This window comes from Pezoporus wallicus, unplaced genomic scaffold (assembly GCF_028554395.1).
Source record: "Pezoporus wallicus isolate ANWC-B61680 ecotype Strahan unplaced genomic scaffold, APGP_CSIRO_Pwel_v1 contig_7237, whole genome shotgun sequence".
In the NCBI taxonomy this organism is placed as follows: Eukaryota; Metazoa; Chordata; class Aves; order Psittaciformes; family Psittacidae; genus Pezoporus; species Pezoporus wallicus.
In genome coordinates, this window is record NW_026635802.1 from 856,567 (window position 1) to 917,514 (window position 60,948).

At 39.5% G+C, this 60,948-nt stretch overlaps 2 protein-coding genes across 3 annotated transcripts; one reads left to right on the top strand and one right to left on the bottom strand.

The window, feature by feature from the left end:
• Positions 1–18,771: 18,771 nt before the first annotated feature.
• On the top strand, positions 18,772–27,387 carry GORASP1 (golgi reassembly stacking protein 1). Its single transcript, XM_057398296.1, has 9 exons — positions 18,772–18,898; positions 21,287–21,367; positions 22,452–22,655; positions 23,328–23,414; positions 23,776–23,906; positions 24,414–24,555; positions 25,057–25,201; positions 25,556–25,705; positions 26,921–27,387. The coding sequence occupies exons 1-9, from the start codon at positions 18,836–18,838 to the stop codon at positions 27,142–27,144; spliced, it is 1,227 nt and encodes a 408-aa protein (XP_057254279.1). The 5' UTR covers positions 18,772–18,835; the 3' UTR covers positions 27,145–27,387.
• Positions 27,388–31,908: 4,521 nt separating this feature from the next.
• On the bottom strand, positions 31,909–59,811 carry WDR48 (WD repeat domain 48). Of its 2 annotated transcripts, XM_057398297.1 has the most exons (19): positions 59,665–59,811; positions 50,833–50,973; positions 50,422–50,500; positions 50,067–50,149; positions 49,822–49,951; positions 47,058–47,146; positions 46,169–46,270; positions 45,590–45,814; positions 44,119–44,193; positions 43,681–43,783; positions 43,272–43,369; positions 41,391–41,498; positions 40,890–40,986; positions 40,331–40,426; positions 38,449–38,554; positions 36,947–37,034; positions 36,288–36,364; positions 34,543–34,735; positions 31,909–33,933 (listed from the first exon to the last, which is right to left on the bottom strand). In XM_057398297.1, exons 1-19 carry the CDS (start codon positions 59,710–59,712, stop codon positions 33,838–33,840), a joined length of 2,034 nt encoding a protein of 677 aa, XP_057254280.1. In that variant the 5' UTR covers positions 59,713–59,811; the 3' UTR covers positions 31,909–33,837. The 2 variants fall into 2 exon arrangements, with proteins under 2 accessions (XP_057254280.1, XP_057254281.1); XM_057398298.1 differs by lacking the exon at positions 50,422–50,500 and having other exon boundaries at positions 59,665–59,792.
• Between the last annotated feature and the right edge of the window lie 1,137 nt (positions 59,812–60,948).

Sequence of the window (60,948 nt, forward strand, 5' to 3'; positions counted from 1 at the left end):
CCCATGGCAGGGGGTTGGAACTGGATGGTCTTTCTGGTGCCTTCCAACCCAAACCATACTGTGATTCTCTGCATTTTGTAGTACAAAAACCCATGCCCATGCCAACAGTGTTACTCGAGCACATTCTCTGCCTCCACAAGATCTCAAAGATTGCATTTGAAGGTTTGCATGCCTGCTAAATTCTTATATCCAGCCATATTACAAGATCATCTTTAAGGACTTCTTATACTAATCTATCAAATAAGGTATGTCTGAATTCATGATTAATACAATTTATCTACATTCATAACCCATTAAACTGATGAAAAATGTTCTCTATGTGGGAAAGAGGGGGAGCTGTGAACTGTTCAAGGTAGAGCCCAAGGATACACAAACAACTCCATGCTGCGTAGTTCCCACAGGGCCACGAAGCAGAAAGTACCCTGATAAACTTGGAGTGCTCTCAGGTCAAGTCAAGAACAAAGTAGTACAAATCCAGGCTCAAGAAGCCAACACTTCAGACTAGCAAGTGTTGATGCACATGTTGTATTCCCTTGTAAGAAGTCTGTCTGTCAAACCAGCTGTCTGCTAATCCATGTAATATGAACTGGTCTTTGTCAGCTAGATAAAAAGAGTAATAACAAACAGGCAGAAGCATAACCACTGAGGGTGGTTCAACCTTGGCTGGATACGTTAAACTGACCTTGGCTGGACATGCTGATCTTTTTTAGGATCCTTTTCTGCTCCTTGTTCCCTGCTGAATGAGTTTTCCTCTGCCTGCCCATAAGTGCTGGCTCTCGGTGGCAGGAGGGGAGGTAGGAAGCGGGGATATGGCCAAGGGATGTGCTGCAGCTGGAAGAAACCTGGACTGTCTCTGAGGAATGGAAAAGGTCCCACAGTTACAGAAGGGTTGAGGTTGGAGGTCTGAAGGACACCTGGTCCAGCCTCCCTGCTCAAGCAGGGCTACCTGGAGCTGGTTATGTCCAGACAGTTTTTGAATGGAGATTCCACAATGTCCCTGGGCAACCTGTGCAAGTGCTCAGTCACCCTCACAGTGAAAATCTGTTTCCTGATGTGCAGAGGGAACCACCTGTGTTTCAGTTTGTACCCATAGCTTGCGGACCTGTCACTGGGCACCACTGAAAAGAGCCTGGCTCCATCCTCTTTGCACCTTCCCTTCAGATACTTACATGCAGTGAGATCCTCCCTGACCTTTCCTTTCTCCAGGCTGAACAGTCGCAGCTCTCTCAGCCTTTCCTCATATGTGAGGTGCTTCTGTCCCTTTGTTATCTTTGTGACCCTTAGAGGACTCTCTCCAGCATGCCCGTGTCTGTCTTGTACTGGGGAGCCCAGAACTGGACCCAGTACTCCAGGTGTGACCTTTCCAGTGCTGAGCAGAGGGGAACAGTCACCTCCCTTCACCATGCTACGCCTTATGCAGCCCAGAGTACCATTTTCCTTCTTTGAGGCAAGAGCACACTGCTGGGTCATGTTCAGCTTGGTGTGTACCAGGACTGGTCATCTGCCCAGGTATGACAATGGAATCCACCATCCATGGAATAGGTACAGCAGTACCAGAACCTTCTCCATATAATCCCAACAGTCCTCTTTTACAAATCATTTTAATTTTACTGGAAGCCATAAAATGTTCAGTGTGATATTTCAGCACTGAGACCTTCCTTAAGCCATTGAACACTTTTTCCCCCTTACATCATAGATCATTTTTAGCTTCCAGTTAGTTTTGGCTGGGAGGTGAGAAAGTGGCCTCTTAACCAGTCTCTTCACTCACTACATTCATCATTCTTGTTAGACCTGGCAAACTCACTCATTTTCTATTGCTAATTTATTTTTCCAAAGACTTTATGTGTTCCCTACATGCAATTTTGCTGAAGAACACTGTTGTTTGTTTATTGTCCTCTTGGACATCATCCCATTTAGCTTGAGTAATTGTCTGTAATCTGTACTCTACAGCAGTGTGTATGGTATCATACACATTTTGTAGCTCAGTGGCTTTGATATTGGGCTGTGTTGTAATGCCCAAAGGAGAAATAAATTACACTGAGCATGATGAATTACAGCTGTTTTCAGAATTCCTCCACTTCAGGCATTGTTTTAGCACACAGCTCTTAAGGGATTGTCTGTGTTTTGCTCTGGGCTCTACATATGTGGTTTGTGGAAGAGGGGAACCTAAGGGACATATGTGAATGGAGAGAGGGGAGATCAAGCATTGGGACTGGGAAACTGTTCCATGTACAAGAACTTGCCAGCATGAAAAACACTTGAATTTAGGAGTTAGGAGTTTAGCTGTAAGGGAAGGAAATGAAAAAGCATGGAGATTGACATTAATGGCTATGAGAAGGCTGATCGCAGTATTACCCTGGAGCTCAAATTGTGAAGCTTGGCTTGAGATGCCCAGGTCTAGAGCTGCCCTCCAAAGCACAACATCTTACCTACCACTGAATCTCAGAGGCCCACAGCCCTTCAGAGTCTATGAAATTTGTTTCACAAAATGAACAGTCTTGGAATCCAGGATTCTTCCTCTTTGAAGGAGCATCTCAAGCCAGAGCCATCCCAAGGTTTCTCTTAAGTGTAGGCAAAAAAAGGGCTTCTGTGTTCCAAGTAAACAAAATAGGACATCTTTCACACCAGAAAACCAACTCAAGCATCCCTGTTTGTGTCTATATGTCAAAACTCTTACACTCTGAACCAGAGAGGTCTCATTCATGCTGCCAATAGAGTACGGTTCCTTGTCCATACTGACTTTCCAAGCCACACATAAAAGGTGCTATCAGGAGCATGGGCTGGTGCAAACCAGCATTGTCAGACTGTGCTATCATTCAACTGAAAAAGCACGACAATGCCTCAGTTGGTGCTCTAGTACTGTTTAGTTACTTGGAGCTCTGCTAGTGTTCAGTTAATCAGTGATCTAGCACTGTTACTTAATATATAGCCTTTTTGACCCTGTTCTCAGAGTATCAGAATTATATATTCTGATTTTCTGGGTGAGTAGATTATTTTAGGAGCAGATTATTTTAGGAGTGATGGGAAGGATAAGGGAGGTTGTGAAGAAAATGATGGATAGTAGGCAAAGGTTCCAGGACTATACAAGCAAATAAGATTTGGGTGGACTTGATGATATCCATAGGGAGCTACTGAGCCCAAAGATGAGGATATAGTCATCTTTCCAGGAGGTCCTAAAGCAAAAACTGACTTCCAGACATTGGGAGTGTTTACTTTTTATGTTTATTGTGCAGTTTTATGTCCGCTCTGCTCTACACCTTTCCTTAGCATCTGCTATTGACTGTTGTCACTAGGGTATTGGCTAGATGAATCTTTGACATGATGCAGTTCAGGCTATAGAGATCTTTATTTATTAACTATTTCTCTAGAAATGAAAGCCTCAGTTTTATTTTTACAGTTCCTTTTCTTCTGTGTAGCAGCAATTCAACATAAAATCTCTATTCAGGCTACTGTTAAGCACATTGTTAAGTGAAGTATGTGCTAATGTAAAGCACATGCTCCTCAGTAGAGATGGTTTTAAATGTATTAAGTAGGACAAGAGAAGATTCCTTCCAATGCGCACAAGAGTATTTAATTTTTCATTATTTTTTCTCTATATTCATTTTTTTTTCATACCTGAGTTTGAATTGATCAACACACTAATAAACCTATAAATATTCCTAGCTTATCATTATTTATCAACAAGTTAGGACAACATGAGCAGAAACCCTTCTGTTATACAAGTAAAAAAGTCTGTAAATTCACTATTCTGAGAACACTGACATTACCTTGATCTAATGTACAGTTCTTCATAAATATACTAGAGTGCCCTTAATCATCAATAAATGAGGATCAAGGGACAAATTACTTCACTCTCTCCTCCTCTTTTTATTGCTACATAAGCCTTTAGAAAGGTGAACAAGATGGGAAATGGCTAATTTGTCAGATCATGCTTCTTACCTCTTTATCTGGAAGCATATCATTGAAGGTTCATCTAAAATACATCTGACTCAACAGAAATACTTAGCAAGAAGGAAATTTAAAACCAGTAAGTGAGAAAAAATCACATTTCAATGCTGGAAATGTACAACGACATGAAGTAATGCCAGTGTATTAACTTTAGGTTGGTCTCATAAAATACACACATTTAACACATATTTACTGGTGTTTTACATGACAATGTTTGGTGGAAAGGGCAAGTGACCGAGTAACACTAAAGTTAGCATACACTGTGATATACACATACATGGAAAATGTTTAAAATTGAGAAATCCAATTTACTACCACTTCAGGCTTCTTTCAGTCTGAGCAAATAATTTAAGTGTCTGCAGGAGAGAGCATCTGATATTCACTGTCTTAAACTGAATCATCTTTGTAACACAGCTACGATAAATGCAGTGTCCACTGTGGGTGAACCTTACTGAACACACAGCAACTTCTGTGTTCATGTCTAAGTCATTCTTCTCTTAAACAGTTGTTTTCCCACGTGATTCTTAAAAAAAAACAAAAAACAAACCACTGTAATTTTATGTTAATTAAAAAGTCTAAAATACATATTTACTCAACTTTTTTCTTCTATTTCTAGTGTTGACTGACATATCTAATAGCTAAATATTTTATATAAAAATCTTATTTTTAGGGTTTGATTGTGCCTTTTCTAAAATCTTCCTGAGTTCTTGGAAAACTTGGAGAGAAGCTGAAGGAAATAAGACAGTTAATAATAGATGAAAAAATATTTTTTCCTGTGATGCAATTCAGTTTTCTGAATTAACTTACATCATAATAAACTTCTATCTCCTCCACATATCTCTTATCCTTTTGGAAACTGAAAAAACATTTGAAACCCTCAAGAAATGCAGAAAAAAGAGTGGTTTACCACTTGTATGGCTTCTTGAGGTTAATCTGAGATTAAAATAGCATTTTAGAGCTGATATCATAACAGACGTAGAGTTAAAACAGGATATCCCAGAAAGTGTTAAGATAATGAACATGTGACCTGTGGTGCGTTTTTTTTTCAACCTGGACATTTTAATTGGAGCAATGCACACGTTGTATTAGAGAATACAAAAAAACAGAGCTTCAAGGAAAGCATTTTGCTAGGTAACAGGGTCTTATGCACCTTGTAACCTTATCCAGCTTGCAAGTCAGATGCTGAACACTTGGTTGGCTCACACTACTCAGGGCTGGGAAAAGAGGGCTAACATGATCTCAGCCATTGCATTCCTGGGAAAGGTGCCTGTCACCTCACCATGCCTTTCAGAGTCCAGATGCCGGCACAGGTCCTGGGAACTACATGGTACTGCTTCAGTACACGTTGTATTTGGAGAGTAAACAAGTACATAGAGACCAATGAACTGGGAGATCAGCAACAACAAGTAATCATAGAATCATAGAATCGTTAGGGTTAGAAAGGACCCCAAGATTATCAAACTCCAACCCCCCTGCCATGGGCAGGGACACCTCACACTAAACCATATCACCCAAGGCCTCATCCAACCTGGTCTTGAACACTGCCAGGGATGGAGCATTCACAACCTCCCTGGGAAACCCATTCCAGTGCCTCACCACCCTAACAGGAAAGAATTTCCTCCTTATATCCAATCTAAACATCTCCTGTTTAAGCTTTAACCTGTTACTCCTTGTCCTGTCACTACAATCCCCAATGAAGAGTCCCTCTCCAGCATCCTTATAGGCCCCCTTCAGATACTCGAAGGCTGCTATGAGGTCTCCATGCATCCTTCTCTTCTCCAGGCTGAACAGCCCCAACTTCCTCAGCCTGTCTTCATACAGGAGGTGCTCCAGTCCCCTGATCATCCTCATGGATCTCCTCTGGACTTGTTCCAACAGTTCCATGTCCTTTTTATGTTGAGGACACCAGAACTGCACACAATACTCCAGGTGAAGTCTCATGAGAGCAGAGTAGAGGGGCAGGATCACCTCCTTTGACCTGCTGGTCACACTCCTTTTGATGCAGCCCAGGATACCATTGGCTTTCTGGGCTGCAAGCCCACACTGCCAGCTCATGTTCATTTTCTCATCAACCAACACCCCCAAGTCCTTCTCCGCAGGGCTGCTCTGAATCTCTTCTTTGCCCAACCTGTAGCTGTGCCTGGGATTGCTCCGACCCAGGTGTAGGACCTTGCATTTGGCATGGTTAAACCTCATGAGGTTGGCATCAGCCCACCTCACAAGCGTGTCGAGGTCCCTCTGGATGGCATTCCTTCCCTCCAGGGTATCAACCGAACCACACAGCTTGGTGTCATCGGCAAACTTGCTGAGGGCACACTCAATCCCACTGTCCATGTCAGTGATGAAGATGTTAAACAAGACCGGTCCCAACACCGATCCCTGAGGGACACCACTCGTTACTGGTCTCCAGCTGGACACTGAGCCATTGACCACAACTCTAACTAACACCTCACTTTTTTTCTGACTCGTCAGCATCTGACGATATGATTATTTTCCTGGTTGTTTTCAGCTGAATTCTAGCTTTGGCAGTCTGTTTTGAGTCTCACATGGTCTTGGGTCATTGTCAAAATAATTTGAATGCTTTCCTTCTAAGAAAATATAAATCACAGGAACTACAGCAATCTACCTTCCTGTGTTAGTGATCGCGTCGTTATCTTGCACTGCTGTATTACAGAGAGTTAATGCAAACCCAAACAGGTTGTTAACAGATTGTGAAATAAACCTAATACCGCCATTTATAGTAAACACTCAATACAGCATTAGAAACCATTGAACATACATCTACAATTTTATCTTTCTGTCTTGCACCTGAATTCTACAGACAGGCTCCTAGGATCTCATAATATGGAGAAATTTGTATTTGAAATCTTTACATTAGGGCAATATATTACTGACAAACCAAATAGGATATGTGAATCAAAAGTTCTTATGATTAAAATACCTGTAAAAGTTTTTTCAGTGTGTCTGAACATTGAGCACACACAATACAAAAGGAAAACCATCTCCTGTGTTACAGGCAAAGATACAGTTTCCAGGAATAAGCTTTTACAGCTGGATGCTATCAATGTGACAACACGTTTCCTTGTACAGCACAAAGAATTTTGATGATTCAATCCTGAATTATTCAAACCACTGCAAACTAAATCAAGGTCAAATGCCTCCTTTAAGTAGCAAAGCATGTTACTTGCTTTAATATGTTTCATGATTGATGATTAGTTTTGAGCATTCATATAGCTCTATTAAAATCATTAAGTATACATATCTGTGCAGGGAAGCATGTAATTAAATGTTGTGCTGGATCAGGACCAGAATGTTCAGCTAGCTGTAGTTTCACACTGCTGTTTCCCCATATTGATTTGACCATGTTGAAAATCTTGTGAAAGTAGCAAAATATCAATAATTCAAATTATTTATACACAATATAGAACTGAAAGAGTAAGTCTTGAGAAATATTGTACTATTTATTTAACAGCATAGTAGCTAAATCTTGTCTCCAGATTCTGCAGAACAGACAGTACATAATCATATTTTAGTTTTTGAAGCAACTTGTGCTAGAAAGCAGTTTACTGAAATCCACAGTTTTTATAGTTACGGGCGTGATTTTCTACAAGCAAATAAAATGTGTGCTTTAGAAAAAGTAGAAACTGATTTTTTAAAAAAATTCTTTAAACTTTAACTACCTTAAATGCTAAACTTTAAAAAGTTTAGCATTAATAACATCAGTCTCACCCAGTGTGCTTTCTGGAAAAGTCCTCTTTGACCTTAAGTAAAGAGGAAAAAGTACAAGAATAACAGCCTACATTTTGTCTCTTAATCCTTACTCAACACAGAAAAAAGTAGTAAACACATTCATGTAACTATTTTACTATGCTTATTAATTTAGTTTCAAAGCTTTTAGTTTTGGAAGAAAATGCTATTCATTGTGAAGAAAAAAAGCTGAAGAAGCAAAGCAGGAGTCTATTAGCAATTTATAACATGTATGAATAGATATGAAGAATTTTTTGGCCTAATTTTTTGCCATATCTACAAGTACTCTGAGAGTTTTTTCTGCACTGGGTATGTCTGTAGTAGCCATCAAGCAGTATTTCTTTAATGCCTTTAGCTTTTAGCTTTCGGGCCCTTTTGCGAACAAGTACAAAACTCTTTTAATTTTTCTGCTATTCTTACATCCTTTCATGCTGCTTAATTTTTTTAACCTAATTATTGCAACATTAAATTCTATATGGTATTTCTTAGTTTCTCAAATAGTGACTAATACAAAGCATTATACATCTTTCTTTGTCTATAAATTCTGACTACCCTATATATAAGTGGAGTGGCTATTCATTTTTTTCCTAAATATCTCATAAATCACAGTTTCTCAGACTAGAAATTGATCACTTTAAATTGCTCTTTACATACCTGTCCTACAGCTAATGAATACTCCAGGTCTTGCAAGTATGGAAATTTTCAGAAATGCTACATTTTCCTTTATTTTTAACATGAAAAGACACTAAAAAAAAGAATGGTTAGATAGTAATATTCTATATCTGTGTTGTCAATATGCACATTCGTGCTTTTCCTGCATGTTTATTCACGCACTCAAGACTAACGAAGGTTTATCCTGGTAGTATGTACAGGGAGTAACTATAAGGAACCCTCCCCTATTTTCCCTCCTTTAAATACGAGCTTAAATAATGCAGAATTTTTCTGTTTTGTTTTGGAGGATGTAATTATTAAGATAGATCAATACTGCTTATCTTTTTACTACATTCATGCTGGTGTAAGAAGAAAGACACACACCCTACAATATTTTTTTCTCTCAAAGTCAGTATTTCTTATGGCCTCAAAGCAAGAGATGCAGGAATATGCAAACATATGAAAGAATAGATGTATGGATGTATAGGATTTTGCATACATGTGCATCTTTTCATTTATAGCTTCACCGTTTTAACAGTTCTACAGATTGTGTGTTTGCCAGTTCTGATGAACAGATTAATGCAATGTCAATGATTAAAAAAAAAGGAGACAAATCAGACACCAACCATGTAAACTCTGCCAAGGAAGAAGTTAGCCCTGAAGGAGAATGAGTTCCTTTACTTTTCCTCAAGTACCACAAGTCTTGCATTGACTCATGGCTGCTTAAGTACCTAGTTGCTGCTTCTGTGCTTAGGCAAAGAGTGCTTCTGCAATTACTGAAGTACTTCTGTTTAGGTATTGAATGAATTTAAGCTCTGTCAATGGTATGTCTTGCTGGAAACCTGCCAATTCAAACATCTGTCTGGAACACAGATGCCTACATTTCTCCAAACTTCTACCTTAAATGTCAAAGCTGATGCTCACTCTCACCCTGAAATCCTAGCAAAACCATGAGCTCTACTAAATGCACAATGCTCCCTTTGTGAAGAAGCAAGCAAGAGAACAGACGGGTTGTGCCAGATGTTAATTATGTTGTTTAACACAATTCACAAAGATACCCTATACTAAGGTGATGAGGACAAGTAAAATAGTGAGGAGCAATACTGACAAAGAACAGCATTTCCTTTAACAACAGTGGTTTGGAAGGAACCCCTTTGAGCAATGGGCACGGGCAATTTATTAGAGTAGCATACAGCATTAGGATATTAACTCATGCGCTCTCCAGTTATGTGTACTTACACAGCTCAAAACTGATGAACAGGCAAGCTCCATCAGCTGTGCCAAAGGTAATGTTACACATATGGCTGAGCTGCTCTAACAGCTTGCTGCTACAAAAAAAAAAAAAAAAAAGTGACTTGTTATCACTCTATTCCTGGCAACAAACTCCTCATTTGCCTTGAGCTCTGGAACTTTTCTTCTTACATGGTAAAATTGATTCACTAAACCAGGGAAAATACATTAATATTTCTGTTTGTTATTTCTCTGTTATTTTAGAAAGCTGAATCAAGCAGGTACACCTGTAAAGACCTATTCTGAGCAATCAAGGCATAAAGGAATCACTAAAGTCACAAAGTAAACAGATTCCACTTGGGAACAATTTGGATTTCTGTATTCTGCATTATGCTGTAAAAGGAAAAGAAAACTTCTCCCTACCAGACTGATGATATAGACCAAATTAGTTATATTTAATTGTATTTTGATGTATCATTTACTGATACAGATTAGATGTGAAACCACGTAACTAGAATATCTCATTTTAATGCTAAATGTCAAAAAGTTCTAAAGCCAAAAAGTAGACTAAGAACTACCTGGACTTATATATACAACTGGAAACTGAGTAAAACCCCACATTTGTAGAATATAGAGGTCATGTGTAGAACATAAATGTATAGAAAATGTTTTGAGATCCATCAAAAAAACAGGTGCCTTTTACAATATGTCACAAGGCTTACTTGATTTGTCTCACTGACTACATTATAGAAAAACATCTTGGGCACTGAAATAATCTATGACAGGATTTGTCTCCTACTGTTTGCAGATGGAGGACTATTTACAATCAAAACTCTTGTGTGAAGCATCTGCAGTTAATATATTCAAATCAACATATTTCTATTTGGAGTACCCTATTTAACTATATATGGATACCTCTCCATCTTCATGCTCCACTATTTTCCAGAAGAAGTCTTGACCTGTTAAGAAGTTTGTATTTTTACCAGCTCTAACTTATAAACAAAACTGAAAACACAAGTTTAATTTCTGTGCACATGAAGAAATAATATTTAACAAACTGAGCCTTAAAGCAGTCACAGAAACTGATGTTCTGCTCTGAAAACCCCAACTACACAAATATCCTTTGGCATGCCTTACCAGCAGTATAGTCCTTAGCAGTAGTTATATCCAGGTTCCAACAGTAATCATTGTTCTTCACCATTCCAAAGAAAAATACAGTTTTATCAAGGCTACCACCACTTCTCAGCAAATCAACTGTCTTTCCAGGGCTGAAAAGTTACCTAAAAATTATAAAGCAATAAAGTACATTTTATGTCTTCCTTACAGTAACTCAGATGATTTCAAATCTGGCAAAATTTAAATACGAGCTTAAATAATGCAGAATTTTTCTGTTTTATTTTGGAGGATGTAATTATTAAGATAGATCAATACTGCTTATCTCTTGGGAAAAGGGTAAGGCTTTAAAAGAGAATGGCAGAGCTAAAAAAGTTCAGACGCTGATAGCATTTGACATTTCTTGAAGTAGAAAGCTCTTCCAGAAAACTTCAGATCTAGTCATATTCTATACATGACACTATAAAAGTCCTCAGAAATCCTGGATTTTACTCAGAAGGGGAAAATTTTGTAGATAAAATTAAGAAATCGGAGTTTTCACATTTTCAGGAGTTTTGTTTCTTTTTAACTTAGAGTGAATATCTGATCAAACACACAAACTTCAAGCTTATTTAATGTTATCTACTTGGTGATTTTTCCACAACATTCTGGTAAAGGTTCATATTTCTGTTTCCTGAATATGACATCTGCCATCATCTAGAAGATATAAACCCATAAAAATAAAAGGAAATGCACAAATAAAATGCCTTACATAGGAACTGGCATTCAACAATACTCCAAATATATTTCCTTTAAATATCATTAGAATACATAATAAAGGAATTAATAACCATCATACCAAAAAAGCATTTTGTACATTTTCATTTTTTAGAGCGAGGTCCAAACACATTGTTAGGTGTCACACTGTAATAGATGGATCAATGTCGCCATGTTAGCATACAATTACCCACAAAAAGCAAATATTTTTTCTATTTACACAGGTGTATGGAGTGAATATTTTTTCTGTCCCACAAAAACTGTATTTGGGGATACATAACTCTGACTTTCATCATTCCATTGCTTTTCTTCTTTTTTTTCTAGAAAAATTTAGTGATGCTAACCCATCACACCATCAATTTCATTATTAGTACTTTCATCTAAAAATAATATGCTGATGTGTAGACTGGAAAAACAGATATTGGAACTTGACAATCAATCATCCAAATTAAAATAAGACAACTTCAGTATTATCTGAGAAAATAAGAAGTAATTAAAAATGAAGTATTTAGCTAATGAATTTAATAAGTATCAAGAGCCTTTTATTTTCTCTCTACTGAGTTCTATCATAGAAGGCAGAAACAGTAGATAATTTTTTTCAAGTCAATTTCAATCCATTTTTATAATTACACCAAAGATAGATTTCCCCATTAGCACAACAATTCCAGTATCCAAGTAATTATGAATAATCAGCAAAGGATGTTCTTTACTGATTTTCTCATGCATCATTAGTTATCTGAAGTGACAGGGCTAACATTATTTTGATCATGAATAAACAACTACAGGAAACAGGTAGGAAGTCAAACACAAATAATAATAAGATGGCACACTTTGAAAATCAGTCTAATCTGGAAAAATGTTAATAGTAGTTCTATTTAAATGAAGCTGCATGTGCTTGCTAGACATTAATGCTTGTAATATTTTGCATATCATTAGTTCTCAGTAAAAGCGGAGATGGCGTTTCTAACGCAGTGCTATTTTCTGTCAGTTAACAGTCCTGAGTATCAAGCATTCATAAATATAAATGGGAGCTTTGCCAAGCCAATATTTTATGGGCTTTAAGAACTATCTTTTACTGTGAATAGAAAACCATACCTTCACCTGTACACAGCTGTCTTGTACCATCTGAGATGCCACACAGTATCTCACCTCGCTTTCAGATACTGTTCCAGAAAGGCACTCGTGTGTAACAACTAACAGTTTTGTTCAGATTTCTCAAGCACCTCAGCTGGCACTGGAAACCTGTGTTTAAGCAAATGAATTAGAACTTAAGGCATTATGCAGATATCTTAATGCCAACCTGAACACGACCCTAATCAGCACCAAGGACATGTTCCACCAAGGACAATACTACTGCCACCAAGTGGTTTCCAACTTCATATCAAGTTGACTTCGATCAAGCAATAAAATGCGTCTTCTGAATTAAGTTCAGCATCATTAAGAGGTGGAAAACCCCACATTTTTCAGGACAATAAAGGACTTGTAAATCACCTGCACAAGTTCAAGATTAAATCAATTGCCTAAAGAACATGCAGTTTCAACAGGTTTGATCTACAATATGCTCTTCCTCTTTATTTTGAATAATGAATCTCTGTAATCTGTCCTCAGTAATTCTTAGTCCCTGTTCCCAATTATTTTGACCCTAACATTACCGCTTGTTAACAGTCAATTTCTTTGGTAATCTTAAAATTTATTATAGGCATACTATTGTACAAATAGTTTGTATGATAATGAGCAAAGAATTAGTCTTCCACTAACATTTTTTATCATTTTTTATTTTTTTTACTAAAATTCGCAGCATTTCTTCTGAATTACAGAGTTGCTTCAGAAGCTTACGGTGTTCACATTTTATATTTGAGAACATTTACTCCTTTGAGATACAAATTTGAGTGTTTACACCTTTATAATTTCTGACGAGTTCTACAGTTCTGAAAGAGCCTAAAGATCTTTATTCACACTACAAGATTCTTCTGCCATACAGAAAAATTACTTGTACAATGGGGATGATAAATTCCCAACTATAAGAGCTACAGATGAAAAATGCCTATTTTTCTCCACTCGCTGAAAAAAAAGAACCAACGTCTAACTCAGCTGTAGCTTTTTATACTATATCTACATATCTAAACGCATTTTAGAAGAGTCAGCATGCATTTCACATATCAACTTTCATTTGCATAGGAAACTCTGGAAAAGACTGTTATTGCAAGCAAGCTGTGATTGCTAAGCATACAAAGAATTTTGAAAAATAAGCACTTAAAATTTACAGTACTCTGCAGAATCTGCATGTTGCATATTACATTATTTTAGTTCCATTACCATGAAGTGTAAATGACATTTCTTTCATAATTCAGTATCTGCAGAAGCAAAGACCTCATGCAGATATTGTGTGAAAATGCTGTAACACTGCATTATTGACACTTGTGACAAGGAATATGTAATAGCATGGGGAAAAAAAACCACCTTACCTATATTTTTACACCTTTTGTGTGCATAAATATGTTCCAAAAGACAATACAGGCAGCAAAAGATGTGGAAAATTTCTGAGTTCATACAACAGTTCAGCAGTTCCCTCTCTCTTATTCTCCACTCTTTTCTTGATAGGTCTTCATACTGAATTTGCTTTTTTGGGTATTTGCAACTTCTGAAATGACATGCTGTAAATTCTCAATCTCACTTCAGATTGTTGCCGAAAACAGCTCTAAGTAAGTCCACCATTTCACAGGTGGAATTAGGATTTTCCCCAACACATACAATTTTATGTTTAACTGCACTTAATTATTCCTGTGTTTTTACGGCCTACCTGATTTTCTAGGATCCTTCTGCAGTTCTGCAATTGCTCCTTAGTTCTGCTACTCTGAGTAATGCCATGACATCAGTACACTTTCTCACTTTACTGCTTATCACTTTCCAAGAAGAGCACATAAATCTTTGGGCTGTTTTGTTTTTTTTTTTGGGGGGGGGAATGATCTTTCTAAGAAGTGATCATTCACTCCTATCATCTATCATCTTTTAAACACAAAGATATCTTACAGTATTGCTGCTTAGTTTCCCTAAAAGCCCTTGATAAAGCTTTGATAAAGGACTTTTTGAAATCCATGCAACCAAATCACTCTTTTCTGTGTGTTTGCTAACACCTTTAGGAACTCCAATAAATGTGTGAGACATGATATCCCTTTGTCAGAGCTATGCTGACTCTTCCCAAGAATATAATACCTTGGTACTTCAGGTACCCACTAAACCTATTATTTATTATAATTTCTACTACTTTGTTGACAGAGGCTTACACACTCCCCTTCATCTCTCTACTAGAATCCTTTTTAAAACCAGGGTATTTGGTACCTGCCAGTCCCCTGCAGCCAATGTACTTTTAAACAAGAAGTTGAATCCAACTGTTTTTGCCAGTGCATTATAGAATCAAAGAATCATAGAATACTTAGGGTTGGAAAGGACCTTAAGATCATGTAGTTCCAAGCCCTCTGCCATGGTCAGGGACACCTCACACTAAACCATCTCACCCAAGGCTCTGGGCTGGGTATTGGTAGTTGGGTGGTGAGCAGTTGTATTCTCTTCCCTTGTTACTTCCCTCATCATTATTATTATCGGTGGCAGCAGTAGTGGTTGTGTGTTATACCTTAATTAGTGGACTGCTCTTATCTCAGCCTGTGGGAGTTACATTCTTTTAATTCTCCTCCCCATCCCTCCAGGAGCAGAGTGGGGGAAGAAGGGGGGGAAGAGTGAGAGAGAGAGCTGTGTGGCTGAGTTTAAACCATGACAAGCTGAAGAATATCAGTTTAAGCATGTAAAGCATTTATCAGTTTAAGCATGATTCAGGGTGAAATTGCAGGCTGTAAACTGGTAAGAACGTATAGAATCATAGAATCATAGAATAGTCAGGGCTGGAAAGGACCTTAAGATCATCTAGTTCCAACCCCCCTGCCATGGACAGGGACACCTCACATTAAACCATGTCACCCAAGGCTCTGTCCAACCAGGCCTTGAAAACCACCAGGGACGGAGCATTCACAACTTCCCTGGGCAACCCATTCCAGTGCCTCACCACCCTTACAGTAAAGAATTTCCTCCTTATAGCCAATCTAAACTTCCCCTGTTTAAGATTTAACCTGTTACCCCTTGTCCTATCACTACAGTCCCTAATGAAGAGTCCCTCCCCAGCATCCCTATAGGCCCCCTTCAGATACTCGAAGGCTGCTATGAGGTCTCCATGCAGCCTTCTCTTCTCCAGGCTGAACAGCCCCAACTTTCTCACCCTATCTTCATACGGGAGGTGCTCCAGTCCCCTTGATCATCCTCGTGGCCCTCCTCTGGACTTGTTCCAACAGTTCCATGTCCTTTTTATGTTGAGGACACCAGAACTGCACACAATACTCCAGGTGAAGTCTCACGAGAGCAGAGTAGAGGGGCAGGATCACCTCCTTCAACCTGCTGGTCACACTCCTTTTGATGCAGCCCAGGATACCATTGGCTTTCTGGGCTGCAAGCACACACTGAAGCTGGCTCATGTTCATTTTCTCATCGACCAGCAACCCCAAGTCCTCCTCCGCAGGACTGCTCTGAATCTCTTCTTTGCCCATCCTGTAGCTGTGCCTGGGATTGCTCTGACCCAGGTGTAGGACCTTGCACTTGTTATGGTTAAACTTCATGAGGTTGGCATCAGCCCACCTCACAAGTGTGTCAAGGTCCCTCTGGATGGCATTCCTTCCCTCCAGCGTATCTCAACCGAACCACACAGCTTGGTGTCATCGGCAAACTTGCTGAGGGCACACTCAATCCCACTGTCCATGTCAGCGACAAAGATCGTGAACAAGACCGGTCCCAACACCGATCCCTGAGGGACACCATTCATTACTGGTCTCCAGCTGGACATTGAGCCATTGATCACAGCTCTTCGCGTGCGGCCATCCAGCCAGTTCTTTGTCCACCGAGTGGTCCCTCCATCAAATTGATGTCTCTCCAATTTAGAGACAAGGATGTTGTGTGGGACAGTGTCGAACGCTTTGCACAAGTCCAGGTAGATGACCTCAACTGCTCTACCCCTGTCCCTCAGTTCTGTAGCCCCATCACGGAAGGTCACCAAATTGGTCAGGCAGGATTTCCCCTTAGTGAAGCCATGCTGGATGTCACCAAGCACCTTGCTGTTTTTCATGTGCCTTAGCATGCCTTCCAGGAGAATCTGCTCCAAGATTTTGGCAGGCACAGAGGTGAGACTGACTGGTCTGTAATTCCCTGGGTCATCCATTTTCCCCTTCTTGAAAATGGGGGTTATATATCCCTTTTTCCAGTTGTCGGGAACTTCACCTGACTGCCATGATTTTTCAAATATGGTGGCCAGTGGCTTAGCAAATTCATTTGCCAGTGTTGTCTCATTCATGTGTTCCTCTGAAGAGATTTGTACCATCCATTCCTGCAAGTGTTACTGTTCACTTTGTCTGTTCATAGGCTTTCAACCTCCACCTTCATGTAAGACAGATGCTTTAATGAGTTCCCTACAAAGAAAGGTCTGGGCATGGGAAACTCCTCACTACCTTCAATGATAAGCACAAAAAAATTCCTGCAGACTTGCTTTGCTAAGATCTTGTATCTCCTGGGTACCTGTTTTATACTGGGATCAGACTCTCTTCTCCAGCATCTACTTTTGGTGCGTCTGAAGAAATATTTCTGATTTTTATTATAGGCAGAAATACAATTGCATGGCCAACAACATAGCTGTTAGATATTCGGAATAAAAGGAATGTAAGAAAAAAATATAAGGTTCCCAAATGTATGTAGCAGGAAACACAGAAAAATGTTTGACAGAGATTTATTTTTTCTGAATATCCACATGCACTCCTATCATATGCTCAGTGAAGGCAATTCACAGATCTGCAATCACAGCTTAGAGGAAACAATTACTTAAAAAGGCTCCTGAGAACATCCTGGCCTTTCTTTGGAGAAAACTGATCCAGAATGTATGGCTTTCATAAATAAATAGTTATTGAAGTGACAGGGAATTTCAGCTTCACTGGGAAGCAAAGGCAGAGGAGGGAGAAAGCACCTTTTTTTCCTCTTCTATCTTTATGCATCACACTTGGACCACAGAAATTATGTGGATGGATCCTTTGGAAAAATGACATCTCAGTGGTGAGAGCAGTAACTACCAGGGAGGCTTACTAAAATGGTGAGTTTATACTGGAAGGAAAGTACTCATGCAGGAAATATAACCGGCACTTTAACTATATTAATATAATAATGCTTAAGATTATTACTACCAATAGAAAACTTTCAGAACATTAATAAGTTAAAGGCAGAATCAGAAGAATTCAATCATAGAATCATAAAATCCCAGGTTGAGAAGGACCTCAAGTTTCATCTGGTCCAGGCTTTCTAGGTAAAGCATGACCTAGGCTAGATGGCCCAGCAGCCTGTCCAGGTGAAACTTAAGTGTCCGGTGCTGGGGAACCCACCACTTCCCTGGGGAGATTATTCCAACAACAGACTGTTCTCACTGTGAAAAAATTTCCTCATGTCCAGCTGGAATCTCTCTGGGAGCAACTTGCGCCCATGACCCCTCATCTTTTCCATGTGGCTCCTTGTACAAAGGGAGCCTCCATGTTCTTTGTAGCCACCCTTTAAATACTGACACAATTCATCCTAAGTAAAAAAAAAAAGCAGAGCAGATATGAAATTTCATGGAAATAGAAATATCACCACTTCTTAATAATCACCTAATCACAAGGCTCCCTGTGTCTTGAAAAACAGCAACATGGGACCACTGATTTGCTTCTTCAGTTCTAATGCCAGATTTTCTCAGCTGGTGGATATATTTTTCTTGAGCATAGCCCATAATACGTTCCTAGGGGGGGAACAGAACAGAAATATTTGCTCTTTTGAAATGAAGACGGGCTGAGAGCGCTGGACTTGTTCAGCCTCGAAAACAGAAGGCTCTGGGAGACCTGAGGAGCAGTTTCTAGAGCCTAAAAGGGCCGACAAGAGAGCTGGAAAGGGGCTTTTTGCAAGGGCAGATAGTGATAGGACAAGGGGGAACAGCTTTAAACTGAAAGACGGCTGCGGCCTGGTGGCTCTGGAAACCAGCTGCCACCTAACCCGCCTCAGCAACCACCACCGCAACGCCGGCCATCAGCACAGCTCCCGCCGCTTACTGGCCGCTTCCCCCGACCCCGCCCCGTCACCGCGTCACGCCAGACAGCAGAGCGGAGCTCAGTTCCCATCTTCCTCCGCCGTAGAGGGCGCTGTGCTCGGCGCTCGCTTGCTCAGGCCTGCGAGGCCGTCGGCTGAGGGGGTGGTGTCGAGGGCGATGTTCGTTGTTGTTGCCGTCGCCGTCGCCGTCGCCGGCTGAGCCCTCCGCTCCGCGGCCGTGGGCACGGCGCCGGGCATGGGCCTGGGATCGAGCTCCGAGGTTCCCGATGGCGGCGCCGAGGGCTTCCATGTGCACGGGGTGAGGCGGCCGCCGCCGGGCCCGCGGGCGGCTTCGCGGCGGGCGCTGAGGCGGGACCGGCGGCGCGCGGGGTCCCGTTTCTCCCCCTCCGGTCTGTGGCGGCCGAGGCAGGCCGAGCCCCCTGCGAGGGCGCTGGGCTGGGGCCTGTCGGCCGCGGGCTCCCTGGCCCTCACTTGTCGGATCCTTCCAGGGAACTGCCACGACGGCGGGGGAGGAGCGGCCGTGCCGCCCCGGAGGCCATGGGTACCCGCCCTGTCGGCTTCGCTAGGCTCAGAGCCTCGACCTGCCGTGTCTTGGCTGCCGGCAGTTGAGGGGAGCCTTTTGTGCAGCTTTCGAGGAACTTGGCATGGTTTAAGAGCAGGATAGCCCTTTCTGCGGCCTCGCTCTCTTCCAGATTACATTGACTGGCAGATGTGACTCATTTCTCTGCGGTTCTTTACAGCATCTTGGCTGGGGGCTGATTCCTGCTTCAGACAGTGTTTTCCTGAGGGGCTGCTTCTCACAGGCGTTGTATGGAGATGCAGATTTGCTCTAACTCCTGCATCTGGCAGATTGTCTGCACGCACAGTGGTTTAAATGCGTAACTTGGAGCTTAAACGTAGGCAGAAGGATTGCTGATAACAGCTGTTGCAGACGTCATCACTTCATTTAGTTGGTGGTCTTCCTCCCTGAATAAGAGCGGAAACGTTTTTCCAGCGTGCTGCTTTCCACTTCATCGGTGGTGTGTGTTTCTCAGTGTCACAAGATATGCTTATAGGTTACCACTGTTGTTAGGGGTTCCACTTTTGTCAGTCTCCTTAACTGGGTTAGCTCCGTATGAAGTGACGGTTGGTCACAAAGTGCAGCCTTCTTTCGTGCTAAGTGCAGCATACTGCTGAGTTTTCTGAAGGGTGATTTTGGACACCTACAGTATGCAGGAGACAAAGTAATTTCTTTTTGCTATATGGAATTCATGCAAATTCTGATAGGTGTCATTTTGAAGACCAAATACTGCAGGGTTTTTTGCAACTTACATCATCGTATGGGAGTCTCTATGGCGTTTAGATATCTGAACAGCTATGTCATGAGCTCTGTAATAGCTTCCGTGTACTTCTTTTTGCATACATTTTCATCCTTGATGTCCTGTTACGTGATATTTACATTGTAAGGCTTCTTGCACATTATTTAGAATTTGGAGTAAACTTTTCTTAACCTTTTAAACTTTTGTTTCAGCATAAGCTGGCTGTTTGCTTTAGATGCAGTCTAGGGTTGTGATGTAAGTTAATACTTCCTACTCCAGTTGTGGTTACAGTGGTCAGTTTTGACTGTTAAAAATAAAGCATGAGGTGTTATGTGGTTTTGGGGTTTTTATTTTCTTTAAAAGCTTTTGCTGAAATAATTGTGCTGTTACTTAAGTATATTTTGTAACCTGAATAGACAGTTATGCCAGCAAAAGCCCCAGTACTGATACAACTTTATTAGAACTAAAAATAAACAGCAGCTGGGTAGCACAAGACCAAATGTGAGAGGTAGCAGTTTAAAGTTTGTTAGCAATGTACTTTTTGGATTAGGTGGTGCATGGGTTGTAACTTAGTGTTTAAATTGTGGGGTGGCTTTCGGAACTCAAACGTATTGCAGGTTAAGGGCTGTGCTGTTGCATTAACAAAAGGTAAAGATGAAAGCAGTACAAACTGGTAAGCTTGATCGCAGCGGTTCCCTTGATATATGTTGCTGTGTCAGTATACTTTGAAGTGGGTATGCTTTCACATACTCTGCATATATCAAGCTCCATGTAACTTTTGGTGGGTTTTATCCCAGTGTGAGTGTGTTTTAATAGGTATTCGCTATATTTCTTTTTTACACTATTTTACAATAACCTGGTTATAATGAAATTGAGATGTTGCGACTCTTCATGAATCTTCTGTAAGAGATAGCAATCTTCTTGACCAGTACTTGTGGTTAGCCATGTGTTTGTAGCATACGCTTTTAAGTGTTCCTATTCAAATGTGCTGTAAGTTGTGGGAACCCAACTGTAAATTGTATTTATGTAAAACATGGCTGTGATGTAACTGGGGGCTCTCAGTGTTCTCAGGCTATTACTAGCATGGAAGAAAATCCTGAAGTAGCGCTTTGGAAACTAAGCTCTTCTCCAGAGTCTTCAGTGTTTAATAATTCTGTGCTGTGCACTCTGAATCGCAATACTTGTGTCTTGTGTGGAGTCCAAAACCTGATTTTTACAGCTTAATTTGGACGCTCATTGTTCATAGTCTTATAATAACAAATTCACAGTTGTGGACTGCTTTCCAAAGTCTGTGATCTCACCTGTGGTTCTGCTCTAAAGTCAATATTGAATCAAGTGTAAATATTAACACTGTAACATAATGTAAACCTAAAATGTATGTTTTGCAGGTTCAAGAAAACTCCCCAGCTCAACAAGGAGGACTGGAACCTTTCTTTGATTTCATAATTGCCATAGGACACACTAGGCTTGTAAGCCTCAAATGATTTTATTGTTTCTTTTTTTTTACTTGCATGAAATACGGGTATTGTAATGCTGTAACGTAGAGGCCAAAGCTGTTGCGGTAAATAAAGCTTTTCATATTGGACATTGTATATGGCATTTAAAGATAAAGCGAAACTTGGCAGTGTTCAAAATCTCTTCTCTGGCTGGATCCAGATTTGAGGAAAGAGCCTTATTTATGCCTTTAGTCACCCAAACTCCTTAACAGATTAACACCATGTTTATGATATTAGTCATTCATGTGTATTTTCTGCCACAAGAATATCAAATTGGTGAGTCAATGGTAAGAGCTCAACATTTATTTAAGCAAACTTGTTTCAACATTTCAACATTTGATAAAGCATGGAAAAGAGTCATAGCCTGTCTGATTGTACTTTAAGACTGGGAACACTGTTCCTCTATGTTGAGTTATGAGAAAAGAATTGAGCTTTGGTTTGATTGTTTTTTTTGTTTTTTTTTTTGTTTTTTTTTTGTTTAAAAGGCTTGCAGCTTTGGCTATATGCTTCACCCTAAGTACATATGAGCTGAATTCATTAAGTTTGTCTTGCTTTTGTTAGCGGAGGCTCCTTCTGAAAGTGATTGTTATAATGGTAGGTTTTGGTGGAAGATCATTTAATCTTTTAACAGGGCAGAAATAATGATAGTTCTCTAAGCAACTCACAAACAGCCTGTCCCTTCGCAGCCAATATGCGCTGACTGTGAAGGGTTATTGAATAAGGACTGGGATCAGAAGCATGAAGAACAATGTTGCTGCTTATTGTTAGGCTACATAGTTGAGATCTAATATTGCTGATATAATTTAATAGCAGTTACAAAGAGCAGGAATGTAAGTGATTAAATGGAGTAGTAGTAAGTGCTTATGTAAAGGGACATGAGCTGACAGCGCTTCTTTCTAATGAAAAAAAATTGAACTGCTGGGACTATTTTTAAAGCACAGAGCCTATACTTTGACAGTTTTAGTTCTTTGTATTCAAATTCTGACACAGGCATGACATCTGTATGACAGGTGCCACTAGAAATAATATTAATCATCTCTCATTTTGTGCTCTACAGAATAAGGAAAACAATATGCTGAAAGATCTCCTGAAGGCAAATGCTGAAAAAGCAGTGAAGCTGGAGGTGTATAATATCAAAACAATGAAAATGAGAGAGGTGGAGGTGATCCCCAGTAACATGTGGGGAGGACAAGGTCTTCTTGGAGCCAGTGTGAGGTTCTGCAGTTTCCAGGGAGCCAATGAACATGTGTGGCATGTTTTGGTGAGACAGAATTCTTTGGTGGCTTGTCAGTGTTCATACAACCTTGTTTTAAAGGGTAATGTTTAGAATTAACATATATGTGGAAGTACAATGCTGAAATCACACAGAGGTAGTCTTGGAGTTTTGTCTGAGCTATCTGAATAGGGAAAAGTAGTGGATGACTGTTAAATATTGCCTGTTACTGTAAAGCAAAATTAACTCCATCCCAACTGGACCAAATAGTGCGTGATGAGGAGAAGGTTTTTTCATCCTATATTGAAGAATCAGTGGCAAAAGCAAAAAGATTCTGGCCTGATTGGTGCCTCTGTGTTGGCTAAACTGCATTAATATTAATGTTACAAAAAGCACCAAAAAACTATTTTAAGATCGAGAAGAATAGCTGAAAGAGTAGAACTGAGTAGGAAAGACTGTTATGTTTCTGATTGTTTAAATAAGCACAACTTCTCAACATCTTCAGAGGATCCTGTTTTGAATTGGTAGCACCTTGGTCTTTCTTACTCAGGATTTTTTGCAAGATTTCACACCTAGGGGTAGACTTTTTCAGGACTGCTATTTTGTCCCATAATTAAAATGTTCTGTCCTTCAGTTGGTTTTGGGGTTAGCTTTTGCTTTTAATAGTGGGGTAGTTTATCCTTCTGCAAGTACATATGACTCAATGTTATTCTGTCACAGGATGTTGAACCTGCATCTCCTGCAGCTCTAGCTGGTCTACAGCCATACACTGACTACGTTGTGGGATCTGATCAGATTCTTCAGGAGGTAGGGCCCATGTTTCTTCAGTCTTGCCTGCCAAGTGTATATTGTAGGGTCTGGATTTTATGTTTTTTTATAAGTCTAATGGTGTGTACATCGAATGTGTGGGGATCGTGTTTAGGGATTTTAGGAGGTTGATGTTTATGACAGATGCTTCATGGGTCAGGTAAACATTATCTTTTTTTTAAATGTGACAATAAAGAAAAAGTTGCCCCTAAAGATCAAACTGTACTAGTGAGTTTTAGTCTGTCTCTGGGGTTGTAATATTTCATGTTGAAGTAAATAACTACCTAAAATGCTAAGCTGCTTCCAGCTCCTTGTCTTGTGCATTTGAGTTTAACAACCATTACTTTCTCTTTTTTCTTAGTCGGAGGATTTCTTTTCCCTGATTGAATCCCATGAGGGAAAGCCGCTGAAGCTGATGGTTTATAACACTGAAGCAGATTCCATTCGAGAGGTAGTTGTGACTCCCAATGGAGCTTGGGGTGGAGAAGGAAGGTACTGATCTCCCTCCGGACAGTCATTGGCTGATGACAGGTTATATACTCACTGTAAATGGGCTCTTGCTAAGAGTATTATTACTGTTGATTACAGCTTGTCAATTTCAAGTTAAGCTTTGTTTACTTACACTTGTCAAACAAAACTGTTAATCTTTCCAAAAAAAACCAACAACCGAACACAAAACACAAACTATCTTAGAACAAGGAATTAGGCATGTTCTGGATCCAAACTTGTGTTGACTTCCCCAGTATCAGAGTCACTAGCTACATTCTCATAGTCAGGTTATCTATTTTGTAAAGATACAAAAATAATCAACTGAAGGCTAACTTATGTATGTCAAAATGTCAAATGCAGAGTGCTCCTTGAGTACTGCAAGTAAGTAAAATGATTCTTGCAGGTAGGCATTTCTTGCTATAGATTAAAGACTCAAACTCTTTAGAGACTCAGAATTTAAAATGCTTACTAGTTTTGTTTTTCAAGTCTTGTTTTACTTTCCGTGTCCAGTTTAGGATGTGGTATTGGATATGGCTACTTGCACAGAATTCCAACACAGTCTACAATAGCCAAGAAAAAGCCAGAAAGCAAACCACCTTCACCCTTGCCAGAAGCTGGAACTCCTGTAGCATCTACTGATGGCTACACAGAGGTATGTAAGAAATTAGTTCATATCTTTGGCATGTTCTCTGGAGTTTCTAAGTGTTTTGCTTGTTGGAACATTTATAGTGCAGTATATTTGGGTACAGCATACAACTTTGCTTGAATGAAACAGTTATGTGAAGAGAAAGTGATAGCTGCTTATGCTGAGCAGCTGGCAGGTCACCAGTGTTGGCCGATAGAAATCTTTGCCAGATATTTTCTTCACATTTTGAAGCCTTGCGTACTACAACTGTGTCAGTCAATGAGAATTAGAAGAATACCCTGCTCACTAGGAAATAAAATACACCTACAAGAATTAAGAGTGGACTGTTCTGAACGTACTGGCTTTAAAAGACTACATTGGAACATGCCCTGATCGGTGGTTTGGCGGTCGTGGGTTCTCTGAATTGGTGTATTTGGAGACCAAGGCAGAATGCTTTCATAGGAAGATCATTTTCAGCTGAAGCTTTAGATACAAAAAGATGCTTTTCTTCTTACTGTGTCATTCCAGACTCCTTTATTGGCACCTACTTCTCAGAGTGACAACTGTGAAGTACTTACGAACTTGGATCATTCTGCAGATCAAGAAATGAGTAGTTATTCACCAGAAAGCTCACTTTCTCCTCCTCCCCCTCTCCAGAGAGTTATGGATCCAGGTATGTTTCCTTAGGTGTTTTTTTTCAGCAGTTCTTCAGAGGACATCTAAATAAACTAGTAACATCTTGAGTCTGAGACTTATGTGAGGAACTAGGAGCATTGGTGGTGGTTTTCCTTGAAGTTTTTGACTTCACTGCATTTTAAAGCTGTAGAATTTGGGTACTGGAAGCCTGACTGAGGCTGACATTCTGCAGGGATCTTTCCACTGATGACAGCTAACATCTAGGTTAAAATCATTTGTATTTAGCAGGGAGGGGACTTCAGTGACTTCAGTCCTGATATAACATGTCTTTTTTCAGTCTGAATTTGTGTTATGTCTAAGTCAGTACTATAATGTTTGCTTTCTCCTTCAGGATTTCTAGATATGTCTGATTCATTTCCTGAACTCGCAAACTTAAAAGTGTCCGACATGTCTTCATCTGCCTCCTTTAACACACCAGCAGCAGATGCTTTCGTAGGCACTGAGAAGTTAATGTCAGACAATGACACTTCTGCTTGTTTTGGTAAGTGTATTCAATATTTCCTTTGGGCCTCTGACCTAATTTCTGGAGTGGCACCAACTCATGCATGCTCCACAGCATCATGCTTTTTGGAAACCAGCCACTTGTAAGAAAAATCAGAAAGGGGATTGGCTAAAATGAGATGGAAACGTAGCAGAAATCAAGTTTAGAAGTGGTCAAAAAATATTTTTTTTTTGTAAGATTATATATTGTGCCTTTAAATGAAAATGTTGATGATCCAGATTAAACTGACCTTAAAAGTACATATTTCTAAAATCAGTGTATATGGGTTTTTTTACCACAGGCTTGCCTTCACCCTGTAAAGTGAAAGAAAAATTGCAGTCATCTTAATAGTGACTTTTTGTGGTGGGCTGACCCTGGCTGGATGCCAGGTGCCCATCAAAGCCACTCTGACACTCCCTTCCTCAGGTGAACAGGGAAGAGAAAATATAATGAGAGGCTTATGGGTCAAGATAAGGACAGGGAGAGATCACTCAGCAATTACTGTCATGGGCAAAATAGATTTTACTTGGGGAAATTGATTTTAATTTCTTACCAATAAAATCAGAGTAAGAGAATGAGAAATCAAACCAAATTCTTAAAACACCTCCCCTCCCCACCCCTCCATTCTTCCCAAGTTCAACTTTACTCCCAAATCCTCTATCTCCTGCCTTGCAGCAGGTATCCCAGAGATGATATCACTGTCACTGATAGGCCACAGCCTTGACCAGCAGCAGGTCCATCTTGGAGCCAGCTGGCATTGTCTCTGTTGGACACAGGGGAAGCTTCTCATAGAAGCCACCCCTTTAGCCCCCTGCCCTCCCCCAAAAAAACTTTGCCATATAAACCCAATACACTTTTCTATTAAAAGAAAAAAATGAAATTCTTCACACTGTGAATGCCTTTCCCTTTCAAAAGGTGGAGTGACTTAGGAATGGTAAACCCCAAATCTCCAGCATTAGGAATACAGCAGACAAAATGGTTCATGGCCTGTTAAAAACCTGCTTGTACCATCAGATTTTCTGAATTTGGGGAGAGCTGAGTAAGCACAGCCCATGTAGTTGACAGTTGTGAGTCTGGTTATGTGCCTGTATGAGGTGTCTCATTCAAGCTGGTTTCTCATGATGTATGGGCACCAGAGGCACTGCACATTAGACTGACAAGTTTTGTTTATTTGTTTGGTTTCGGTTTTTTTTTCAATCTGTTTCCATTTCCCAGAAAATGCCACAGCTTTGGACCCTGAAGACACAACCATGTGTTCTGAAGGCTCAGTCAAGCAGCCCGAGTTGGATGAGCTGCTGTCTTCAGTTCCATCGTTACCTTCTTTAGCTCTTCCTCATGAAATCTCTTCAAACACAACAGCAGAAACTGATTCCTTTGAAGATGCAGTTATGCGGTTCAACGACAGTATTAAGAATTCCTTAACTACTACACCGGTGTAACCAGATGATGAAGCAGCATGTGAACAGAAAGAAGCGCACCAGATGACAGGTGAAGTGGATGCTGGTTTTGTTTACAGACTGCCATGTGCTGTAACACTACAGCTTGGAGTATTTTTCTGATCCTGAAAGAATTACAGTCATTCTATTTTGTTAACGTATTATGAAAGAAATCATATGAAGTACGTATCCTGTTATCTCTTCCAATTATTTTTTAATGGATTGATCTGTCTTCAAATTTTGGAACTCTGTCCAAAAATAATCAAATTAATGGAGAAATTAATGCAGGAACAAGTTGGAGACTGGCAAAAAGTCAAGTTCCTGAAGTCACATTTGCCTGCACGTGCCTGAACAGTGACAATTGATGATTTTCTCAGTATGATTGATGGCATTAAAAATATTGATGGTTTTGACTTGCAAGAAAGATTTTTCTAACGGTACACCTCACTGGGACAGCTCTGGTGCCTTTCAAGGCATTTCCTACCCTGGGATTCCTACTTATTAGTGTGCAAACTATTACTTTCCTTGTTTAAGAGTCCCTTTGCTGTAGCAGTTATTTGTGTACCATCTCTACAATACCTTTGCAAGAAAGGATGCACTGTGTGGTTTGCAGTTGCAGCATATAGAGAGGACAGAATCATGGTTGGTGGGGCCTGTCCTTCACTTCAGCTCTTCATAGATCATGTGTTTGGTCTCACAGTTAAAAAGAAAAGGTGGGGGGAAGCATCATGGTTCTTTGAAACAAACTGAAGTGAAAAACGTGGTTGTCTGTGTTTTCAGGGTGATTAGCCTTTTCATGAATGTGTTGTGGTTTCTGTAGTGACAGAAATAGCTTTTCTTTAGTTGTGCTTTTCTGTTCACCCATTGCTATTTTTATACAAATTGTTAAGTTCAAGACACAGGGAGGGAACACATTCGTGCAACAACGTCTATTGGTTTTTACAGCTGTTTTGTTTGCACTTTTCTCCAAAGAGCTTCTGAATGTAATAGCAAACACAAAATGAATGACAACAGAAATCTGGGTGGGTTTATACCCCTCAAGGGAGTGATTCGTAATGGAATTTTAAAGTTGATAGTTGGGAATAACTTCACTAGAGCTGGTACAGTTAGTGTGGTGAAAATCCTTCATAAATTAAGAGAATGGGGTACGAGGTTAGGTGGGTGCTTAAGGTAGATGTAAGTTGGAGTATGCTTATTTAGCACAATATTGTCCAATTTCCTTTTCCCTACCCTGTGTCGCAATCTGTTCCTACTGAGATGAGGCAGGGAAGTGAGTGATGAGGCTGATGCCACTCCATGACACAGGACAGTAAGCCTGTGTCCCATGGGATTACCTGGAACACCTCAGTTTAACCAAAGGCTTGTGTAGCACAAGAGCAATCTTCAGGGGAGTCTGCCCTTACATTAAATCCATCCTTTATATCCCCTCATCTCTCTCATTAGTCTGAAATACTGTTTTCACTTGAAATACAGTTGTTCTGAAAGGGATGGTCAAAATATCTTTTTCTTTAAAGAAGAATGTATTAAGCCCTAACTTCTGGTAGGAGAATGAAGACATTTTAAACTCAATAGTAAAAAGATTATTTTCATTTTGCTGTATTGCTAAGATGATTTTCCTCTTTTCTTTCCCCAACTGCCTGCTACAAGGGTGAACAGCCAAACACTAAAAATAAATGTGATTGAAGCTATGGGTAAGTTTGTTTGGTCTCAGAGCCTGATGACTGCAGACATCTAGGTGCTCTCTTTGGGTTTTTGTTGTTGTTTGTTTAGGACTGCTTCTAGTCTTACACCTTTGCCAGGAGTGTTTCTAAGCTGGTGGTAGCTCATTTAAGTGCTGCTGTACCATAAGCACCCTTTGGAAATTTAAGAGCATAGAATGTCAAAACTTACGCTAAATTTGAAATGGCAAAGTAATAAATGGTGTAATGCTTTGGGCCACCTGCATCCACCCTGTTCCGTGTCAGCTGACTCTGGGGAGAGGGGGTGAGTCTTAGCTGTTCATGAAAATTTGATTCTTTGGTCATGGACCTAGCATTAAACCTCTAGCAGCAGCATGTTGTATTCTAACCTGTGCCTTTATCGTTTAAATGCAAAATGAGCTGTTTCTCATCAAATTCCTTTTCTCTTGGGAAGTTGTATGTTAGCTTTTGAGCTGCTTGAAGATACATCTCTGCTGAAACAAAGAGAAGTAGAAAGTACTCATTTATTGGTGGATACTGAAGTGAGAAAGCTGATTTGAATGTCTTGGTTTCCAGCGCTAACTGGGGAAGCAGCAGACCCGTTCTGCCCACACCCCTGTGCTGCGGCACTGTGGGTTTAGCAGAAATGGAAAGCAGTTGAGGCAGCTTCCCAGGGAGAAGCCCTTAATTCATCATTCCCTTCATCACCCTTCCCATTCTCCGTCTTCTCCCATAACCAGGCAAATGTTTTCACCTCCAAGCAATTCAGACAGATCTAGGTACTGCTGCCTCTGGTGAAGTGAAAGCAGTTAGAGGTTACTTGCTGCATTTGATTTTACTGTGTTAATCTGTGTTCAGCTTCCTGGGCATTGCCACTAACATCCTCACATCCTCCCTCTTTGCTTTTGCCTTAAGCAAACACTAATTTGCATTGGTTCTCTCATAACAGCACCTTAAAAGGAAGGTTACCTTTCTAAGCTACAAAAAGTAACACAGCATTCATAATCCCATGCGAATGATGGCATCACAATATTCTTCAGGGAGAGATGGGATGTATCCCACCCAGTCTCTAACCAGCACCTCTGATCTGCATGATGTTTGCACAGCTGCTTACAGAAAAACCTCCACCCCGTAGTACAGGAAACAATTTCAGTCAATCACTTCCTCGATGGCTTAAGTGTGTGTGTACTTTAACAGTCCTGCTGTCTAGCAGGGTGGTGACTCCACCTGGCTCTCATTGGGAGCACACACCTACCAGAATAAGGTCATGTGCTTAAAGACTTATGCTGCATGTCAAGTTCAAGAAATTTCTAGGGATAAAGTTTGAATCAAATGGGACCATCTGTGAAAGAAAAAGTAATACTTTGGTGTGATGCATGGCCAAAGTGTGGAGTAACTGGATTCATGACTTAACAGTCAGTCTAAGCCTTCATCTTTGACAAACACATCCTCTCCCCTTCCTTGGCACCTTCATGCTAATTCACATTGGCTAAGTCCCTGCCTCCTGAGGCAGCAGCTCTCAGATCAATGGGTTGACTCTTGCAGGATCTGAGCCATGGAGCTGGTTGTTCTTCATGCAGCAATCCAGTGCTCTGCTCCAGCCTGACTGAGAAGCACATACATGCTCCCCCAGCTGCCACTCTCCCACCCCTCAAACTAATGGACCTTCAAACTAATAAATCCCAAGTCCCTCATTTTCCCAACACTTGGCAATGAGGTAGAACTATGTTATTATCTCCTGCTACTCTTTGAGTAGTTTTTTTACTGTTTCTAGAAGTTAATGCTAAATGCTTCAAGTGGTTCTTCCCAGAATGATTCTTGCACTTCAGATGCAACTCTTGAGCCTGGCTTTCAGCACTACCCCACCCGAAAAGAGATTGCCTGTCATAGACAATTTTCTGGGAGACAGGTTACAGCACTAAATACTACATTTACAACTCCCTTCCATTGGGAACTTGAAAACTTCTACAAAGCAGTGGCCTTTCCTATGATTCTGGTGAACTCTTTTCACTCTGTTCCCCATGTCCTGGTGAGCTGTGACTCATATCAACTCCTCAGTGCTGGGTAGGGGACCCTCCTGGTCTTGCCTTCAGGACTTTTACAGATAGCACAATTCTACAAAAAAAGGACTTGGAGGTACTGGTTGACAAGAAGCTCACCATGAGCCATCAGTGGGCGCTTGCAGCCCAGAAACCAACCATTTCCTGGGCTGCGTCACCAGCAGCTCGAGGGAGAGGATTGTTTCCCTATCTTCCGCTCTCATGAGAGCCTTCAGTACTCCATTGAGGGGCTCCCAAGATAAGCCAGCAGAAGAAAGACATGGACCTGTTGCAGTGAGTCCAGAGGAGGCCAAAGATACGCTGAGGGCTGGAGCAGATCTCCTATGGCGACAGGCTGAGAGAGCTGGGCTTGTTCAGCCTGGAGAAGATGAGGCTGCTTGGAAACCTTAACACAGCAGCTTCCAGTACGTGAAGAGGCCAAAAAGAAATCTGGAGGGGGGCTTTTTACAAGGACACACAAGGACAGGACAAGGGGGAATGGCTTTAAACTGACAGAGGGCAGATTTAGATGAGAGCTGAGGCAGAAGCTCTTCCCTGTAAGAGTGGTGAGGCCCTGGCACAGGTTGCCCAGAGAAGCTGTGGCTGCCCCATCCCTGGCAGTGTTCAAGGCCAGGCTGGACAGGGCTTGGAACAACTTGGTCTAGCAGAAGGTGTCCATGCCTGTGGCAGGGGGTTGAAACTGGCTGAGCTTTAAGGTCCCCTCCAACTCAAACCATTCTGTGATTCTCTGCATTTTGTAGTACAAAAGCTCACACTGCCCATGCCAACAGTGTTACTCGAGCACATTCTCCACCTCAACAAAATCTCAGAGTTTGCATTTGAAAGTCTGCATGCCTGCTAAATTCTTATATCCAATCATATTAAAAGATCATCTTTAAGGACTTCTGTTAAGGCCTGCCATTTCTTCTGCCATTCGATTAGTTGAGTCTTCAAAGGACTCTGAATTCCCGTGTAGTGCAGCCATTCAATGGCAATGGTCCAAGCTCTGAAACTGCGTAATTGATTCAATACACAAAACAACTTGAAAATATTTTAGCTAAAGCCTTTTATTCTATACAACTGTGAAACATCATTTACCCTTCCTGCATTGCAGACTATTCTGTCAATCTTTCCTGAAACTGTGTTTCAAAATTATTAGGAAAAAAAAAAGAAAAGAAAAATTACAACCGTGGCCGATTTCAACCAAAATCACTGGGAGCAATTCCAATGTGTATAACAAGACAGCAAGACAACCCAAAAAAGAAAACCAAAAATCCCCAAACAGTGCCTATGGGAACAAGCATATGCCCTTGCTATTAATAAATACAAGTCAGCACAATTTATCCATAAAGGTTACAGTTCTGTTTAACCATTTAATTCACAAACATCACTACAAATGTGCAGTTAGAGCACAATTGTGTCAAACTGAGCATACACAGCAGTGGGGATTAAAAACTTAAAGCGACTCTTAAAAGCTGGGGAAAAAGACATGCTAGCTTAGTGGTGAACCATAGCTTTTGTTCAAGCAGTGACTTTGTTTAGGTTAAGAGTGCAGAAGGGAATGATTTGACTATTTTTTTCAAACAAAATACAATGGAAAAATACTTTACTTTTTGTTTGACCAATACAATTCCAGTAATAGAATTTATTGGGACTTTCTTTAGTCCTCAACCTAGATCTTGATAGCAAGATACAGGAAGCGCAAGAGCGTATGTCTCCCAAAGAAACTCTAATAATATACTGCCCTTTGAAGGCACTTGTGCTTCTGCTCCAGACAAGAGTCATTTTTACACCATTTCTTTATGAGGATTTGCAATTTGCTGTGGCTACAAATGGTTTTCTGGGACAGCCCCACATTTTCTCACGCAACGCTGAAATGCCTTTACCCCCTCCCCCCAATAAGTTAAACTCTATAAAAAGACTACTATGAATCTATGACAGTCACAGATTTATAGAAATAACAGTGAAAAGAAGATCTGCATAAATCTATAACAAAAGAACAACTGCATATAAAACTTTCGAAAAGAAGAATAAGTATTTTTATATCATGAATATGAAATATACTTAGACGCTTCTAAAGTTTAACATTAAACACTGGAAGTTATTTTCAGAATGGTTTGAAGTTTTAACAAAATGTCATGTAAGTTTTGGAGCACAGATACCAAAAATGAGACTAGCATGTCTTCAGAACACCTAGGACACAGTGCAGGAAGTACTTATATAGATTTAAAAAGGAAATCTTGAAGATGCTGCAAAGCATGTTCACTCTATTTTTATGCACAGCATCATTGGACTGACCCTGCTACAACATGTATCTAGTGTTTTTATTCTGCGCATCAACAGCTCTCAAAGCAACAACTCCCTTGCAGTATTAAAACAAGTCTCCTGTTAACCCTTCACTTGTAATTAAATGGGCCGACCCTTTCAAATATGCAATACTTGTTTCTTTTGTTTTTCTTCTCCAAATTTCTTTAAGTGGTAGAAATGTTTGAGTAACCTGTGAGAAATCACTGCAGGAATATTATGACTGGAATGTACTAAAAAAAAACCAACTCGTGTGCACTTCTGAATTATAGTGTGAACACAGTGACTAACACAGCCAAAATGGTTTCAGATCAAGCATGAACAGGTGAGGATATTATGTTCTGGAAAAGAAACAAAAGCAAAAAAGAGGAAGCAAAAGTCTGCACTGGATTATGATCCATTCTCTGTACACCTCACACAACATGAACCACTCAGGGATTTCCCATCTCATTGGCTGAGACTAGGACAGACTTTAGTTTAAGTCATACAGATTTTTTTTTTCCTCTATATTACAGATCTATTAGTCACTTCAATTAAATGTATACTTTCCATCCATACTGAGTCATTAGAAGTCTCATCTACCTTAGGGGTTCAGTGGGCTTCTATAGTACTACTCTTGGAACCAGTACAGTATGGTCAGGTACTTAAGTAACCACTTGGGTCCACTTCTCCCCTCACGTTGACTTCTGGCGATAATGAAGCGTCAGATCACCACCACTCTTCCAAATGAAGTGCTTTACAGTTCGAAGGTCCATATTCGGATCCAAAACCTAAATGATAAAAATTCATCTTTTATTCCACAAATCTGCTAGACTGTCAGAAATCCAAAGATAAAACACCCTGGGGCTGGGGCAAAACAATCCCTTGGGTGGACTGTCATCTAAGATGGGGCTCAGGTTTTTCAACTAGCAAGTAAACCTGATGCTGATTACTGAAAGATTTTAGCAATGTAACATATAATTGCTTATTACCACCACCTTCTCAATATTTAATCTTCATGCAATTATTACGCTTACTAGACAACTCATTTTGGAAATATTTTAAACTCTGCTATAAATGTAGAATTCAAAACATTCCAAAAATGCTAGAAATGGAACTCTATGGAATTGTACTAAGTCCATTCGTTGAGTATGAGCAAGTAATCCTGTAAAGGTTACCAGTGAGACCAAATAAAACAGTGATACTGTGTAAATTCTTCAGTCCAGCTATCTGCACCCATCTGAACTTGTGTCAGCAGTAAATTAACATGATGTCAAGAAATCTATTTAGTTTTAAAAGTAACAGATAATCTAAAGCATATTTCAAGCTCTGTATTCAGATGTTCACAACCAATTAATTGCTAGACACTGGGTTTTGGCTAAACCACCCAAGGAACTTACCTGGTCCTGGCACAGAAGCTCAATCTTCTCCTCTGCTAGCACAGCAATGTCCTCCTCTTTTTCTTGTTCTCCTGCTTTTTCATTATTGGAAGAGCTAGTTGTCTGAGACTCATTATCCAAGTTTATAATCTTCTCATACACATGTTCCATCACCTTTCTCACCTGAAGCATATCACTTGCTGACAGTCGGTCTCTATACAAGGTAGATAAAAGTTTGGCAGGAAAAAATTTAAGAGACTGTATTTCTGATCTTCAAAATACCTTAACCCATCGCAAACTATACAAGTAGACAAATAAGCTGTTTAGATTAGAAGTTTACTATTAAATTATCAGGATCATGGAGAACACCATAACAGCTTTTTATCCTAAGAGTCACACAGCAGAAGGGACTCAGAAAAGTGAGACCATGCTGCATTCAGTTCTGGGGCCCCAACAGCAGGAGGACATCGACCTGCTTGCAGTGAGTCCAGAGGAGGCTGTGAACATGCTCTAAGGGCTGGAGCACCTCTGCTATGGAGACAGGCTGAGAGAGCTGGGCTTGTTCAGCCTGGAGAAGAGAAGGCTCCAGGGGGACCTCAGAGCAGTTTCCAGTGCCCAAAGGAGCCTATAAGAGAAGCTCTGGAGAGGGGCTTCTGACAAGGGCATGTAGGGATAACACAGGGGGGAATGGCTTGAAACTGGAACAGTCTAAATTTAAGTCGGATATAAGGAAGTTCTTCCCCACGAGGGCAATGAGGCCCTGGCACAGCTTGCCCAGCGAAGCTGTGGCTGCCACATCCCTGGAAGTGTTCAAAGCCAGGCTAGATAGGGCTTTGAGCAATCTGGTCTAGTGGAAGGTATCCCTGCCGCCCATGGCAGAGTGTTGGAACTCTGATCTTTAAGGTCCCTTCCAACCCAAACCAGTCTGTGATTCTATGAAGATACTCAAAAGACCAAATTAAAATCAGAGCTTGGGTGAAAAGTACTCTACACAACCCTTATTCAACAGGAAGGGGATTAGTAAGAGAAGGGCAAGGATATGGAATAATAAGACTACACTGTTCCCCCTACTACATTAATAGAATGGCATTCTAAAGTAATTAGCAGCAGCAGTTTTTCCACAATGTACACAAAAACCCAATGAAGCTCCTCTTTCACAAATGTCTCTGATGTGAAGAATTTAACAAGACTTAAAGAGGAACTAGGCATTTGTGGAAAATACCCAAAATTGTTGTGTGTAAGTGGTGGTAGGCAAACTGCCTGTGACACTGACTTCATAGCTGAGCATCTGCATTGACTTCCAACCTACAGAGCTCCCAGTTACAATTAATGTGACAGGCAGACAGTCTCGCATTCCTTACTAGCAGATTTTGTACTTTTTCCTTTTAAAAAGCTATTATTTATCACTGTTAGCAATAGGAAACATAAAACTGTCATTCTGATCAGTGTAATAATCTGTAAATTCATTTGTTTTCTGATTACATACCAAAAAAGACAGAAAGTCTAATTTCAGGATTTAGTTCTTAAAACATTCCTTAGCATAACTTAAGCAACTGCTCATGGAACCTAAAAGAAACCTCCAGTTCTTTCAAATATTCTGATCTAATTCAAAGCTTTGGAGTGATGCTGCTTAAATAACTAGAAACTTCTACACATTCATCAAAGCACAATAGGATTCTCTGGCAAACCGGCTTTTTGTTGGTTTCTTTTTTTTGAGCTTGCAATTCTCTTTCTGCAGTTTTGAGAGTCAAATATGCATTACTTACTTTTTCAGAGTTTTTGCCCCTGATGATGAATGAGGTTGGAGGTAGAAGGGAATCTTATTGAATTTGGGCATATTTTTCTAGAAGGAAACAAATTTGAGAAGTGTTAATTTAGGATGAACTGTTACCAGCTCCTGTTTCTACCAGCTGGTATGTGAAGTATATTCAGCTCCTAATTATCAAAACCCAAGAGAGATTCTTAATCAACATAAAACCACCACAGCCAACTGCCAAATTACTCATACTCCTGAGATGCTTCAATTTAGATGATGCGCGTATCATCTAGCTTTTGAATATAAATTATCATCTATTTCAAAGGAAATTAGATGGTATCAAAAGACTGCAGCTATATGAAGAGTATTCTCTGTTCCAGGGCTCCACACTTGAAAAGGATACCAATTATACACAGTGCTTTGAATTCCAAGATTTTCTCTCAAAAGAAAGCAAGCAAAAATACCGTAACTGGACACATCAAAAGCAATGCATCTCAAAGAGTCTCGAATAAAGACCCTGAGACCACTTATTTTAAATACAGAGCAAAACATAAAATGACATTTCAGATCCTGTACAATTAAAAAGAAGTTGTTGTTCACCTCAAAAAAAAACCAAAACCCAACACAAGTAACCCAATAAAAAAAGCAAAATCCACATAAGATACTTACATCTACAGTGATGTCAATTACCCATTGTGGCACAGTTTCATTAAGAAGCATAGATTCAGTTTCACCCCCTGAATCCCGACATAATAACCTAAACCACAGAGAAATAACCTTTGTGAATGAAAACAATTATTGTAATGTGCATTAAAAAGCTTTCAGGAGAGGATCCGCCCTTTTAATGGGCAGGGAGTGTGAACTTGGTTAGCTACCCCTTCACATCATCCACTTTATTGAGGAAGTGATCACGTATTGTCTGTAAAGACCAGAAAAAGTAGCTGCAGGAAAAAGACAGATCCATGCAGCAGAAACATGGAGAAGCATTTCAGAAGACTATAAGCTATTGCACAGAGGAATTTAAAAAGTAAAACGCTACTTTGCTCATAGATTGTATGTTTGTGTGTTGAAGTCAAAAACTGAGAAAGGCACATGACATAAAGCAGTTCTTTTCTGTTTGGGAAAAATGAGCTTTGCATGTAAAGTGTCTGCTAAGCCCTCACCAAATGAAAAGAATAAAATCAATTTTAACAAATGCACACATGCAGTTGGGAAAAAAAGCCATGTATTAATTGTATAAAGCCCAATTAGGTATTTTGTCAGAGCTCTGCAAGCCACCTTTTAGACCCAATAAACATGGCTTTTCCTCCAATAGTGTCTTTTCAGTGTTCTCTTGAGAGCCAAACATAGAAGACTTAAGATCCACTGATACAGAATGGATGCAAATATTAAGCCCCAGCTATGATGTAAATATGTTGATACTGCAGAAGAAAACACCGGTTCTCAAAGCTGCAAAATGTTACCCTGCTTTACAGACCAGTGCATGGACTGAAAGTTACAGAGTTTTCAGGCCTATTCAGCCAGAGAAACAACCCCTACCCCTCAAATTTAAAATCCACTATATCAGTAAATACAAAATGCTTCACGCTATATGAAAGCTTGGCATGTGTTCTACAGCATTATTAAACTGTCTCAGATGCATCATATACCACAGTTAGGCTTTACAACATAGAATGAAAAGACAGATCCTGAGCTCTTACCTGCCAGAGCTTAGGACCTTCTAGTGGGTCAAGGGCTTTGGGTAACAGAAACCAACTCTCTAGTAAGCAGGACTCTACTGCTTGAGTCATTAATGCTCAAAGACCAGTACAACAGGCCCATAAGAGAAATTTTACAAGAATCGAAAGTAGCACAATTTCATTCTAGAACAAAGTTCAGTTAGTCAGTTTGCAAGAAGAAAGCACTCAAAAAGAGCTCAACGCTTCGGCATACAATTAAGAACAATATACAGCTCTTACCATTGTAAAACCCCACACCTTGCTGATGCTCAAACTCACTTGTTCAGTTGGATGATGCAAAATTACCATTTACAGCAGCTTATTTTGCCTGTCAAGGGCATATCTTGAACGTATAGTACAGAACAGATGCAAGTATTACATTTTTATAACGTTTCTGCTTTCACAAAGGAAGTTTTATGTAGCCACTGAATTTACATTCTTGAGCTTTTTTACCTGAACAAGGTGCGTCCTCCAGCCTCACCAAAAATAACTGGGGTATGTGGCGGCACTTGAAAGTATCCATTTCCTTTCTGGACTCTGTTCTCCTGCTCACCATTCACTGTTGGAAAAAAAAAAAAAATCAATGAGACTGCACTAGGCCTTTAAATTGGGTATACATAGACCACAGAGTGTTTTCTCCACCTACAGCTAACATATTTCATAAATTAACAAAACCATAAGCTTCATAAAATCCAAGAAAATCTCCATTTCCAATGCACAGCAAGTATATGTAAAAGGAACAGTAGAGAGTACCTTAGTTCAGTACCAGTTTGTGAAGGCATATTTCAAAAGACTTTGAGAAAAGGGAAATGGAGCTCACGAGCCAAAACCTGATTACTAGTTTTCTCCAGTTCCTTAACAGGATACTGAGGATTTGTCAAACTGAACAATATTAATACTAGAAATCAACTAAAGAGATTCCATTGAGACAAGACTACTTTCCCCCTCCACACTGACAGTACAAAACTCGGAAGGATGTTAGCTTTGCTCTTCTACCTGGGTTTGCCAGATGTCAATAGCGTACTAGTAAAACTCAGACTCATGTTTCCTTCAAGTCATTGCATTTTAAATTCAATGTATTTTTAGCTAGTTATAGCAGCGTGGTCTTCAAACACTGAAGAACCTCATTTGACATCAGATGGATAGGATAAGATTGAAGAAAAGTCAGCATTATTTATGCACCTCTTGAACCACTGTTCAGAGAGCAGCTGTTCAGAGCAGGATAAATACTGCATATATATATATATACATATGTACACAAGGGTATGTAAGTATATATGTGTATATTTAAGTTCTTGTCTTTACACAAATTTCAGTGTCCAACAGTGTTATCTTCTTAAGCCACTGTTCAGCATCAGTTTAATTGTTCCTTTTGAAAGGGAAAATGAAGACTGATTCTGTAGTGAATATTCTAAACATTCCACTACTCCACAGTTATTCACAGAAATAAGTCGTGTAGCATCACTGTTCCAACAATACAAAATCCTGTGAGTTATACTTCTCATATATTGTATGGCTCTCAAGATGTAGAGTGCCTATACACAGAATTGTAAGAATCAGCAACTTTGTCCAGAAGAGCCTGCCAAGTGCTGTAACGCACCAGAGAGTTCATTTTGGAAACTAACTCTGGGCACAATCTTTGCCACAAAAAGGCAAGATATTGCTGAACTTACAGTTTTCTAATCGCCTTATCTGTAGAAAGTCAGTTTTTAATCACCAAAACCAAGACTTTTTAGTCAAAACTGATCTTGGTTTAAATAATTTCAAATTTAAATGAGACAGTCTCCATTATTCTGCCCAACTCTGCCACTATCTTGTATCTTACAGAGCTATGCTTTTTATTTCATACAGGATTAGATTCAGCATTATTACACCAGTCAAAGGTGGTATTGTATAGACCTTCTCTATGTACTATCCCATTACCCACTGAATATATTTTCTACAATAAATTTTCCTTTTATTTTATATTGCTCATAATGCCTAGAAGCAAAGTGGAATTATGTCAAACAGTGGCTAACATTTACTAACTGAATAACAACTCTTTGCTGTCATTATCTAGGCTCTTTCCCAAGTCAAGCCTTAGTTTTGCCAGTAATTGTTTTTCATCAAGACATTATGTTTCTGTAACTTCAGAATCATCTGTTCACCTAGTTTTCAATGTACTAGAGTTCTACGATTTTTGCTGATACTTTCAGAAGAAGAAAACTACTTAGCAAATTTTGGTGAAAAACTAAATTAAAAGAACTTAGAAAACATTAGACTGTAATGCAGAGACAAGAAATATAAACCGAATATACAAATAAATCCTAAAAAAGGAAAATATTAAAATACCAACCATGATTTATTTCATTTTCTTCTTCATCCATTGGATTGATATGTGTCCTAGGCCAATATTCCAGAAGTGCTTGTAGCAGAAGCCCTCCAAGGTTTACTGTCAAGACAGTGAGGTACAACTTCCAGTTATGTAAAAACCGATGGCATAATATTCTACATCTGATCCACAGATTAAAACTTTCCCAAAAGTCTGAGCGGCTCTGTTCCCAAAACAAACTATTTATGGGCACAGAAAATCTCAAAGCCATACGTTATCATCTTTCAGAAAAAGCTGATTTTAGAATCACTACTGTTGGATCACTTACTTGCTATAATATTCTCTAGATCAGGCAATAGTTCCAAGTTGAGGAATATCACTTTTTTGCTTCCAGAAGGTTTAAAACTAAGTTAAATAGAAAACCTGAACTTGACTGAAAATTTTCCAAAAAAAGCAAACATTCTCACTGGAGAATTCCTCTGCAGAATGCAGCTACTGGCATATGCGGCACTGGAATACATAAGCATAAATGGTGGATTTTATTCTGCTTTGTCTCAAAACACTAATATTAGTTAAAACTTACATTTTGGATCAGAACCATCTGGACTGCTAAATCCAGCATCCTTTGCTGAAACCCAGGCTGCAAAGCAGTCACTTTCATCCAAAGTAATTGTCAACATCTGTTGGGAAAAGACCACCAGGAAGAGGAATGCAATAGCTGTTTTGTATTAAATAAGCCTATAAATTTATTTTGCTCATTACTGAGCTGGGAATAAAAAACAAAGAATTTCTATGTGCATGACAGCACACTTTGTTTACCAAGCTGTATTAATTCATAATTGGTATTGGTGGATTTAAACTGACCACACCATGAGGAAAACAAAAAATTAAAAAAATCTGTTATTCAGTTTATTAAAAACTAAAGTAAAATTTGCTGGTTTGCTTCAAAGGAAATATAAATAATCAGATAAATGATGATTGTTCCTCAAAACTCGTAACACACTAAAATATTTGTGAACAAACAGTATTATGAGAATATATGTAATATGACATTAGAACTACAGATTTCAGAGTTGTATCTCACCCCAGTTTTCAAGTCTACTGAGAACCAGTTTGGCACATACACCATTTTAAATCTCTTCTTAATTTCTTCTTCAAAATCTACTTTCCCAAGGTCTTCAACTTTACATGCCTGTACAGCAAAAGAAATGTACAAGTTTTAAAATTCTGAGTATCACAACATTCTGAGTCACAACACCACCTCAGATCTTGTACTTGACTTTCATATGCAGTTCTGATTTCTCCACAGGTACTGTAGTCCAGCAATGCATGAGTGAAAGGTTCAAACTTTTCTCACAAAAAATTGCACAGCAGTTTATGCAGTAATTTCTACTGTTTTATCATTTCTTTCTGAGGCAGTGGAGAGGTATTACATTAACAAATAACATTTTCCCTATCACTGAGTAGCTGTCTTCTAGCATTCCCTGTCATTCTTCTCCTCATTAGTATCAATATTTCAGTACAACCCAGTATTTGTTGCAAATCTCACAACAAATTCAGCTCAACTACTGCAATGGGACCAGCAGTGGGTAAATCTGTGTGCAGATTCTTTTTGCCTGTTTTAGTTTATTTGTCTGTTTTATTTTGTACTTCTATTTTTAAAGTTTCTCAAGTAAGCTTGTTAATATCCAAACTCTCATAATCCACTTGCAAACTTATCCTGAAAACTGGAACACTTACAGCAAACTCTAAAGATAGTAACCCTGCAAGACTTATTTCCTCAAAATCCAGGAAAAGTTACAGGAAGGAAAGACTGAAGGGTGTAGCTACATGTAAGAAAGGCTTCCAGCATCGTCAGTAAAGAGACTCAGCTTTAGAGTGCAGTGATCCTACATGCAAGATAACACTTTGATCTGTCAAGTAACCTCATCTATAAAGTGAATATGTATTTAAGCATGCCTAAGAGATGCCTCTGAAAGCCTTACTAACAAAAAAGAACTGAATGAAGGCACCAATTAACATTACCATTTGACTTTGCTCCTGATATTTAACACTGTACTTAAATATATAACTGTAATATAACTCTAATTCGAAAGAAAAGCTATTCACTTTTCCACAAAAGTAATCTAGATAACTTCTAGTACAAATCTACGTTCTCCAACTTAATTTCCTTCTTTCCCACTTTATTCAGCAACTTGATACAAGTTGGCTGAGTGTGCTTTACTTCATAACTGAATCTTGGCTGGAGAACTGCATAGTTAGACGCAAAAATATTTAGAATTTCAAACAGGATTTTTCAAGAGAAGAAATTGCTGACCATCTCACTGATCTGGGATCCCAGTACTGTCTCTATGCATGCTTTTCCCTCTCCTCTGATCAATCACTGTGTAAAGCAAGATACCAAAATGCCATGCCAAGTCTCTCCCTTCTTACCAGGCAGGAGCCATGCTTCCTGCCTACCTTCCTTCCAGTCAGTCCTGCATTCCTGCCTGCTATCTTGCGAACTAACAAGGAACATGCGAAGTTCACACTCCCAGAATAATACACAGACTAATCCAAGCACACTCACTTGGGATGTATGGGTTTGTAGGAGGACCTGAAGCACACATTTCCCTTTTGCAGGCTAAGCTTTCTTTCTGCACTGGGTAGACATGCTCACAAGCCTCTATGAGCCCTCTTCGAAACGCAACCTGATCAAACCAAACACCACTGTTTTCAGGGATAGAATTCAAGGTGAATTTCAGGTGAAGGAAGACATCAGTACTTTACTGAATGTCAGCTTCACATCAAGCAAAGATGCAGAAAAGCTCAGAAATGCCCCATCTCCTTTTAAAAAGCAATCTTTGCAATAGAAAGATTGCTTCCTTTCTACCAAAGGAATCTTTCTCACACACACAAAAATATATAAAAGAGGCACAAAATAATTAATCATCCAACAGTAGACAATCTAAAATTATATACTTACCTTCAAGACATCCCAGTATGCCACATTATTATTCGTGTCTTTGGTTAATATGTGTCTCTTGTCATTAAGAATGTGGCACTGAATAATACTAGCACCCCCTAGCAAGCAAACAAGAATTAAGGTCACTACAGTGATTTTATTTTTTTAGAATATTACATTAAATTAAGGTGTATAACACAATGTGTGTGACTGTTCTTTGGTCTCACTATTTTATGTAAGATCTGGGTATCACCAAGGTTTAAGCACTATTTTAACTGTAACTAGCACTAGATCAATGATAACTACGTTGTCTTTATTTTGGCTGAAATCATAGTATCAAGTACCTAAAAGCTTCACCCCATCTTAAAGATCCACCAGTTCTGCTAATGATAACAGATTTTATAAGGTACTCTGGAAAACAGCTGTTTACCTTTTATAACTTGGTCAGGCTGTGTACACAGGGGCGGTATGGGATTGGTACAATCATTATCATAATCTCCGGATGCTCTAAAATTATGAATTCCCTTCAAAGTCTAAAGAAACAAAATAGGTACATACATAATAATCTATAGACTTTGCTTTTATCTGTGAGTGACAACTGCCAGTTCACACTGCCATTTAATGTTAACTGTCCAGTTCTAAGCAAGATAGTTTAGTTCTAAAAGCAGCACAAAGAGATAGCAAAGGAAGTAATTACAAGCGTAATGTCTTTTGATCAATTCCAATAGTCACAGTTCCTGATTTTTTAAAAGAAAGCTTAAAGACCACAGCAAGTCACAGTGAAATTGCAAGCAACAGTTCCCAAACCAAGACTGCAAATCCCATGACTACTTAATTGAATTCATAGGGTTTAAACTGTACCACTTACCCATTTATTCACAGAGGATTTAGTTGTTGCAACCCAAAGTGCTGGAGGAGGATCAGCTGATCTATCAAGCTCCATCTAAATAATGAAACCACAGATACTTTCAGACATGTTTAATTTTCCTTTGTTCAATTAATATTTGTTCTGCGTACACCTGCTCCCATACTTCAATGTATCTGAGAAGCAACACTAGTTTCAGTTTACTAAAGAAATACAAACTTGTTTTAAAAAGACAAATAACTAAGCTGCAATTTTTGAAATTCCAGGGAAACTGTTTCAAATATTCAACAAATAAATTCTGGACAAGAACAACAGTAGATGCAATGTGTCTAAACACCCCGTATCTAAAGTTGCTTCTACCATGATGCAATCTCGTCTAATGGACAGTTTGGTAAATACAATATTTTCTGAATTACTTTGCTTTCAAATACTTCACATGGTTAAAACCAGAACATGCTAAGTTCTGTACCAATTAGAAACCAGACCTTTATACATTTGGCTCTGCTGTTACATTTCTTCAGTAATAACCAATCAATGTAGCTGGTATATTACAGTCCCCCTTTGCTCTTTGTACAGCTGACCATAGGTTTAATTTTCCATTTTGAACTGCAATTTCTCAGATTCTGACTTTAACTATAGTAATATATCCAGGATTTTATTTGAACATACTAAGCCAAATTTTACTCGTAAGGAAAGACAGATTGCTTATATACTGCTATCTGTTTCAATCGCACATTCCCTATACACCTACATGTTTCAAGGTCCTGTCATCTACTTAACAGACAGCAAAATAAAGAAAAATTCAAAAAGAATTCTCTTCAGAAGACTCATACTCCCGCATACAGTTTTCTCCAGTTAAGAAAACTGCATGTTTAGGTGTTCAAAAAACCCACAATAAATTTTACCACTGGTTCCTATGAGTATGTAACATATTCTAACACAGTCCTGTGCATACACATTACTGCTAAGAAACATCCATTTTTGTCTAAAGCCTTGGCATTGCCAGCTTAATTTCTTAAAACTGTACTAGTCTGCTAAAAACAACTTTTCATGTCTATAGCATATTCAATTTCAGTAATATCTGAATTTGCATATTTTAAGTAGCTGCTAAGCATTTATTTTCTTCAGACAATTAGGCTTCAGGTGTAATTTAGGAGACAAAGCCAATACACTGAAGCTGTGGTGCACTTGTTACCCAATATACATTCTATCAGTTTATACCTCAAGCCGTTATTAAACAACATGCAATACAATTACACTTTAATACTGTGAGCATGATTAAACCCTGGAACAAGTTGCTCAGAGAGGCTGCAAAGTGTCCATCCTTGGAGATATTCAAAAGCTGTCTGGACATGGTACTGGGCAATTGGCTCTAGGTGGCCCTGCCTGAGCAAGGGGGGGTTGAACCACATGACCTCCAGAGGTAATTTCCAACCCCAACCATCCTGTGATTCTCTGAAGTAAACTCAATTACCTTAAGAACTGGTGCCTTTTCTTCACAGATAAGGACACGGATATCAGGGTTTCGTAAATCTGTACAATAAATCTTCCTGTCTCTTCCTCCTGAATAAACATGAGTGAAGGCTTCATTGACCTGCAGAGCCCAGACACCTTCATCATGGACTCGATATGTGGCTATACATCTCTGCTGCCCAAGGGACCAGAGGCGGATAGTCCCATCAGAGCTGCCTGAAAGACACTGAGCAACAACCACCATACTTAGATCAAGTGGGTATTTAAATCTTCTGAAATAATTTTGTTCACAAACAGCTTTCATAATTCTTATGGTTTTTTTCCATTAAGACGGTGCTAAATAAAGCCTGGCAGTTAATAACTCTAGTCACCCCTTCCATTGCTAGATGGACCCTGTAATACATTAGAGCTTTCACCCACCAGCCTCCCTCCCTTAATCATTACAATATTCTGTAAATAATCTGTAAAATACAAAATGTAACTTAATAAGTAATCTATGGTATAAAATAATTATATCGAAAAAGACTAATGACATTTCTGTATTCTGTAAAATGCCTTTGTCTCAAGTTAAAGCACATACCTGTGTGCCATCTCTGTTCAACAACAATGCTTTTACGTTGTCTGTGTGCCCTTTGAGTTTCATTAGTTTTGCACAAGTTCTCGGGTCCCACACCCTTAGAACCTACATAAACAGACATTGGATAACTGGCATTAACATCCTTCTTCCCACCAATGCATTTTCTCTACAGAAAATTAAGCCTTTCTGAATAAACTGACACTTATCCTGAACAGAGAGACATCCATCACAGAAAACATACTTCATTAAAACAAGAGGTACATAACTACATTTTATGAACCTCTAATAATCAGATGTGATTTTCTTTGCTTGATTTTATTTTCTTTTGTTATGGCTTTTTTTTATCTTCCTAAGAAATTAAAGAATGAAAGTGACTGGAAACAGGATTATCTCAAGGTTAGATTAGGTAAAAAATCAGCTTGCCAGGAACTTCAGGGCATTTCACCTTCCTTTACAACAAACAGCATGGTTTGTCTCTTAGGGACACTTGAGCTTCATCATCACATTTCATTTCCCAGTTCCTGCAGGGATCTTACAAATTGCTGGCACCACTTTCTTCTTACCTGTGGCAGCTGCTTCAGTTTTTATAATCATCTCAGTAATGTGCCAGCCCAGTCAGATCTCTTGTGGTGAAATGGTAGAAAGGAGGTTACACAAGATGATCTAATTGTCTCTTCTGTGTATTAAAGCTAGATGGATATATATACGTCTTCAAACTGAGGTAGGTACTTGTATCCTACACTTAACACTCCCACTTAAAAAAAAGTGTCTATCCTCACTATTAAACCCACAACAGCTGCTAGAGACATGACATTGAAAAAATGAATAAAATTGCCTCTTTGTACTAAACTTTGAACTGAAGTAGAATTAGCCTTACCAGACTTTCGCTTACCTTTTCAGTGGACCCTGATACAATAACTGTTCCCATTTGATTCATTGCAAGGCTGTAGATTGAGTCTTTGTTCCCGCTCAGGGAAGAAGCTATTTCAAAATAAAATTTACATTTTCAATCTTAATGCTGTCATTTGAAAAACATACTTCTTCACTTAAAACACAGCATTTTAGGGTATTTTAATGCCCTTTGATCCATGGAAATAGTGTCACTATACCTCATATATACAGCTACTTTAAGAAAGACTGTACACAGCATACTGCTAGGAAAACCCCATCCCAATTCTTAATCTACTGCTACATAAAAACAAAGGAACCCCTCAGACTTATGGTAATTACAGTCATTGTAACCTTTTGGCACCACAATACAGTGCCAGGACCATCAAGGTACTGCTGCTCTTCTCAACTACTTTATTAGAGAATTATACTTCTATGTGATCTTATATTACATCTCATTTGGATGCAAGTGCAGAGGTATTTTTTTTCCAAGCCAAGCAGCAGTATGATTCTACATTAGATATTAAATGCTTTTCTCTTAGTTCAGCAGAGACGCATTACTGAAATTACACTGCAGTACTGAAATGTGTTACTTGAGCACGGATGCTACCTCTGCATTTGTGAAAACCATATGGCAACTCCTTAGCATCACAACCACCACCAGAGCTGAGGAATTCTGGGCCATGTAGCCTAATCTACTTTTGGACAGCGTAATGTACCAATCCCTCAACTGGGAAAAGCACAAACGCAGCAATGAAAATCATGTATTCAGAAAGCACCATCTCAATAAGCCTCAAACCCATGCAATCGGTATGCCAAAAAAGCTGTGAATAGCAACAAACTATTGCCAGCAAAAATGTGAACCTTTATATAATCATTTATGTATATTACAGAAGTAAGTTTCTAACAACAGCATTTGTGACTTAATATCATAAACATTTTGTCAGAGTGGAAGAATTATGCACCTTTACTTCAGGGTCCTCTTAACCACTAGCTACAGCTATCCAAATGTAATCTATTATTCGTAGCCAAAATAAAGTGATAGTATTTCACTGTCCCCAGAGGACAGTTGAAGGCATAAAGCAGAACTGAAAACTCTTGAAGGTTAGCACAGTGTTCAACAATGATAATAATTTATGAAAAGAATGTACAGAGTTATTATAAACTGAACATCAGAAATGGAAGAGAGAATTTTAAGTCTACAGATGCACAATTTATGCCAGAACAAAAGCAAAGCTTGACTCCACCCTTTCCTGGAAGGGACTACCTCTCAAAATCAAAATACCGAAAAAAATGCAAAAAAATTATTATGGCTATGCTGACTGAGAGGCTCTTTAAAAACAGGCTCCCTTTTAATGCTGGCTTGCGTACATTACTTCCCTGTAATCAGACAGGAAATTAATGCACAAAACAATCTTCATTTGCACTCTGAAAAAAATCAATATTTGAAAGGACTGAGGAAAACCAGCTTCTTTAAGGACATAGAACATGTTCTTCTCAACAGAAATACTGTTAGCTGGGAGCACTAGAAAGAAAGAAAGAAAAACAACTCCCCTGCTTTCCTTTCCTCCCCCTTATGAAGCATTACTGTTTTAATTCAAGAAATGAAAATTTATTTCTATCATCTTAGAGGTAATGTCTCCATTTCCATTTGATCTTGGGCTCAAGCAACAGTTCCTCAGCACTCACCATCTCCCATTTATGATTCACTTGAATCATTTAGGTTCTGTATCACTGTTGCTGTGTTCATGAAATCTCCCTCCCCCCTTCCCTACAGCTGAGGTTTCCTGTGAGCCAACAAATGCATTCTTCCTTCAAAAACTCCCTGTTCAACCAGAAATTAGCATAACTTGCACTTATCAGCTAAATTTGGTGATAATTCTACTTTCTGTGAAAGAAAGCTTCTGGGAAAGATAAGGTAAATCTTATGTCAACCATGTGCTATCCCAGTACAATCCTGCAGTGCAACACAGCTTGCTAGAATCCATCTCTCTTCTGAAGCCTACCCAGACATGCCAGCATTAAAAATTAAAAACGTCCCATAGAGAGAACAAAAGCAAACCTGACAGTTCAACCTATCAGATGCACCTTTGGTTTTAGAACCTACCAAATCCATAAAATTAATACACCTTTCAGAATTAGCCAAAACTTCAATTCAAAAAAACCACATCAAAACAACTATATGCCTGCTTCTTATTTACAGAATCGCATATTCCTGAAATTTCTTAGAAGTGTATCTGCCAATCCCAAATTTTAGTTTTGCAGATTTTTCCTCAGACACTCCTAACCTAGGAAGCAAGTAGTCTTGTTAAGAAAGTTCAAGTGGCAGTGTAAGATAGCATGTTCTTTCCTAATGCATACATCTGAGCCTCTGCTACTCTTTAAGCATGCATCCAACACTAAGTATAAAACGAAAGAGATCAGTCACTTTGAACTCATTTTCCAACCTATTTACAAGCAATGAACACACCGTAGGCAAACTGTTTCTCAAGCTAAAGCTCTCTTAAGTGTTAGCGAATACCAGCACATTACATTTCAGGAGAAAATGTTTAGAGACCTGTTCTCTGTCCTACATGGTACATCTGTCAGCTGCTCTAGATTTTCAGCTACTATGGAATACAACAGATGGACTGATTATATGCTAAAATGACCTTAAAATTTTTTGCACATTTTTTGTGTACACACAGGTATCTATGGTTTTAAACTGATCCCTCAGATTATACTGCTCAGTAAAATGCATTGCTTGCCTCCCCTCCCTAGATACCTACTTGTTACGGTGTTATTTGAGGCAGTCAGTGCTGTCAGAGTATTTACATCCCAGAGGAAAATCTGTCTGTCCAGCCCAGCAGATGCTACCAGTTCTTTGTCTTTTGCATATGCTAAGGCTTTCACATAATCCTACAATAAAGTAAATATGACAATATGAATCAACAACATTATCCATTTAAAGTCTCTATCTTAATATTTAAAAGACTGCCAGTGATAACACACAGTATTTAAATATGTTTTTCACCTTATGTGTCCTTAGTGTTGACATGCAAAATCCCTTATGTGCATTCCAGACTTTAACAGTAGTATCTGAAGAAGCAGATATCACTAAATTGGAAAGAATAAAGAGTAAACTTTAATGGCTTATATATTAGAGCATATTTGTATTACTCCAACATGCTTTTCAAAAAGATTAAAAGAATCGCTTCTATACACATAATTCTTCATTAAAAACACCTGCTTACTCTATTTATCAAATTTACAATATACATCACAAATTGATTATACTAAAAGAAGATGGAAAACCATTAAATCAGCAAATAATATATTGTTATACACAATTTATGAATACTGTAGTTTTCAAACATTTAAGTACTTACATGTTTTACCATTGCAGCAGAGCACAATATCATTTACCCAATCTGTGTGATGTTCCATAGATGCTATATATGGGTCTTGCTGCAAATTAAGAAAAAGTAGTTTATAAAAATCTCATTGCAACTGGAAAAGATTGTGACTATGAGACCCTACTGTGGTACTTTCTTCAACCTTCAAATGGGTCAGAAGTTGCCTATGCAGAGTTGCTTGAAGTCACTATTCCAGAATTCTTTTGTGAAAGAACTACGTAACTGTGTAAGATATCACAGTATGAGCAATAGCAAAATGATTTTCCTATTACACTAATTGGCAGCTGTTAAAGAAACATTACCAGATGTATACCTATAGGCAACTGACTAGCATGATAATTGGAAAAAAGTAGATTTAAACATAGGAATCCTCCCATGACTTACCTTGTGCTGATTGACACTCCATATCCTTATAATAGAGTCTCGTCCCGCTGTGAAGAGCCTATTTAAGGCTGGATCCAGCTGAAGTGCATTTACCCCATTTCGGTTATACTTCTCCACTTCATCTCTAATCACATAGGACACCTAAAATACATTTACACAAATTCAATTATGGTATTAAGATATCAACTTGGCCATAAAATCTTAACATTTACTTTAACCTTTGTGAAGTTTTTCAGATAGGAAATATTAAGAACTTTACAAGCATTAAATAAGTCTGTCAGTTTGAGAGTTACCAATACCATCTGAGTCATTTCACCCTCCCAGAAAAAATGGGGAAGAACAATAGGGAAGATATGAGCAGTGCTAGAACTGGAGCCCAAAGGATTATCTAATTGTTACAACTCAAGCTTAGACCCAGAGAATCCTTAGTTGAATTCGCTGCTCTGTGCAGGTTATTTTGGGTGGTCTTAGACAACACGCTGAGTTTGTGTCTCACTTCCTAAGTAGTTTTTGTATTTTCTATATGCTAGGATGACAGTATTTCTCAGACTCACAAGGGAAAAGATATGGTCTCTAAGGATTACAAAGCACTGAAAGACTGCAGATACAAATTCTAGCTATTTCAAGTGTCACTATTATTTTTAAACCAGTTTTTAAAAACTACCTGTTTTCTAATATAAGCAGCACAAGTATTTACTGCTCTTTCAGTAAATGATTCCTTTGGTTTCTTTCATTCTGTACTTGACAGTTCTGGGTGTATATGTTATTTCACTGTTTTGTTCAGAAACACCAAAGGGAGATTTAAGGAGATAAAGCCACAGCACTCTCCATTATCACTGTTCAGTAAACACAGTTAAAATGCACTGCAGTTTCTTCAGAGCTACTCCATTCACAGTGTGCTGCATCTCTCCTGATGTTTACACATTACCCTGAGGAAAGCCCTCACATTCAGAGAAAAGGAGGGGAAGCTGACAGCTATGCCTCTTCCCCAGTTCTGTAAAATATAATCAGAACAACGTGGTCAAATTTTACGCTTGGTATAATCCAGTCTGCCCACAGCGGGAATCATCTGGATACATAAGTACCAGTGTTTTGAAAATGCTTTCAAGAAGTAGCATTGGGCTAGAGATCTGAAAGCAATTTTTCACTCCAATAACTGCATTGTATCAATATAAAGAAAATGTTTTCCAAATCAGGTCTCAGTTACACAAAATAAAACCAACAAATTAAGCAAAATGTTCAGTGGTCCTTATCACTAAAGAAATGTTTTACAGCATTTCAGATTCTATACCACAAGAACTGATGTGTCCATTTGGTGAATGTGGGCAATACCTCAACTGAATTACCCCACCCCATCCCAACACAATAAGAGAACTGATGCTTCCAGAAAGTACACATCCAGTCCTAGTCTCCATTTTAGTAACAACTGCCACAGCTCTATAGAACAACACTGAAGGATCAAAATTAAGAGCCTTCTGAATCCATATGTCCTTTACTAAATTTATTATGTTCCACTGCTCTTCATAGAATCATAGAATAGTTAGGGTTGGAAAGGACCTTAAGATCATGTAGTTCCAACCCCCCCTGCCACGGGCAGGGACACCTCACACTAAACCATATCACCCAAGGCCTTGTCCAACCTGGTCCTGAACAATGCCAGGGATGGAGCATTCACAACCTCCCTGGGAAACCCATTCCAGTGCCTCACCACCCTAACAGGAAAGAATTTCCTCCTTATATCCAATCTAAACTTCCCCTGTTTAAGTTTTAACCCGTTACCCCTTGTCCTATCACTACAGTCCCTCCCCAGCATCCCTATAGGCCCCATTCAGATACTCGAAGGCTGCTATGAGGTCTCCACGCAGCCTTCTCTTCTCCAGGCTGAACAGCCCCAACTTTCTCAGCCTATCTTCATACAGGAGGTGCTCCAGTCCCCTTGATCATCCTCATGGCCCTCCTCTGGACTTGTTCCAACAGTTCCATGTCCTTTTTATGTTGAGGACATCAGAACTGCACACAATACTCCAGGTGAGGTCTCACAAGAGCAGAGTAAAGGGGCAGGATCACCTCCTTCGACCTGCTGGTCACCCACCTTTTGATGCAGCCCAGGATACAACTGGCTTTCTGGGCTGCAGCATTTCTTGCTGATAGTCTTTGCTAGCCGCTCACGGTTCCTGTAATCACACCTCTTCCTCCCAGTTTCACATTGTGCCCTAATTTCCAGCACTTTGCTACTCTCACCCATTCCAGACTAATCCATAGTATTCCTTCTGTCTACACTCAAGTCTCTGCCTACACACATATTCAGAGACGTTACTAAGAGAAGACACCATCAACCTTGCATAATAGTGATATGTTAAAATATTTCAAATACTTTAATGTGATGCAGCATGTGTATGTGATGCAAAGTCCAAGATATATGTGGAACTCCTCACCTGGGCTTGATCATATCATGTCTACACTGCCAGAAGACCCAAACAGACCACTTGAGTAAAAAATGTTGCAAATAAAGCCAAGGTTTAATACAATACAAAACACAAGGCAAAGGGATGGCCATCAAGTTCACACTGCTTTCAAACCCTCTGAATAAAGCCAATGAAAATATTCAGCTAAAAATATGAAGTATGAGCAGGTAAGATGCCTTCTAACACAAATAACTCTACGATGCCATGAAATTCAAGAAATTAAAAACCTAAAGATCAGGAGATCAAATTTCATTTTAGTTATTAGGGAGAAAAATCTCTTCCTGACATACAGTATCAGACTCAAGCTCAGGAGGCACCCTTCACTTCTTGCTTCTCTAACCTGCTAGCACAATGTTTTTTGACAAATCTTTAATTTTTAGATTTGATTCTCTTCTGTTAGTCATGTCCTGTATTTGTTGTATTTTCAGGTATAATATAGAGCTCTTTATTCTACTCTATCATTGTTTAAGCCCAGCTGGTAACTCAGAACCACACAGCTGCTCACTCACTCCCCCCAGTTTATATACTGGGCATGATGCATTGTGGTATGGAATATGCCTTTGGCTAGTTTGGGTCAGGTGTCCTGTCTCTGCATTGTCACAACTTCCCCTCCTCCCTGGCAGAGCATGAGACTAAGGAAGTCCTTGTTTAAAGTAAACATTACTTAGCAACAACTAAAAACACTGGTGTTATCAGCGTTGATCCCAGGCTCAAAGTCAAAACCATAGCACTGTACCAGCTATTAAGAAGGATAAAAAAAAAATGACTGCAGCAGGTGAACCCAGGACACACTCGTAAATAAGACTGTCAAGCTATGTTAGTGACCCAAGCATTTTAAAAAGGAGACTTTTGCCCTTGATAATGCTACTTTTTTTGATTTATGGGAGTTCAAGTAAAGAATAGCCATAAATAACCATTTTAAAAATGCAGAAAAGCAAACAGTTGCTTACTCTAGTAAATAATGTACCTTTCATACATGATCAATACCGTGGAAGTTGAATCATATTTCTATATTAATCTTGACAGAAGTAAAGTTTTCATAATTTCTTGAAATGCAATAAATATTTTCTTGCTAAAATAAAGAACTAAATATTTTTATTAACATAGAAATGAGCAGTAAAAAAAGCTCACAGAGATGAGATGTAGTAAAACAATCTCCACTTCTTTCTACAAAGTTATTTGCATACCTGTTAAATTTCTGTATAGAGGAGCTTGAAAATGTGGCTGTCAGCTCAACTAAGCAGTGGTTTTCCATCATTCAATGATGTGACTGGGGAAGATGACAACTGTTTCCCACTACCACCAATACGGAAATACTCAAATGAAGGTCAAATTTAATTTGTTCTTTATTCTGCTTAGGAACTTCCAAACATGAATTTAGTCGAACACCTCTTGGCAAGTACTGTTTATTTCAAGAGAATGAAGACAAAGACAGGAATTATATTGTTTCAGGGTTAATGAGTAGATACAAGAGTGAAAGCTAAATCTCAGCAACTGTTGACAGCTATTTTTCAATGATAAAGGTGATTCTAATCCATATGAACCATTTGCTCCTTAAAAGTCATTTTTTTTATTTCTAATAATAAAAGCATAAGGGGAGAATATTAAAATGGAAGAAAATGATTCTGTGGTAAGTCTGCTGGATACCACATCAACATTTCAAGTGAATGCTGCTATTTGGGCAGTTCAGTAAGGACAAGACAAACCACTTTTCATGAAAAGAATATGAATTAAAAATGATTACTATGGCACAAAAAAGGACTCTCCCACTCTTAGTGGAGGCCTAATGACACTCAAGTAATTGTCAACTCCTCACACTGGAGATACTTAAATTTAATTTCTCATCCAAACAAAAAACTGTTAGAAGGTCCACTCCTAAAAAAAAACCCTAGAACAAGACACATGGAATATGTGGCAGAAATAAAAATAACCTCGCAAAAATTTGCTGTACACCACATGGAACCTTTTAGAAAGACAGGTATAACACCAGAAGTATCCAGACTTGTATTCAAATACATTAATTATATGGTAACACAGGGGGACAAATTAAGGATTCCACAACATCTATTGAAAGGGTGTTGAAATGCCTCTCTTAACATACAGAACTTAAAACAGATCAACAGTAGCAAACACAACTTGATCTGAAAAACCCGACATGGTGTGCCAGGCAGCAGGCAAGTTCACTAAGATGAACAAAGAAACATTGCTGATAATCCACATGTGGTTCTCTATTATCTTGGAGAAAAAGTGGTCAGGAAATGGGGGATTCTGTTTGGTTGTTTTTTTTAAATTTGAATGTCACAGAGTATAGAAAGATAAGAACTATTAGTAAATATAGTATTTATACAAACAAATACAAAAAAAATAAAGCATATATTTAAGTATGTGCGTACACACATATACCTAACCAACATAAAAGCAACAGGCTTTTGGCTGAGAAGCAATTGCTGTGATAAAATTCAACTCTGACCTGCAGCATATACATTTTTATCACTCTAGATAAGATACCATAACCTGCCTGGAAAAGACTGTGAAGGTCATCAGGAAGTTACGACTCTTAAGCCGCATTCACTTCAAACAGGGTGCACTGAAAGCACAAAACTGCTTTGTTCATTGCATTGATTTATTAAGTCAGTTGCAAACCACAAAGATAATAATGACTATGATACAGATCACAGTGATTTTATTGCCATGATGGTCTGGCAGGAACAAGACTTGTGGGATATGAAATATTTTAGTAATGACCAAGGCCTTTTACATTTGTACTGCCGCAGCTTTTATAAACTCCCTTAATGAATAAGAATCACTGCAGCAGTGCACAAACATTACAAGGTGATGGACACTCATTATACAGAGTTGATGGCATTCAGTACCCTAAATGGATCAGGATTAATCATTTTAATTACTATTCAAGAGCTCCAGTGATAAAGCTACTGTAGACAGATAACATTTTGGCACACAGAGCCAAGTGAATTTCCTACAGTACCTACAATGTGTTTCCTGCATGGATGAGTGTACCAGCTGATCTAAAATCTTGTGACCCTTGCTATATTACAAGTCTTATAACAGATTTTGCCTTAATAGATGGGTAGAATCTGCTTTTAGTAATACCACCACACCATCACGGTGGAGGAAACAGTGAACAGCTGAGCTCTAATGACACTCATTCCTTGTTTATAAGTAAAGAAAAATTTCAAAGACACAAATGCTACTGCAAGCAATTAAAAAAATGGAATTTCTCATAACCACTGGAAGGATTCCATGAGATTTGACATGAATCACATTTAAAAAAGGAGACCAGCAGCAGTCTACCACCAAGGGTAAAAAACCCTAAACTACTCCCTTAGTAAGTTAGTAGGGCAATAGTTAAGTTTTAAAATTAAGAACATATTGATACTTGAATTTTTATCAAATGCTCCAGGCCTGAGAATAAAAGCAATGGAAAGCATTCAGCAGTTAATTCTATCCTTTTACAATGGCATCAACTTACTAGCTATTTGTCTGCTTGAGTATTATACATAAAATAATAAATATATACATTTATCATCTACAAAATGTAGATGTAAAATCTAATAAAGTGCAGAATACAAAATCTAATGATACTATCAAAAATATTTTAAACAGGTTTTAACCATAAACATCCCTAGGAAAAAAGCCCTATTAAAAATGGTACAGAATCAGCAGCTGAAATATTTTCAAATGTAAGGGGTTTTTGTTTCACTGCTTTCTAATTGCTGTCATAATGCAGTATTTGTGCATAAATATGACAAGTCAGTGCAAAAAGATCTTTTTATTCTGTAGAAGACAAAGATAAAAAGGACTTAACAGTCATTCAATAATGTTACATGGAAGATGCTAATCTAAATCACTTATGGAAAAATCCCCATGTTCTATTAACAGGTTTAGAGTGTGGGGTTGAATTTATTCTGGCCAGGCAGCACGTTTGGGGGAGCAGTCACAACATAACCACTCAAGGGCTGCTACTTTAAGTGACCTGCTCAAAAGTGGCTTCACCTTAATTCACAGTAACATATCTGAGAGCTACATCATATGGCCAGCTGTTTCTCATCACACAACAGTGACACCTCTGCATCCCCATTTCACTTATCATAGAATGGCTTGGTTTGCAAAGGACCTTAAAATCATCCCAGTTCCACCTCCTGCCATGGGCAGGGTCACCTCCCACTACATCAGGTCGTTCAAGGAGCTATCCAACCTGGCCTTGAATGCTGCTAGGTATAGAGCATTCACAACTTCTTTGGGCAGCCTGTTCAAAACTCTAAATCAGACGGCCTTTCTACTGCAGCCCTCAGACATATATCGCTAAACTTACAAAATACCAACAGCCTGCTGCTGGACATTTCAAATACCTGACTTACATGCAAATAATAAACTTCTTACATGTTTTTATGTGTGTAATTTATTTTGAGGCCTAAAACATCTATTCTGATTTAACCCTTATAAACATAAATTATATGCAGAAGCATCTTAAACTGATGATTTTGGATGGTTCTGCTTACCAGTAAAACAGGTACATTCAAGATAATAATAGTTCTGATTTCCATAAACTTCAACCAGCTCTCATGCCATGTAAGGAATCAAGTTCCTCCACGCCCGAGAGGTATTTCTTAAAATAGCTTCTTCCCCATGCCTCATAAGTTTGGGAGAAATCCTCTCCCTCTCTCACCCCAACCCCCAAACTTCATGTAGCAGCACCCTAAATGCTTAGCCATTAGGAAGCAAACCAAATCATTAGTGGTTTTAACTCTCCATCAGCAGCTGATGGCTATAACAGCCACTTAGAATTCCATTACATGAACAAAATCCTGTCTCTAACCATGTAGGTGAAACAATAAGAGCACAAGAAAATACTTAGTTTCTACTCAAGGGTTTATATATGCTTATAAAGTTATTCTGCAGATCAAGACTTACAATGTACTGGCTGAGACACAGCAATACCTTAAGTAGGAAAAAAAAAATATCTCATAACAATGAAAGTGGAAAATAAGACATTGTAAACCAACAGAAAACCACCTGTAAATACAACATATTGACCTAAGTAATATTTGCAAAAGCAATACAGTAGTAAAAAAGGAAACAACATACTCTTTGATGCATGCTGCTGTCAGGGAAATAACACTTCATAAAGAAACAGGACTACATCAAAGAAAGCTCTAGTTATAAAATCTCTCTCCTTATGAGAGCAACAGCAAAAACTTGTTTATAGCACAGGCAATGATGTCAGTTAAAGGCTGGTATATTTTGGATTCTTTGTATTTTAAAGAATGTCAGAGGATTTTTTCAGTAGGGCAAAGGAATTCTTTATACAGCACTGATCGAATGCTTACTTTAACCACGAAAGGCACTAAAGGCTATGAAGAAGTGCACATTTCCTCCGTGTAATAAACCGCAAAAAATGTGTTCAAAAACCAAGCTCACCTCTGTCTGGAAGGATTCTAATGTTATTTCAGGCTTAATCAATATTTCTCCCATGAACAGCAGGCAGATACAGCTGAAACTTGCATTTGCCATTAGAGGTAGGCAGCTCTGTGCACTGAGAAAGCATTAAATCTTTTCCATAGTGAAAAATGTAAAAAAGTTTAAATTGCTGATAGTATCACAAAAAAGAACAAAAAAGTTGAGAACCATAATAAAACAATTTTCACGACTTTTAATGCTTGCACTCTTGGCTTTTTATACACACTTCATTAATTCCAGTCTCCACCACGGCTACAATAGTGTACTCATAGTTACACAGGAGCTATACCACGCGGTCTGATCGTCTCTCGCGTGAGCTGAGAAAGTTTTTACACCCACCAGACAGCTCCTGCCCCGCTCTTCCTTCAAGAAGCACTGCGCGGAGCTGAAAAGGGCAGACGGGGGGGAGCCTCAGTTCAGCCCGCCAGGGCTGGGGCACCTGACCCCATTCGGCAGGGAGCTGCACCTTTTCCCCGTCGGCCGGCCAGGCCGCGGTACCAAAGGCAGCCACCCCCCACCCCCCCCCCCCCCCCACAGGACGCTAGTGGATTCACGGCGGCGATGGGGAAAAGGTGTTGGGGAGAGTGGCGAGTTGGTCCCCCCTTTACCTCAGTGTTGTTGGGAAAGGGAAGGAGGCGACTGCATTGCCACAGAAACCCCCAATCTGTGCACCTCCTCAGCTGATAGCAGCCGCGACTACAGCCCCCCCAGCGCTAGGCGGCAGAGTCCCAGGCAACCCTGCCTGGCCCGGCGCACTACCTCCGCTCTCCGCCACCTGCTCGCCGCCCAAGTGGCAGCGCTCCGCCTCACCACCCTCCTCCAGCCGTGCCAGGCCGTGCCAGGTCCCCGGCGCTCCGCGGCCCCCCCCCGAGCCCCGCCTCGTCCTCACCTGCACTTTCCGCCGCCCCGCCGTGTTCTGCCGATGATGCGCCGCCATCTTGCATGTTGACACTCCAATGTCATTTCCGAGGAGGGACAGCCGGGCCGGAAGTCAGCTCCCCTCTCCTATCGGAGCCCGCGCAGCGAGCTGAGGCGGGAGTGGGCACCGCCCCAGGCGTTGCTAGGGGAACGGGCGGAAGGGGCGTGGCCATGGGAGGGGGAGGGACTAACTCTCTCTCCCTTCCCTCAGTCTCCGCCTCCTATAGCCCTTAGTCGGAGAAGTTTGGGAGGTTCTTCGTGTGTATTTGTCTTCCCGGGGTCATATAGGGTCGGCTGCGTTGAAGAAGACTTTTAAGATCATCAAGCCCAACCGTTAACCCAGGACCACCACTAAACCGTATCACTGCGAGCCTCATCTACGTGGTTTTTGAACACTTTCAGGGACGGTGGTTCCACCACTTCCCTGGGCAGCCTGTTCCAATTTCTGATCACCCTCTCTGTGTAGAAATTGTTCCTAATATCCAATCTAAACCTGCCCTCTTCATCCCTCCTCAAGGTGCCCCACGGGTCATGTTTTCTCCCGAGAGGCCACTGTGGTCACTTGTCCCCTCTGGGGGGCCCCATTTAGGGCTCAGGCATTCAGGCAAGGCTGGTGTAGGCCACAGAGCTGCTCCAGTTTAAAGCCTGAAGTGAAGTGTTGGAGGCTTTACACACACCCTTTAGGGTGTCCAGGTTCACCACCTTTGTTTTATGGGTCTGTGGTAGGGCACATGCTTACAAATGAGATCCTGTCTTGCCTCTTGGTTGAGGCTGCCCCACTGAGAGGGTAGCAAAGACTCAACTATGTTCCCCAGAGAGCCAACAGATACTGTATTATTTCATCTAATGAAAACGGATTCCTGAAAATGATTGTGTTATGGAATGAAATGCAATACTGTTTTCCAGAGATGCTTCCTCTCACCCCAAGTCTGGAATATCACTTTGGCAATAACCGTTCAGCTGCAGCAGTGAGCGTGTTCTGGGTGAGGCTCTGTATGAAGTTGTGTACACGACTGGCTTCTTGGCACACCTTTTTGATATACGGGTGACTTCATGATGGTAGAACAGTGAAGGTGCTAATAATTAATTAGTGAAAAAAAATTACCAAGAGAGGAAAAAAATGTGTAAAGAAATAACGCAAAAAAGATATACTCACATTCTTTTTCAGTGCTGGTTACAGCTATAAGGAGAAGACGTACTGGCCAGTTATTTCTGCTAATTTAATCTTTGCTTTTTCTGATACAGATCACATTTT

Bases quoted from the DNA above. Each gene is read 5' to 3' on its own strand.
- GORASP1 (XM_057398296.1), top strand. From the start codon at position 18,836: ATGGGCCTGGGATCGAGCTCCGAGGTTCCCGATGGCGGCGCCGAGGGC. The intron at 22,656-23,327 runs GTGAGACAGAAT...ATTCTGTCACAG, and splicing joins AACATGTGTGGCATGTTTTG to GATGTTGAACCTGCATCTCC. The intron at 24,556-25,056 runs GTATGTAAGAAA...GTGTCATTCCAG, and splicing joins CTACTGATGGCTACACAGAG to ACTCCTTTATTGGCACCTAC.
- WDR48 (XM_057398297.1), bottom strand. From the start codon at position 59,712: ATGGCGGCGCATCATCGGCAGAACACGGCGGGGCGGCGGAAAGTGCAG. The intron at 40,427-40,889 runs GTAAGTTTTAAC...CTGTCTTGACAG, and splicing joins AGATGGTTCTGATCCAAAAT to TAAACCTTGGAGGGCTTCTG. The intron at 33,934-34,542 runs GTAAGTTCCTTG...TTTATCATTTAG, and splicing joins AGCTTCTGTGCCAGGACCAG to GTTTTGGATCCGAATATGGA.